This window comes from Stegodyphus dumicola, chromosome 4 (genome assembly GCF_044657685.1).
Source record: "Stegodyphus dumicola isolate Sdum_Otavi_A_Nest chromosome 4, ASM4465768v1".
Taxonomy (NCBI): domain Eukaryota; kingdom Metazoa; phylum Arthropoda; class Arachnida; order Araneae; family Eresidae; genus Stegodyphus; species Stegodyphus dumicola.
The window spans coordinates 215,160,050-215,224,505 of NC_140771.1; the positions used below are offsets into that span (position 1 = coordinate 215,160,050).

Sequence of the window (64,456 nt, forward strand, 5' to 3'; positions counted from 1 at the left end):
ACCGGCGATTGTGGGGAGGATTTGAAATTCCGAGGACCTGTGATCTGGAGAGGAGGGGTCTTGGAGGAAGCAGCCATGTAGAGGATACAGGAGAAAAGCTGAGTTTTGCGTCTCAGGCCGCCAGATAGTACAGGAGCCCGGGGCAGCCTAACCAGCATGTCCTGGCTGCTTTATCAGCTGGTGTATAATCTCGCCTGCCTTGTAGTTCCAGGTGGTGCCTGGGTGGGGTCCTGCATGGCAGAGCGGGGAGCTCTTCCGAGGTCACTACTGTCTGCTGAATCTGGGGCTAGCCCCTCCAAACTGGCTCTTAAAAAATCGGAAGGAATTTTTCTCCCCCTTCTTTCAATCTTATACCAAAATGGATGCTTGAAATACAAAATTAGATAAAAACGCATCTTCTGAAATCCCCACTATAACCACTGTAATTCCTTCTGAGGGAGTGAATGTGCCCTCGGGTGCGGACGCTCTTCTCTTCAGGACTACAGAAACCAGAACCGCTGGTGAAAGGATGAATGTGCCTTCGGACACGGACGCCTTGAACCCAGTGGGGATGGATACTGACTCCTCTGTCAGAAGTACTGTTCCAGATGCGCAAGCGGATGACCAGTCACCAATGACGGAGGTTGTAAATAAAAGAAGAGGGAAAAGGCAACGCCAGAAAGAGCGGAAACGGCTGGAGAGGGCCATGGAAGGGATCTCGATCTCTGGGGAGAAGGGAGCGAAAGAGAAAACAGATAAAGCTGGGACCTCTGTAGCGACCTCCAAACCGGTGAGGAAGAACCATCCAAGCAATGAAGAGTCTCGTAAGAGAGAACGCATTGCTGGTGACACCCCGGAAATGGCCCTCAAGAAAAGACGGCTATATAGTCAAGCTGCAAGAAAGGCAATCACTCTGCGAATCGTCTGCAAGGATAACTCCAGAGACATAACATCGGTGGATTCAGATTTCATCACCTCTATAATTGATGACCGAATTATCGATGGCTCTATCACCACCTGCAGGGTCCACAAGACAGTCCTGCAGCCGAATGGCCTCAACATTGCATGTGAGGACCAGGAGACTGTGGACGTCCTAAAGACTTTAATTAATGATCTACCCGGCCCTGAAGAAAACCATCCAGGTTATCATGCCATGGCTCCCGGAGACAGACCCCCCATGAAGAGGTTTTTCGCTTGGTTTCCTGGTAACAGGTCACCAAAAGATAACATCAAGCTCCTTGATGCCTGTAACAAGGGCCTGGATGTTAAGAAGATCGCCATTAAGGCAGTTATCCCTGGAAACGGAGGTAATACCTTGGTGCTGGGAGTGGAACATGAGCTTATGGATTATCTGGAGGCCCAGAATTTCAAACTTTTTGTGGTGCCCGTGGTTGTGTACAGCTGAAGGAACCAACGCAACAGGAGAAATCAATTCCTCCGCCCAAGGATCCTCCGAAGAAACAGTTGACGGAAGAAAGGGAGACCGAAAAGGAGTCGGAACCAGAGCTTTCTTTGGAGGCTCTGGAGAAGACATCTGAATAGTTTTCCCCTGTCACTACTTCCTTTGAAGTAGTATGCTAAGGATGCGGCTTTTAACTCTCTCCTAAAATCCTTCAGGGTAAGTTCTTTTCTCTCATTTAACCTGTTTTAATGGTTAAGGTTAGTCAGTTAAACCTGCAACATAGCAGAGCAGCTTCATACAATTTAGCTGCTCAATTAGGTAAGCAAGGCACTTTTGTTGCCTAAATTCAAGAACCTTGGGTGTACAAGGGTAAAATCCTTTGTAGGCCCATGAACGCGCACTTCTTTTCGACAGAGGGACCTGATAAAAGACCTAGAACTAGCATTTACATTTCTAAAAATATAAAGGCTATAAAATTATCCCAATTTACATCAGAGGACTTAACTGCTACTTTAATTAAGGACATAAACAGTTCACTGAGAGGAAACATTTGTTTTTGCTCGGTTTACATGGCTTATGACCTTAACATTCCGCAAGAATTTATAGATCTTGTGAGTTTCTGTGAAATAAACAATATTCCTATGGTTATTGGTGGTGATGTTAACGCTCACCACCTGTCATGGGGCAGTTCTGATACTAATCCTAGAGGAGAAAAATTCATGGAACTTATAATGAATACCAACCTAACTTGGGTAAACAGGGGAAATCGCCCCACCTTTGTTAACAGAAGAAGAGAAGTCATTGACCTCACATTAACTTCTTCTGATATTTATAACCTTATTGAGAATTGGCATGTAAGTGACAATCCCTCACTTTCTGACCATCGCCTTATACAATTTTGTATTAGAGATGAAATTCCAGCTGAATATTTCAGAAACATTAAAAACACAAATTGGGACCTTTATAAGGATTTCCTGGTTTCTAATGTCATTAACCTTCAGGTTTTAGACAATAATTGTACAGTCGAGGAGCTTGATACTCAAGCAAACAATTTGACAAATATCATTATTGAATCTTATCATGCATCATGCCCTCTCAAACGAAGGAAGTACTCTCCTAGCAAGAGAGTTTGGTGGACCAAGGAGCTTCAAAGCCTCCGCCTAGAGGTTTGGAGAGCTCACAGGAAAGCAGTCAGAAATAAATCTGAAGTTAACTGGTCTAACTTCAAAATTCTACAAAGGAAATTTAAAAGTGAAATCAGGAAAACTAAATACAACTCATGGAGATCGTTCTGCACAGATATTCTGTCCTACCATGAGACTCCCAGAGTATATAAGATTCTTAAAAGATCTCAGGAGTCTCAACTCTCATCGGTTATGCGACCTGATGGCAGTTATACTATAAACCCTTTGGATACACTTTCGACCATGTTGAATTTTCATCTGGGGGACAAAAGTGTCACCTCCGACCCCCAGGAAAATCCATTGGAACTACTTCATAATCCATTAGATTTGGATTTTGCTAAGACAATTGTGAATTTTGAAAAGGCTAAAGCGGCTCTTGATGTATTTCTTCCCTTTAAATCTCCAGGGAACGATGGCATTTACCCAATTCTGCTTCAGAAAGGCTGGGATATTTTTGGTCACATTCTCGTGGACATATTCGAGTCCAGTTTGATTTTAGGATATGTTCCTAAGGTTTGGAGAACTTCACGAGGTGTGTTTCTTCCTAAACGAGGAAAAGATACATATGAGAAACCAAACTCTTTTAGAATGATCACGCTAACATCCTTCCAGCTTAAGCTGTTGGAGCGATTGATTTTCTGGTACCTCCAGTCAGATAATAATCTGAAACATACCTTTGGCTTAGACCAGCACGGTTTTAGGCCTGGCTTCTCCACTGAGTCGGCCTTACACCAACTCGTTTGGAGAATAGAAAAAACAATTATAGACGGACACTTTGCCATTGGGATTCTACTGGATATTGTAGGAGCCTTTGATAACATCGGTTTCGAGAAAATACATAAGGCCCTTACTGGAAGTCATATTCACCCTATGATAACTAGATGGGTCATCTTCATGATTAAAAACAGGAATATCTGTGTTAGTCTCGCTGACTATGAAGTAAAGAGAGATATTACTAAAGGGTGTCCGCAGGGTGGTATTCTTTCTCCGTTCCTGTGGAACCCGGTATTCGACTCACTCTTAGTACTTCTACGAGAGGAACCTGGCATGTCACAGGCTTATGCAGATGACCTTATTGTGTTATTACAGGGTTTCGATATCGGAACCCTACATAATCAAGCTCGGCAGATCTTAAATAAAGTTTCACACTGGGGTGATACAAATGGCCTTTCTTTCTCTGCTGAAAAATCTGAGATCATAGTTTTCACGTGGAGAAGGAAATGGAAACTGGCAGATTTATATCTGGGTTACCAGATTATTAGGCGTAAGGAATGCGTTAAATACCTAGGATATTACCTGGATAGTAAACTTACATGGATCACCCATATAAAAGAAAAGGCACAAACGGCCACAAATGTTCTAGTACTTTGTAGGCGAATCGTTGGTAAACAATGGGGCCTTAACCCAAAATCTATTCTATGGATTTATACTGCCATAGTCCGGCCAATGCTTTCTTACGGATGCGTGGTCTGAATTAATGTTATTAACAAAAGCACGTATTTAAACATTTTACAAAAGGTGCAAAGACTTGCTTGCCTAAGTATTAGTGGGGCTTTAAATAGTACCCCTACTGCTGCATTAGAATTTTTACTGCAAATTCCACCCTTGAAATTATTCTTGAGCGGAGAAGCGGTTAAAGCCATGTATAGATTTAATAAAAATGGCACATGGTGCCAAAGGACAGGTTTTGGTCATAAAAGCCACCTGAAAAGCCACATTGACATATGTCTGGACTCGGGCAATGAGATCCCTATAATCTATATGCCCAAAGATGCAATTACTAAAACAATAGTTCCATATAAACTATTCTCAACTCATATACCAAAAAGAAATGAGATAGAATCTCTAATTGACCTAATTCCAACAGGATCAATTAAATCCTGTTGGAAATCCTGTTGTAAAATTAAATGTTACACAGATGGATCAAAATCCAACTTCACTGGAGCTGGAGCTATTATAACAACCAAGGGATCTGAAGAAGATTTCATTAGATTTCATCTATACCTTGGTAAATTAACAACTGTTTTCCAAGCCGAGGTTCTGACGATCAATATGGTCGCCAGGGAGCTCTTAGCTAAAAATACAGTTGATAAGTATATATATATTCTCTCTGACAGCCAATCAGCCATCCTTGCCCTGGCTAATCGTGTCAAGTTACAAAACTGTGTTTTGAACTGTACTCAAGATCTCGATTCTCTGGCTCAGGCCCATAATACCATTAGTTTAGTCTGGGTCCCAGGTCATTGTGATTTTGCTGGAAATGAATTAGCTGATAAAGTAGCTAAAGATGCTTCGCAACTACCCATGTCTGGCCCAGAACCATTTTACCCAGTTTCATATCAAACGGTTAAAAAAGAAGTAAGAAGCTGGATAAAGAACAAACATGATGATATATGGTCTAAACTACCAGACTGTGCTCATTCTAAATTGGTGCTCAGTACACTTAACTTTTCAGGTAAACTCATACACCTCAGTAGAACTAACTTACGCCAGGTAATTCAAATTGTTACTGGACATGCTTATCTAGCTAAGCATCTCCACAAATGTGGTCTTGTTGAATCTCCTCTCTGCCCAGCTTGTGGAGAAGAAGAGGAAACACCTTTTCACTTTCTGGGACGATGTCCGGTGTTCTCTGTCCCTAGAAAAAAATTCCTTGGGTTTCCCTACATTACCTTTGATCAAGCCCTTTTATGCAAAGGGCTCTCTGGCATAATAGGGTTTCTGATGTATACTAAACACCTACAGGTAAGGTGAATATGAAACCACAAGAAACAAGCATTGAGACGCCCTATGAGTTCTTTTTTTTTTTTTTTTTTTTTTGAAAAGAAACTATGCAGGGATTTCCCTCTCATAGCTGTGTTTTGGAATATAATTTGAAAACAGATATCAAATCTTTATACACTACCTGGCCATTTGGCTTGAGAATGCACCTCTGCCCTCTTTATTTATTTGACTCTCCATTGCACTCTTGTTTGGTCAAGAATTTGCGTTTGGTGGTTTGGGAGGGATTGAATCGGTTTTCCATCCAATAGGGAAGTTTTCACGATCCAGCCGACACCTTGAACTTAGAGATGGGATCTTTTGCTGATACTATAGATTTGGTGTCAGTTTGAGATCTTATCTATTTATTACTTACCTTTTACGGGAGTTACCATTTAAATCCCTTGATTTAAATGATAAAATGGCGGAAGAGTAATGGACAATTTTGCCTAAACTCCTTTCCTTCTTTTCATAAGAAGGAAGCGCCCCTATTGTTATGTTATGTTCAACTGAGAATTACACAATGGATAATGCTACATACTGTATTATCTTTATTAATCCTACATACTGTATATATCTGCAGTTCGCTTTTCCCCATGTTCCATATAATGTTTATACCAGGTTTCAAAGAAATACGCCAACTAGAATGGACTCTAACATAGGTTTGAAGAGAATTATTTTAATTACAATCATCCATTTTCCTTATCTTGTCATAATACTCGGTTAGAATTTAGACCAGGGACTTGAGGTTTTTCTCTCAGACCAGAGATTTACGTAAAATTTTAAGGTAAGTGTCACAACTTAAATGTAAGACGTAATCTTAACTGCGAGTTCGTTGGAACTAATGTTAGAGTCTCTTAAGTTCAAAGCCCAAGTGTCGGCTTTATTGTACACTCCAAGACAGAGTTTGTTAAACTGTAGTGGAAATAATAAAGGGCTAGTTTACCCTTCTATCTTGTTTCCTGTCACACGAACTCAAGCGATTATTCGCTTATCAGTTTTTAAGATTCTTCACGTTCAACAGTAACTCAGCATTACAAAGTGAGGAACTCTACATATTGAAAGAATTATTGGATAGTAAAGGAATAAATCTGTTGCTCAAATACTGGCTAGTGTTAGGAGGAAATGCTTAAATTAAAAATGCTAGAAACAATAGGAAAAGTAGAATGCCAATTTTGTGAATTTTGCTAAAATTTGTTGTTACTTGCTTCTTCAGATGTGAGTGATGTTCAGATTCGATAACTGTTTACAGAAAATAAATTTATACTTCGATAACACTGTTTGCCTGGAAGCATTGTATTGCTTCTAATCGCATTAAATAAAATTCCTTCGTTTTAATAATTGTTTTTAAAGAACGGCTTTTCATAGCCGTTCTGAACAAATTTCTCATGATCATAAAGAAAGATGATACAAAATTGATGAAAACTTTTTTCTTCAAATTTTGGGAATAATTTCATAATTACTAGCAATTACAAAGTATTATTTGCCAAATATTTATGTAGAATGTGGATAGATCTGTATCAAATATTGTAAGACATTAAAACATTAATGTATGTAATGATACACATGCATTATATTTTCAGTATAACATATCCTTTTGCGTCGAATTTACTCATCAGATTTCGCAGTGAAATCTGTCGATGAGATTTTGTAATTGAACTGAAAGGGAAAAATCGCTCACGAAAACTCAAGTGGCTCAAACATGTTAACTTCCTTTTGTAGTTAAATTAATCACTCGCAAAAAGGTTGTAAAAGACAAACATTTATTTAAAGATAAATCTTAATAACTTACACGTAACGTATTCGTAAACGTATATAACATAACAAACGTACTTACTGCATCGTACCATTAACAATTCAAGCGTACATCATCTCAATGCATATTTTTTAAAATTATAAAATAGAACGACATCCAGAAATTAGCTGTTGCCAATTTCTCAATAGATATTTTGTCTAATAACAATAAATAATTTACAATCGTCCTTACATTCGACCATCCTGACTTTTCAATTGTCCTCAATTGAACCAAATCTTGTCATACATTAAAGTAACAAATAAACAACAACAAAATATAATAAGTAGGTAGGAAAAAAAATCAAATCAAATATAATTTAAAAAAAATTCTATAAGTCCTATACAAAGTCTCTATAGCGCAATGGTTTGCGCACTGTTCGCTTGGGCCTTTTAAGTTCGTCGTCAACCTCGTCATTATCATCATCTTCTGTATTTCTGGAAATGACGACCTCCGAAGATCTGTTTTTAGCACGTGAATCAGCTTGGTGGGGCTTTCGACAACCCATTTTTGATCTGTAAAGTGCACAAGATCTAGCTCCTTGACCGCGTGGCTGCTGTTTTTCGTCATTTGCTTCAGTATATTTACTAGTTGCTTCTCCTTCCATTCTACTTTGACTGCATTCAGTGTCATTCCTATGATAGTGGGTTTTGCTATTAAAGCACCTTTGATAAAATAGTCTAGGATTCCAGTGATCGTCTCTTCCACCTCCTGAAACTCTTTCTCCGTTTTTCTTTCCTTTTGTTCATCTTCTCTTCCATCACGTCCAACGTTTCGTGGAAGTGCTATAGATAGATAACCACAATATTGCCTGAAGTAAGGATAACATAATTGCCTTCGTACGGGCCTTTGAGGTTGTATTTGCTGCTTATCATCTACATTCTCTTGGCTCTGACTAAAGACAGAATCACTTTCGACATTCTGTCTTTGCTTTGGCATGAAGTGATGTTTAGAGAACAGTTGGCCACAGTGTCGATTTCTATTTGCAGCATAAGGACTATTTTTCTCTAATTCATTTTCCTCAAGAGCTTTAAGGCAGACTCGATTTATTTTTTCATCAATTTGGAGGTTACTAAATAGTTCATCTTCCCTATACGCGAAGTGAAATCTTTTTCCTATTCTGACATAAGCGATGTGAGGTAGATCAAGCCATGTCCGTCCGATGATTAGATCAACTGGCTGTGCATTATCAGGTACAAGGTATATATTTATGCCTTGGCCTTTTACATTATCAACTTCTATATCGGCTTTAATCATTCCTATAGAGGTCACTGCAGGCACCCTTTGATTTCCAAAACTGTACAGTTCATTCAAAGCAGGTTCTGGTTTCACTTTGAGTTTCTGAGCAACTGAAGTCCTTAAGAGACAAAAGGAACTTCCCGTATCAATTATAGCCTGTACTTCTTCAGAATTATTCAGTTTTGCTTTCTTCAAATATGAATTGCTCTCCTAAATTTTCGCCAACTTGCTCAACAGAATAATTTTTATCATTTGAATGATTATTTTCAGCTTTAGTAACACAATTTTTAGCTTTATGACCTGTTTTATTACATTTTCGGCATGTTACTACTGGTCTGGGCAGCGGACAGTCCCTTGAGATGTGTCCAAAATTATTACAGCTGAAGCATTTTGGTTCACCTTTTTCATTGTGTGTGATACCGTAGAGTTTTTTCTTTTCGTTGATTGTAGCAACAGGGCCATCTTTAAAGCAGTTTCGTTCGTCGTAAGACCCTTCTTTACGCGGTTGTTTATTGTTGAAAGTTGACTTCAAGGTATTATAATCATCTAGTTTTTCAACTAAATCAATTGGTGAAATCAACTCAGACCATATGTCAATAAAATGATCTTTTACTTCTGGAGACACTTTACGTTTTATCTGATCTGCTACAATAAGGTCGCTAAATTTCTCAAAAGTATCTACTTTAATTCCGCTTATCCATTCATTAAAAAAATTTCTTAACTCATACGCAAAATTCTTCCATGCGTTTCCTACACTCTTATTGTGCGTAAAAAATTTTTGGCGAAATTTTTCAGGTGTCATCTTGTACCGTTTTAATAAGATCCTTTTAACTTCTTTATAATCGTTTGCAATCTCATCGGTTTCTCTGGCGATTAACTGAGCAATATCATACGGCAATAAGCCAAACAATTGAGTAACCCATGTATTTTCTGGTATTTCAACTTGTTTAGCCAAACGTTCAAACATGATTAAATATAAACTGATATCATTCTTGTCAGGTTTAAATTTTTGCATCAAACGATGAAGCTCTAACTTTGGATTCATGTGCGTCCACTAGCATTTTCATTGGTGTCAGAATTTGTAGATCTACTTTCTGCTTCAATACGTAGTTTTTGCAGTTCAAATTCCATTTCACACTTTCGTTTTCGTTCCTCATATTCTTCTTTTCGCCTACGTTCTTCATCTTGACGTTTTCGTTCTTCAATTTCTTCTTTTCTTTTCTTTCATTTATTATAATGTTTAACCATTCTTTGGCGCATTCTTCATCGTATTCTTTGCTAGCCAAAATTATCTTTTTCAAATCGCTCATTTTATGACTCTCATTTACACCTTCTCCCAATTCTTCAGCTAATATTCTTAAATCGCATTTCTTTGCCTTACCGAAAATAAACATTTTCGTACTCATTAAAATGCAAATTATATATATATGCTATTATTATTAACTTCTAATTAGACAACTTAGTAGAACACAGTTATTGGTATTTTATAAGTTTGTTTGACGTTCTAAATATATTTCAAAATTTAAAGAAATGGAAAAAAAAATAAACTCTCTTTCCAAAATGATAAAAAATAACAAAATTAAATTCTATAATAAATATGTTACATCAATCAATGCACATACCTTGAAATTCAAATTCGTTTCAATTTATTTACGTATAGCAAATTCTTGTAGCTTTAGGCTTAGGTTTCAGAATAATCCCGCTTCTGATTTATGTTAACTTCCTTTTGTAGTTAAATTAATTACTCGCAAAATGGTTGCAAAAGGCAAACATTTATTTAAAGATAAATCTTAATAACTTACAAGTAATGTATTCGTAAATGACATCCAGAAATTAGCTGTTGCCATTTTCTCAATAGATATTTTGTCTAATAACAATAAATAATTTACAATCGTGCTTACAAACAGTACTGAATTATTTGAAGAGTGACAGATGATACCTCTTCAATTGCCAACTGACGCGCACCTCCGTTCAACGACCCGCCTTCTTTTAAATGGGAGGTAGAACGAATAAAAGGAATTGAAAACCTGTAATTTCTGTTTTTTTGCTGCTGTAATGAAATCCATTCAGTTCCTACTGCTACCACCACCGCTATTTAGTTCTGATTTGAAAGTTCGTAAAAAAGGAAGTTCAGTCATATTTCTTTCAACAGTGAGTCTATATTTTTAGTTTTAATTTTTTACAAATGACTAAATCTTTTCTTTATTAGACAGGCAAATTTACTATGACACTGCAGATATCTGACGAACTTGCACTGTCTTTTACAACACCCAAACTGCTTTAGAACTAAGGAAACAAAGAAACTGAATGCAGTCAAAATGCGATTTCTCGGTAGTCTTGATAATTTTTGGATTAGAATAAAAATAAAAAAATGCTGTATTTTCAAAATACTCTTATTAATTAAATTTTGCATTATCTGAATTAATTAAACGAATGAGTTTATTTAACTATTATCAATTAAACAGCAATACCTTAGTTTAACTAGGTAGTAGTGTAATTTAGCAAATTCTAGAGATGCTTCGAGCTTCAAAATTTAAAAAATTTTATTTTCAGCTTCAAAAATTTTAAATTCTAGCTTCAAAAATTAAAAAAAATTCAGCTTTAGTATGTGTTATTTCTCAATATAAATTTGAACACATTCCTTGAAACTCATTGGTGCGTTTTCTTATCAGGATAGCCACAACTAAAACCTCTGCTATAGATCATTTAAAAAAAAATTTAGTGTTTTCAGTACGTTTACCAATAAATTTATTACATTCTTTCTCTTGAATAATAATTATAATTATAATAATGATAAAAGTTGGACACGATATCATGTCTTATGCTGAAGCAAAGTACAATGCCTTGAACTAAACAAATAGGTTTTCTAAGCATACCGTCATAAGTCTTGCTGTCTTATAATTTTTTTACCAATAATACAAAATCTAAACTTATGAAACCAATTGTCTTCATCTTGTCTTCTGATTTCGCCAGATGATGTCTTCTGATTTCGCTTTTATCTCCTACGATAAAAGGAGAGTTATCCTGAAATATTTTATGAAATATCAGCGAGTTATAAATATTACCAAAATCTGAAAACTGAATGAAACACTTTAAAAAATAAAGCTAGCTTTTAAATGATCAAATGTTAGTCTCTCTGTAATGACTTTAGACTGGGGAGAAATGGAACCTAAGATACTTTACAATGAAATGCTTGTCCTTTTCCACTGACATTCTGTCAGTACCCAAATTTTCAAGAGAATAAATTTCAAAGATTTTGTATTTAAAACAATTAGCGATGCTGAAGCCTTATGAGTGCGGATACCTTGTAGTATAATATCACTTAAGTTTTCCAAATGCTACACTGAAAGAAACAATTATGAAGATTTTGACAGAGGATGGCAGCTGTTGAATGTTTAAAAAATGTTAAAAAATTAGTATTTGAAATAAAAAATAATGCAAGAGAAAATAGTTTTTTCTAATTTCACAAAGCTAATTAAAGATCGTTGTGCTTTCCTCTTTCATCTGCAGTAAATGAAAGATTATATCTGGCCATAACAATAAACAAAAATCTAGACATGATTGAAATACATAGTATCGCGATACATTTACTAATAATTAATTATTTTAACAAAAGAAATCATAAATATGCTACTTTTGAAGCTTCAAAAAAAAATGCTAATAATTCTGTTCTTAGATTATATACACAGAACTTTTAGCTATGTAGCTCCTGCAACTATTTCGCCTCAACTTTCGTTCGACGTTTTTTGTTCTAAATGAAGCCCTATATAAGATAATTTGTTTTGTATCGAATAATCTAACATGTATCGAAGCAACAGAAAATATCTAAAAATAGTCTCCTTGAATTCTTAAACAAAGATTTCTTATTATTCCAATATTTTTACTTTCATGACTTACCCAAGAGAGCATATGAGACTGAAAATTCGTTAATTCATTTTTAATTTCAACTAAAAACAGCGAAATGTATTAGAAGGTCGTTAAAACAGTTAATTTTGAAGCATTTTATTGTTTTTGACATAATTAATCAAAGCAGGATAGAATTCAAAAAAGGAGACATAGAAGACAATTAATGACGTCCTGCAGATAACAAAGAAAATATGATACAAAATAACTGAAATAATTTAGATGAAGACTTTCAAGACCCTAAGCAGAATTATTTATAGCATATAGAATATTCGCCAGTTTACAGCTTTTAAAATACTCATCCAATACACTGAGAACATAAGTCAGAAAGAATGGAAAACCTCAATTTCCTTTCTCAAATCTATGAGAAATAAGAATTCTGAATAATCAAACAAATCAAGTAATTAGAGATGTTAATATAATGCCTTTTATTAGAAAAGTCAGTTTTTAGGGCAAAACAATTTCAATTTTAAAGAAGAATTTCTAAAACTGAAGTTAGTTTCAACAGCAAAGAAAATGATTGAATAGAAATTACTATAAACGGATGAATGTTACTTCATGTTTCTTTATTGATACTGAAAGGTATTAAGACTTCTCTTATATTTTAAAATAAAATTTTAAACCATTAGCATGAAAACTTAACCTTCAAAGTAATTCCGATCCTGCATATTGTTTCGTATCCTTGAAATACTTGAAACAACACCTCAGTGTCCAGATTCAAACCCTATCAAACATATCTGGTATAATATGAAACATAAATTTCTGAAACAAAACATTTGTTTTAAATAAAAATTAGTAATAAGGATGCTTGGGAAAATTATGATGTAAATTGCAGAAAACTGAATGGATGCTAAAAAACACATCTTTGAAAGCCAACAATTTAACATAACGTTAACATTTTTAACACCTTTTTTACCTCCTTGTACAAAGTAAAGAAAGTATTGTAATCACGAAAAATTCCGGGTACCACATTTCAACGGAAATACCTATTTTGACCGCTGTCGAATGCAATTTAACGATGTTTTTGCTTGACATCTGTGCGTAAGGACAGAATAAACGACTTTTTTCTCCAAATGAATTATAAAACTTATTTAAAATCGATTCAAAAGAGATTTTGTTCGTGACGTCTGTACATGTACGTTTGTGTGTATCTTGCATAACTCAAAAACGAGTAGCCTCAGAACGTTAAAATTTTGTATATAGGACTATTATAATATGTAGTAAGGTTTTATATCTTTAGTTAACCTACATGCAATAATTGTACAATTATCAACAATTTAAAAGTTAAGTGCGGGTAAGTCTAATTTTTGTTTACCAAAGCAGCTATATTTGTTTACATTTTAAACTTAGCAGAATAGTGGATTTGTTGCCAATCTAGAGAAACTAAGCTTCGCAACAACAAAGATAACGTTTTCTTTTATTATTGCGCATTAAACATGCTTAATCCATTCTGAAATTAACATTTAAGTTATTAAATTATCTCATATATTGACTTAGCATATCGATCTACGCTTTCAGTATCTTTTTACCGAGTGTGACCAAACGTAAACAATCAGTTTTGTGCACCGACAAATCTGCCTTCTTTCCCGCTGGCTGAATTGCTTGTTTTTGAGTAGAAACTCCAATTTTGATTGTCAAAGTTGTTCTTTAAATTGTTTCGACTGTTTTTATGTTTTATATTTTTCTATATTTTTCAATTTTTAATAAAAGTAATTTTAGGTTTCTAAGTATTTTTGCCTTGTCGCGAAGTGAGACCTGAATTAATTGAATGAGAAATCTATCTCTAATGAAATTCTAGGAAATAGTTTAAATGAAATGCAGGAAAAAATGCGTGTAATTTAATATTACGTACAGGGAAGTCATGTGCATACATCAGATTTTTTTTATTTTTCTTTGGTGGATAGTTTCCGGTCCCTTTTGTGGCATACTTTTTCGTCTTAAAAAGAGAAGAAATTAATATATTTGGGGGGGGGGAGGATATTCAGTATATATAAATTACATTTTACTGAAATAAGTAAACTTGCATTTTTATTAAAGTTCCATTTTACATTATCAGTTTCAGTCATTTAAAATTTGTGTCATAATGTTGGGAGATAAAACGTCTTTCGTGAGACACTGCATATATTCTTTGCTGCAGATATTTTATATCCTTACATTGTTTTTATACACATTTTTTATTTATTACGCAAAGTATATTTATTACTCAAAGGGTATGTAAATTTAATAATAGTAATAATAATAATATATTATCAAAAGTATTTGAAAATAACTGCTATAAATATCTCAAATGTGTCACAATTTCATCGTTATGAAAATATCTTATTCATATAAAATTATTGTTCTATTAAACGCAAAAAAAAACGACAACTTAATCAAGTTTATTCTTACGGTTACATGACAGAGAAACATTGAATCTGCGGATGATTGACGAGTTATTCATCCGTTTATTCATTATAAATGCTTTAATTGGAGATACGAATCGCAAATTAAAGTTAGCTTATTTTTACATACGTTTACCTTACAGCTGTAGCAAGTTTTGAAGGGCGTAAAACGGGCAAGTAAAAAAGTTTCGATTCCAAATTCTCACGAACACTGGCAAGTATTTACTTCCGGGATTTTTCTTTCAGCGTAAAAATACAAATTACGCCGAAGAAACAGCAACCAGATGGCTGTGATGCGGCGCTCGTGCTTCCGTTGGTCTCCTTCCGCCGTCGAAAGCAAAAGAGCCGCTGTCTGTATTCTATCGATTTTTCACAATTCTGAAGATCGTTGTCCTTCCTTGACCTTTACAAACCTAACTGCAGTTCACTAATTTACTATTATGGATGAAGATGAATATAGGTAAATTTACCTTTCTTACTCAGAGTACTTTTATAATAATTTAAAAGGGCCATTTTGTAGACTCTGAACTGAAACCTGACAGTGTTTAAACGTATTATCGCAGACGATATATATTTGCGAATATCAACTAATAATTTTGCAAAATTTGTACGTAAAATTTCAGCTTAATTATTAATTACATAAAACTCAAATTATATGACATTTTAAAAGGTGTGCGCTTTTTTATTTAAAAAAAAATTACTTTTCTTTCCGAGATTCTTAGATTTCAAAAAATATGCTTGACGTTTTCTTGTAATAAGATGATTAGCCTAAATGTAAATTACAGAGTGCTGCAATAATATTGCTTAAAAAAACTATGGTATTTCAATTCGTTGTAAGTATATGAATGGAAAATTAATCCGTAATTATTTCTGATTGGAGTTTAAAACTCTGTAAAGATTTCATAATTATTTTAATAATTATTCAAGTTATATAATACGAATTTTAATATTTCGTTATTTAAAAGTTACTTTGTTTCAAAAGGGGAGCGATGATGTTAATTAATGAACTACGGTGGAATTGTGTTAATTTTAAATCATAATTATATGATGGATTTGATTTCAAATTAGATAGTTTTGTTATTAAGGCACATTTTACAAAATACCAACCATTTAAAAAAAAATTTTTTTTTAAATCAGATAATTCGAATTCGAAAATGCAAAATTTTGATTATGCTGCTTCTTAAAGACTACACAGATTTACTGTTTCCTGTCTTCGTAATTAACATTTGTAAATTCTTATTCAGATATTTTTCTAGAAGAGATTAAATTTGTACTATTTTGTTATTTTATTTATTTAACTTTTCTTTTATTTAACATTTATTTGTAAATTTTGCCTCGCTAATTATGAAATAAGTATTTTTGTTTTCTTCTATTCGCTATCATTACCAAACATTAAGAAATGTTTTTATTTTTAATGAAATTTGTACTTTTAAGATTGTAATATATATCGTAATATATAGCTTTAAATTGTTTATAAAAGACTGTTGAAAATTAAATTATCTAGCTAATTTATGTTTTTAATTTTTTTTAATCAGTTGTCTTTTTAACTATTTTACAGTTTGAAAATATTGCGTCAACAGGCAAAATCCTTAAATATCTTTGCCTATAAAAATAAACTCATTTTACTGATAAAAAGTTCTAGACAGTATGAATTTCATCTAAAGCTGCATAATTTGAACATGATTTTGTAGCTTTAATAGTATTGTTTTCATTCGTATCAGTGTTACTTATAATTTCAGCACTAAATTTCTTACAGTAACGAAATTTCCATACTTCTGCACTTTGTATAAATCGTTTTTGCATGTCATTGAAGTAGATAAAACAGGAGTAATTTTTAAATATTTTAAAATTGAGATCGTGCAAAATGTACGCGAACGTTTTAAGAATTCTTATTACGAATTCTTAAACTTTGTTAATTTTATTACTAGTAGCTACGCGGCCAGCTTTCACCTGCCTTTTAAATGTACCGGGAAAATACCTGAAGGGAACACCAAACGTTAAATTTAAAAACTGGGCAGAATTTTACTCTGCAAAACAACTTCATAAAAAAATAAATAAAAAATAAAAAAATTTAAAAGTATTACATATAACAAAATTGCAATGAAATAAGCAATATCCCTTAATACAAATATTTATCCTTATAAATAAATTAACTAACTTGCCTTCTCTCTCAACAAACGTCCAGTATCCAAGAGAAACATTAAATTTTAAAATTGCACAGAATTATTGCCTTCATTTTTCCAAGTGGCAACAGTACTGATTTTCAACAGTCAGCTGTCCAGTATACAATTGATAGTAAAACTGTTGCCAAAACCGCATTTATAAAATAATGAAACTATTCAAAATGATGCGATAAAATCGAAAAGATAAAATAAAAACAAATCTGTTTCGTATTTTGAAAAAATCGCTTCGAGGTGCACCGGCTCTTGTCTAGACGCACCTATATACCAAATTTCGTATCCCTGGATCCCATATTAGCTTACGCGGCACGAACGAAAGATACACAGACTATTTCTTCTATTATATGTAGAGATTATAGATTTTTAAAAGTAATTGAAGTCGATACTTTCTAAGAAGCATTTAATGCATTTTTTCCTCCGCTAGATCAGTCACCAACAGTTTGTTGTATCACTGAAGATTTTACAACTTTTAGCAAAATTTTATATAATTAGTAATCAGGGTGACAAACTTTGAAACAACATCTGGCTGCAAACATTCAAACTCTGCCGGTCCTCTTTGTGAGTAAATATTCTCCTAGTGTTTAAATAAGCATATAACGAAATAATCACAAATTTTAGTGGTTTCAAGTGTTTCTTGCGTTTACATTCGAATAGCTCGACCGATGGCTTCCTGTCAGCACATTTATTTATCTGCTGTTTTTTCTGATGCAATGAACTTTGTCTAAGATGATTCACCTATAATTTCTTGATGATTTTGGACTACTGTAGAAGTGGTCATCTTTAGGTGGTTCAGTATTAGCGTTTTTTTTTATGTAACCAGAAATACTAATCACTTTCAGAGGTGATTTTCACTACTAAAGGATTTGTTGTCCAAACACTCTATTGTTTAGATTTTGTATGAATTTCCAAGCAACATATCGGATGTAATTTACAATTTTAATTGTTAAAGTACATTTCTAATCTGAAACAGGAATTTAACAAGAACGGATCCCTCTCCTTAATAAATTGGATACCTCTGTTGTTTTTCGCATTTTATATTATTTTGCTTTGAATCCAGAAAGTGATTTGGAATGTGGGGAGCCTTATGATAGCGGAGAAATACAACTGTGGGTTCATATTTTAAAATTTTTCCTTTCAGTAGTGCTCTAGTTCCTAGTTGAATAAACGGGGAATGTCCGTGATTAATATATCTTCAAACAAATCATTATTTTTTTCTGATTTAATAAGACTAACAATAAAATACTTCCTTTCCTACGCCACGAAACAAATTCCATTTCTGAAATTTATTTCTTTTGACCTCAAAGTTATTGTTATGGAGAAATTTTCCCGAACAAAAGTTTGTCTCTTGACATCTTTATTTATGACCTATTTTAGGAAGTGAACATTGTCTAGCGAATTTTTGCTTCGCATTCTATCTGTGTCTATATAGCCGCACGAATAGATTTTTCTTAACTCTGGAAGAAACTTAAAAATAAATTTCATGCCTTAGGGAGCTTCGCATAAAATCGTGTATAAATAATGAAATGAAAGTTAATATTGATAATGATAAAATATTCCGGTTCAGTAACTTAAAATTACAAAAATGCAACAGCTCGCAACTGAACTTTGAATTTCAAAATGATATCTCTGTTTTTATAGACCGATTTATTTATCTATGGGGTATCTGGGAAAATTAATCTTCTTATCTTGTTTCTATTTCTCGCAAAAATTTCTATTTTAAAGGCAGAGAATATCCGATTTTCTATTTAAATTTGTTTAAATATATCTCGCAAAAATTCCCACCTGATAGTATATTGTTAAGCCGTTTAACAATGACCATACAGAATTCCAGACGAGTTTGGTTTTCCGAAACATTTGTCTTAGAGAACAGGACTATATCGGCAATATTCAATATCGATGCTTATGCTTGTTTATGTTTTTAGTAATTCTGATCACCTTCAGAGATTGTCATCTATAACAGGCTGTTACCATAAGATATTTCACTATAACTATGTGTGAGTTGTTTTCCTTCTGTTTAAAACTGAAGTTGACTATTCAGTTAACAATTCTTGAAATATCTAAATTGAGTTTAACTTTTTTAAATTATTCTTTTTTTAATTCTCTTAAAAAATTTTAAAAATTCATAAAGCAAATACAATAATTTTCGTTTGAACAAGCATTAAGTTAAAATTGTAAAGTGGAATCAAACATATTTACAAGAATCTTATGCTGCATAAATGTATGAAAGCTAGATTAGACAGTGGCAATATTTCTTCTTCGGCTATAAGAAAACTAATTGAAGCAAAGTTGTGCAATCTAAATAAGAAAGGCAACATTAACAATAAGAAAATTTCTGATTTTTGTATCAGATTCCTCAGAAAGAAAGAATCTATCATCTAATCATGAAAAATGTAAATTTTAACGCTAAAGCTTTACTTTCAAATGTACTTCTACATGGTTGTATGAAAAATTCTTTCTGGCCTTGAAAACCAGTATCTCCAGAGTAGAAAAGTGTGGGTGTATCATTATCGCTCCAGAACTGACAGAGGTGGGGGTACCATTATCTGTGCAATGTTGTCAAAGGTGTAATAAAATAACTATTACCAAACACTTCAGCTGAAAGGGTTGCTTTCACTTAAATGGAAATTTCACATTGCTATTCCTTTTCATCTTTTTCTCTAAACTAAAACAGCAGCAAATGCCACATGATTTTACTAGCTGAAGTATAAAGATACAGTATACATTTAGCAGTATAGTATATAATAAAATACAGTATTCTTCACTTAGGCTGTTCTTCATTTTGGTCATCTTTCCCCAATACTATCGAATGCTCCTTCATTTGGTATTAAATCCATTTTAGTTAGTGAATTTATAACAATGCTTTTCAACCTCTTTTACATCATGGCATATCTCACTAGCATAAATAATTTCACGACCCACTACCAAGGAACATTTTCTATTAGCATCATTAATAACTTTTGTTTCATATTAGCGATTAAATTAATGATATTTTTATTTCAAATATTTTTGCATTATAATATATAAATATCCCAGTTATGTATTCGTTCCAGTCTTTTTATGTAATCCTTAGTACGAAATAAACGAAATGGAATAGCTAATTCATACATCCTCAGTTACTCATATTTGGCCTAGACATTATACCACATCTATAAACTAAGTGGTCAGATTTGAATGAATAAAACTGTGATTACATTTTAGAACGATTATTTTATATTATGATATGAAAATGCAAAAGTAAAATTAATTACACACAAAATTATTGACTATGTATGCATATGCTGATGATAATCATTTATCGACAAAAAATTTAAATATTAATATAAATATTTATTGTCACAGTTAATACATATTACCCTCTTATTTCAATGTGATACTTGGCCTTGTTTCTGTGAACACATTTTTGTATATGGCTCTATGGTAAAAGAGCTCAATTCAGTTTGAGACTTCTCAGCGATGATTTCGTTAAGCTGTTGATAGTGAGCATAGAACAGAAACATTTTTCATGTTGTAGGAAATGGTAAAAGAATGTTTGTGGCTTTTTCTCCAAAGGAAAGATTTTTTTTTTCTAAAATTTCAAGGATACTATCACGTTTTACATCTAATAATCTCTCTTTTTCTTTCACTGATAAATCGAATGCTATATAATATAATGCAGACGCAAATGGATTTCGACTTCGGTTGAATATCATTGTGTCCATAAATTCAAAGTGTGAGGAAGCTTTCTGTAAAGTATGCATATGTGTTGATCTACAAAGTAAATAGAAAAAAGAAAAGCGTCTTAGGATCTATTTCAAAAGGTTTGAAGCAATGCGTGGTGTGAAAAAAGGTATATGAAACTAATGATGATCAAATAGAGAAATTGTCTTCATTCTTCAGAGCGTTTGGGTCCAGCATCTCACCCAAACGCCCTGATTTTCTGTACACCCATTTGGAGTTTTACCTTCAAAGGTAGCAAATGAAATCAAAATATGATGAATGACTATTGTTCGATTCCTATAGAAGTGACATATCTTCAAAAATAATAAAATTAAGATACTGTTTTAAAATTCGATTTATATGAAAGTCTTATAGTTAAGTAATGTATTAACTTCTTATAGAGCCTTGATTAGCTTAAAACTGATGTTCGATAATGAAAAACAAATCCCGCATTTAATTCAACAATATGCAGTCCATATGAAATTTCCCCAAAAGGTTTGCAGACGCTGAAAAATTTTCTAAATGCAGAATAATATTTAAGAGGGCTCGCCAGCAACCGAGTGATAAAAGTCATTGAATACTAGTAGTTCGACTTGGGTTTGATTCCAGGCGAACAGTCTGGCTGCATGGGCGTTTTTGTGGTTTCCCCATGTGTAACCTGAATACGAACCAGTTTCCACCAGAACGTTCTCTACGAATGCATCCCTCCTGTTTTTCAGATAGCCTTCTGTTGCTTTGTCATAATCAAATAACACAAACCATGTAGCATTTAAGAATTTGTTATATGTGAAGACTTCTCACCTTAAACCACTGAACAAGCCGTTAAAAAATGTTCCACTTCTCGTAAGGAATATCTTTGTCCATTTCCCATTATTGTTGCTATGGTAGATTCCTTTCTTTTCTTATAATCCTCTTAAATATTTTAAGCATTTTTCATGAGCTTGTGAAACATTTGCAGCTCGTCCTTTGAAGACAGTATTTCAGATAAGATATAAATTATAAAACACCTCATACATGGTACAGAGTGTCTCTGAAAAAGTGAGATAACGTTTCATTGCGTATGTAGAAGGTTAGAAGAAAGGCAAAAGTCGCTGAAATAGCTTACATATACCCTTCGTTCCATGACATCACTTCCGACTAAACGCCAAAGAGTATAAAGTATTTCTCCCGCCTTCTTAGCATGCCTTCGTAGTGCAGTAGTCAGCATGTTTGGCGCGTATTCGAGAGGGCCGTGATTCGAGTCCCGGTTAGGGCATTGCTCATTTTTCACATGTTCTGTTTCCAAACTAGCCTGATGTCTCGACAGTGACGGCCGAACTAAGAGGTGGTGAGTGATAATTCTTCACCACCAGGATTTGGCGATTGGGTGCCCTAGTCCCCAGTCGTCCTTTAAAAAGGGGGTATATAAGGTATTTCTCCCACCTTCAGTATCTTCTTTCAGTATACCTTCATAGTGTAGTGGTCAGCACTCTCGGCGCATATTCGAGAGGCCTGTGTTTCGTGTCCCGGCCAGGGCATTGCTCATTTTTCACATCTTCTGCTTCCAAACTAGCCTAATGTCTCTACAAGAGGAGCTTAATGTTTTATTCTCAGTAATGCTCCATCTATATAGATCACTAATCCCTGTCTGTTCTTTCTGTGGCTATGTGAAATCAGTTTTTTATCAAGAACTTTTTGAACATTGCGGAAGAGCTTATTCATTGCATTTAATTAGATTTCAACAGCACTGGGACGACGCCAGGTTCTTTTAATGTGTCAGAGAAGACATCATAAGACTGCATGAAATAGTATACTGAAATCATTCCAGCTTCTTCTAATTTCTCAGATATGCCGTGTCATGTTGTCACATTTTTTAGAGATTAAAAAAAGTTTTTCAAATTAAAATTTATATTCGACAGAAAATTTCGCATTCTTTTTTAGCATTCTAGATCTTCTGACTATATTTCCAGATCTTCTTTTGGAACAAAAGAATTTCTTTAGTCAGTGAACTGGAATTCTTAATAGCGTTTTGTAACAAACGATTAAGTTTTCAAGAAAAGTGTTCAAACTTATTTATCAATATTCAATTTTTTATTGATACGGGCTTATTAAGACATGACTTTATCAATTAGTTGCTTGTTTTATATAGGCTTAAATACTTTTTCTTTACTTATTTGCTTTCAGTTTTACTTCCCTTTCAGTACAATCTCAATCACCCCTTTCTTTGATTATATTAAAATATTATTTCCATGCAATTCATTTGATCTTTGAGTCCATGTTTTTCCCCTTTGTTTGAGTGCTTTTGATTTTACTTCTTGAGTTTGATATTTCTGTTAGATATTAACTTCTGTTCGAAGAATTTTTTCAATGTTATTAAAACCAACATTATATATTCAGGTTTCAAAGTATCACCCAAACACCATAAACGAAAGTTTTTTTGCCCAACTTTACCCTATGCGAACCATCTAAGAAATATGACTCGCCTTAATTCCACTTATGTTTTCATGGAAATTCAAAGTTGTCATCACATTCTCATTTACTTACTAGGAAGGCATATTCTTGGAACAAGTGTTTCGCTGAATTCCTCAGCTCACTTCAAGCTCACTTCAAATTGATTTCAAGGTTCATGCTTCTTCAAGCTAATCCCATAATTTGTGCTCAAGTTCCGATTACTAATGCTCACATATCATCTTTTACAAATCATTCGACAGTATCATTAAGCAACTTCTTATAGTCCTCTCTTTCATAACAGGGATCTGTTATTAAGGATATCTCCATGATGAGCAGTTACTGTTCTGAGGTGGTTTACGATCCTAAATTCCACTATTTTACAATTATGTGATGGAGAATGTTGAAAATGTTTTCTGTTCAAACTTCTTAACAAAGAATGCTCTTTTACTATAAACTTTCAAGTGCAAGTTTATGAAATCCATTCTTTGCTTAATATAACAATTTGCAGTAATTTAAGTAAGAAGTCGTATTTTAGAAACATCAGTTTAAATATAAGAAAGAGTTATTTAGAAAATATATTTGCATGCATGGATTATACAGCATCTTATGTACGAAAATTAAATTGTGCATATTAATTTTTTAGGGATTTAGTAGATAATGAAGATGAGAATATTTTTCAAAAATTTCGAAAAGGTTTTTCATCGTTTAACTCAAGCATAATTTTTATTTAAAACTATCTTTTTATGTGTATTATTGATTTACTTTAAAAGCATTTTATTTTGAATATTCTTTAAGTAAGGGTTTTTATATCCTAGTCAAGAAGGATGCGTTCGCCTTCGGAATCCCCATATCTCTGAAATGGAACAAGATGTACTGTATCACATATCTCTCAGCAGTGGAGCCCAAGATCTGCAAGAAATGTTCTCCGACGTGAAGGTAATAAAGCGGGTTTAATATTTTATATGCCTAAAAGGAATTAGCGACTTTTATTTCTTTTAAATAAATAATGATTTAATATTTGTTGGCAAAATGATGTATTAGTATAAGCATGTTCGTATGTTATTTATTGTAAGAATTTTGATAATGACGCAAGTACATGATTTCGGTTAAAAAACTTAAATTTTAAGCTAATCAAAAATGAGAATGTGATTAAAGTGCATGAAGAAATTTTTATGCAGTTATCTTTGTTTTATAGTAATGATTTCATAAAGTACAAAATTGACAATTTGAATAGTAATGATTTCATAGAATACCAAACTGATAATTTCGATAATAATGATTTCATAAAATACTTCATGGCGGTGTCAGAATTTAGCTAATTAGTGTATTGGGGGCAATACCTGTTGGATTCTATAGTGAAGTTCCTGGTGATCGATGAACTTTTACCTGTTTACCTGTTCATGCATTCGCGAAAAAGTTCAGGTATCATATTTAAATGAAAATATCCATTTTAACCGCTCTCGAATCCATTTGAACGATATTTTTGAATAACATTTGTACGTACGCACTCTTCTTTCCAAAACGGATTGTAATATGGATTTAAAAGAGATTCAGAAGAGATTTTTTTCGGGACGTCTGTACGTAGGTACATACGTACGTACGTATGTTACTCGTATGTATCTCGCATAACTCAAAAACCAAGTAGCCTTAGAACACTGAAATTTTGCTATGTTTTTCGTCTCTCGTTAATCTGCTTGGTTTAAGGCTTCAAAACACTTTTCCCTTTACAAGTTCTGTTGAAGCGTTAAACAAAGGAGATAAATATTTTTTTAAATTTTATTGTTTGTTTTTTAATCTGTACTAATATCCCTTTTTTATTATTGTTCCTCTTTTGAAATGAAATTTTTGTTTTCAATTTGGTATTTTTCTTTAATTTGCGTTTTACCAGTTTAATTTGTTACTCGGAGAGAATGGGTTCAGCCTTCAAATATATAATGCTGCATTTTCGTTTTCGTTCCTATTTTTGAGATTTTTATTTATAAATATATATATATAATACATATATATGTGTGTGTTTGTGTGTATAAACAAATAATTTATTATTAGAAAAAAATTTTATATACCATCTCCAAGGAACAGATATTCAATTAAAACCATGGAACTGTCACTGAAAAGCATTCTGTAATTAAAATGTTCACAATTAAGCAAAAAACAACCAATGAATTAAAAAAATATTAACTAATTAACTGCCAACTCAAAAATTCATTACAAAAGCGTTTTAAACGTGAGAAAATTGTTAAAAAATGGATATGCATAAATTAGTTTAAAAATTGAAACCTAAATTAAATGAGAATTAATTTAAAAAGAAACGGATATTTAACAATTGAAAATGAGCCATATATTTTTTAATTTTTGGTTAAAGCTGAGATATCTAATTAAAAAGACTAATAATCGAATACTGTCTGTAACTTACGGAATTAATATACTGTAAATGAGGTGATGTCAGAGTTCATGTAAGCATGCGGAACAAAAATCACGTGATCTCTGTCTTTATTTGAGACTGTTTTGGGTCTTCCTTTTGCTACTTTAGCTGAAACATTTCTGGCAACACTTGATACCACGAAGACATGAAGAAAAGAAGATAAATACTTCTAAGTGTTTCTTTCAGAAAATTTCTGTTCTTTTTTTGTGTTGCTGCAATTCCATACTACTTGAAAAACACGTATTACGATTTCCCTATATATTTTGTGATTTGTGCCATTTTTTCCCTGATTCGTTTATATCCCGTTCTAGCTACTCTCATCGCGCGAAATTTATCTTTATTCTTGTTAGTTTATTCTGATTAAGGTAAACTGAACTCGTGTTTAAATTTTATTTCGCGAAAGGAGAAGTTCAATGACAGAAGATCTATTGCCTATTCCTAAGAAATGTACATTCTACGTACTACTTATGTTATTTATGTTCTATGTACAATTTAAGAAAAGTACTCTGTATACTATTAGCAGATACTTCTTCATAGGAGAACAATAAGGAAATGGTTAATACCACGAACGTATGAATTAAATGGAAAGCTATAAGGTATATTTCTCCCGCCTTTTTAGCGAGCCTTCGTAGTGTAGTGGTCTGCACGCTCAGCGCGTAACTGAGAGGTCCGCGGTTCGATTCCCGGCGAAGGCGTTGGTAGTTTTTTATATTGCCTGCTCCCTCCTCCAAAAAAAAACCTAATGTCTCTACAGTGGCGTCCGAACTAAAAGGGTGTTGGATGATGATTCTCCTCACCCAGGATTTGGCGATTGGGTCCCCTAAAAACCCCAGTCGCCCTTTAAAAAAGGGGGAGTATATAAGGTATTTCTTCCGCCTTCTTAGTGAGCCTTCGTGGTGTAGTGGTCTGCACGCTCAGCGAGTAATAGAGAGGTCTGCGGTTTGATTCCCGGTGAAGGCGTTGCTAATTTTGCATCTTGCCTGCTCCCAAAAAAATCCTAATGTCTCTACAAAGTTTTTTCGTCGCGCTCGTTTTTTTTCGGCCCGGTCAAATACTATTCGCTAATTATCATTATTATTATTATTATCCATGCGTTTTTCAATATTTTAAATATAAAATTGCTGCCTTGGTAATAAATTGCTGCCTAATATAAATTGCTGCCTTGGTAAAATTGCTGCCTTAGTAAACAATTTTCGCCACATTATTAAAACGCTTTTTAAATTAATCACAGTTAAATTTTTGAAAATTAATCAGTTCTCAATAAGCATAGAATAAGCTACTTATAAATGCCTTCAAATAACAATGAAAGGTATGAGGATGTAATGTCAAAGCAGTTAAGTTCTACCATACTTTAAATATGGACGGGTAATTTAGATGATCGCAGAAAAGTCGAAAGTATATGCAAATATCATATTAACAAATAGCACTTTAATAATAAAAAATCGATATTGATACCATGTTACTTTTTTGTAAACGTAACTATTCCATTGTAGTTATTAAATTATGCACATTTTCTGCTACACTTCATTTGAACTTATTTTCTCGAATTATTCTAATTTAATTAACCCATCCCACAAGGCAAGTTGAAAATGACATCAAAAATTGCAAATTTTTTAAATTAAAATACCCCGGTCAATTTTTGTCGTACGGAAGCCAAACTTCTTACAATTTTACTTTCTCAAAGCGAGTAAACATTTCCTCATATATAAGCATAGGAACTCGAAGACTGCACTGAAAGTTAGTTTTTGTTACTTACCTAAAATTAATTTTTTTTTTAAATTTCGACATTACTCAAACATGAATATTTTTGTCATTTAAAACATTTCTGTAGTTGTAAGTACATGACTACGACCAATTATTGCGAAAATAAAGTCTCGGCAAGGACGTTTAAAGCAGGGAAAATGAGGTGGATATAACATACTTTTAAGTACTGCCGATCGCTATGAAAAAAAATCTGATGTGTACACCACATGACTTCCTTGTATTGGAATATTAAATTATACGCATTTTTTCTTGCATTTAATTTAAACTTATTGGATTGAATTAAATCTTCTTCGCCGACAGCGCATAAACTACAATAGAATAAATGCATTCTTTAAAATTCACTCTAGTATTTGTTTACCATAGCGACACTCCGGCGCTAGATTCACTTAACAGTATTAATAAATATATAACAGTTAACTTATATAATAATTATATAACGGAAACTTTCGTTCATATTATAACTCATAATGCACAAAATTTATATCATTTAAAGAATAGAATTATCTAATCGTTGCCATATGTTCTATTCAAATACTATAATAAAGCTAGAATGATTGATTTATTTGGCAATAATAAATGAATGCGTTATCTTTGTTGTTGCGAAGCTAAGTTTCTCTAGATTGGCAACAAATCCACTAGTCTCCTGTTTCAAATGTAAACATCAATGGCCGCCATTAAAAACAGGCTTAGCGGCAATTAAACAACTTTAAAATTGCTGATATTTCTAAAAATATTGCACACAGATTTACTAAAGGCATAAAATCCTTAACCGGAAGATAAAAACAACATTATTCAATCATTTTTAAAGCAAAAAAATGTTACAAACATATAAGAGTAGAAACTGAGATCACTGAGCCGTGTAACAGAGTGTATATATATATATAAATATATTTATATACGTTTTTTGCGGCCGATCGCAACCAAAATACGAGGTGCACATCTACATGTTATAGCAGTCCTATATACAAAATTTCAACGTTCTGAGGCTACTCGTTTTTGAGTTATGCGAGATAGGTGCGTACGCACGTACGTACATACGTTCGTACAGACGCCACGAAAAATTCTCTTCAGAATTAATTTTAAAGCAGTTTTATAATTTTTTTGAAGGAAAATAGTATTTTATTCTATCCTTACGTACAGATATCACGCAGAAACGTCGTTAAATTGCATTCGATAGCGGTCAAAATGGATATTTTCGTTGAAATATGCTGCCTGAAAATTTTCGCGATTACAATACTTCCTTTTTACTTCGTACAAGGAAGTAAAAAGGTAGGATGCACAACTAGATGTTACAGCTGTTTCATATAAAAAATTTTAACGTTCTACGGCTAATCGTTTTTGAGTTATACGAGATACATACATACGTACGTACCTAAGTACAAACATGAAAAAAAATCCGTTTATAATTCATTTTAAATCCATTTTACAATCTGCTTTGGTAAAGAGAGATCTTTATTCTGTCCGTACGTACAGATGTCATTCAAAAAATAGCCAAAGGGGACCTGGCAACGGTCAAAAAGGATATTTCCGTTCAAATACCTGAAACGTTTCACAAATAAAATATTTCCTCTACTTCATATCAGGAAGTAAAAATGATGGTAAAGGTGATACCGTTTTTTCGGAAATTCCGCATTTTTTATTTCTGGATAAAATATAACATCTAAAATTATTTTTAATGCTTATAAATAAAAAAATGTAATAAATTATGCCATGAAGCATGACGAACCTTACTGATTCATAACAAAAGTATGGAAGTTCATCAAAAATAAAAAATAAATAAAAACGCAAATAAATTGCAGCAGGCATAATTCGCAATGATTTAATGGAGACGATATTGTTGGAATTTGTAAGCCAATGCACGCTGCGGGGGGGGGGAAGACAGTTCCACATCTCCTGTTCTACTCCTGTACTCCTACTACAACGTTTGACGAAATTTGACTTGCGTTTTTCATATCTCGAAAGTGCGACTTAAAATATTTCTTAGATTTATATATAGTATTGTTCTAATTTAGGACTTTTTCTGAAATGACATGCCATTTTTTTTTCCATTTTTCGATTCAACGACTCAAATTCTACCAAACTTTCAAGTTTTGTGAAAATCGCACGAGTAGGTTTTAAAAAATTAGCTTTCAAAATTTTAGCTCCACAGTGTTAATTGAATTTGGTATATATTTATTAATCTCTTTTTTTCATTAAACTTTTGATTCTTCCTTTCACATTTCGAAATTTATTTTCATTCCAAATAAACTTCGCCCATTTTTTATGATTTATATTTAAAGTTTGTATTTTTAAATAATTTCTAGAAATTTTTCGAAAACCAGTTTGAATTATAATCTGTAAAATTTTTACCATCGAAATATATGGAAAAAAACTGGCATATCATTTCAGAAAAAGTCCAGTTTTGTGTCAAAATACCTATGTTAGGGCAATCCTATATATAAATCTAATATATATCCTTTATATATATCCTATATATATCCTTTAGTCTCGCTTTTGAGACATGAAAATCGCAAGCTGAATTTCGTCAGTCAGCTGAGTAAGAACAGGAGATATAGAACTGTCTTTTTTTTTTTTTTTTTCCCCGCAGTGTGCATATATTCAAATGGAAGCTGGAAAACCGAACTTGAAGAACAGTTCTGTATTACACATTAAAAATTTACTCACAGCTAGCAGAAGTTGCCGTGAAGGTACATTTAACATTCGTCATAAGTACCTGTATTAAATGGAATTTTCATTCAAGTCAAAAATCACACAAATGCAAGTAATGGCTTAGGCGTGATTCTTTTTTAAAAAAAGAGGCTAGCTTTAAAAGCATTACTTTGAATAAACAACTAAAATGTAGTCATTAAAAGTGATATATTGTTTCTATGTATGCATTTATTTATTTTCAACAAATTAATTATCTTGTAATAAAAGTAATTTTTATACAGAAAATAGAAACACATTTTGAAGAGGAAGAACAACACATTTTCAGATTCAAAGAGGTGCTAATCACAAAAAATGTTAAGAATCGCTGGCTTAGAAAGCCCTCGAGTGTTTTACCATAATCAGTCAAACTCTCATCATAAGGGAAGAGAAGCACGCGAACTAAAGACTGTCGAGTAATACAACTGTAGATTGATATTGGTTCCAAACGAAAATATGCATTACAAGCACTAAAATGCCTCTTCTTCAAGTACTAAAATTTCCACCATTGTGGATACGTAATGTCATTTAACCAGATTAAATAAAATATATAAATAAAATAAGTACAAATAAGCTTCATTTATCCCTTAAAGAAATCAAAGTATAAACTTTTAAACAGTTTGAGAAAAATGGTTAAGTGCGCTACATCCATTAATGTCTATCATTTTAGATGATAATTTTATTTTAATGTACAGTTTTCCTATATTAGTTGAAACCTTCATCTCGCAATTCTAAAATCTTTCGATTTAGATTTTTTCCAGTGTTACGATTTGGTAGAATGTCTATAAATACATAGTTTTAGTCCTCAGTGCGGAATATTTTTATCCATGTAAGAGGAACCTCATTTCTGCCTCCTCAAAACACAGACACTTTTTTCTGTGAAACTAAATTAAATATAAGACTGAATTTTGCCTAGCTTTAAGCAATTTTCATCAGTTACAAATTTTTGATAATATACGCAACTTCATTATAAAATTTGCAGCACCATGCGTATCATAAACTGCACTTTTAACACAGTTTTAAAAAATGTTAATGAAAATATGTAAAGTTCAAATAAGTAAGTATAAAAGGGGACAGTTAAGGAAAGAAAACGGATATAAATATACAAAAAAATAAACGCAATCTTACTCAAATACGTTTAAATCACTTTCAGTCTTTCTAATGAATTTCATAAATGTTAATTCCCAAAATTACGTTCTCCCCCCTCTAGATACTGGAAAAATTTCTATTAATTCCTTAATTTGGAAACATGATATAATTTGCATACATTTCTAGAGGAAGTTTAACTGCCAAATAGCTAATATGAATTGACTTTTTTAAGCCAAAATGCGGATTCTCACTAATTCGAACTTGATAAAACAAGCAAAACGTTTCGAATCATCGGAAGCAGTGGTCCCAAACGTTTTAGGATCGCGAGCCCGTTTTAGGTTCTCGGGCTTTACTTGCGACCCCAAATTCAGGCGTTTGTATTTTATTATATGGTCCCCTGTTATGCAGCTTTTCAGCAATCTGGCGATCCCCGAAAGGCGAGTTTGGAGACCATTCATCGAAAGCATCCCGACGATAATTTATTCTGAAATGCGATTTCCCAGGAGTTTAGCAATTTTTTTAATTAACATAAATTCTGAATCATTCCCTTTCTAATTTAAGAGAATTTACTTCCTCAATAGAATTTAAACTTTAAATGCATGACTTCGTTTTTGAAGTTAAAAATGTCTTTAGAGAAATCTTTCAAAACCTTCGGATCGTTATATTACATTGCAGCATGTTGCGTTACACAACCATGTATTTATCATCCACTATCCCTCTCAAATGTTTTCATACTCAAAATATTATTTATCTTGCTCGCAGCATCTCGCATACTCAGTTTTCAGAGCATTGCTGCCCAGAAAAACAAGATTTTAAATTTATTATTCAGTTTAATCACTTTGTAAATGCTTAAGTAACGGAAAGATTTTAAATCAATAAACGCTATACCTAATAATTAATAATCTAATTATATGATACACTTTTAAATGCATTTAACAATACGTTAAATTGATACAACGGTATACCTAATAATTAATAATCTAATTATATGGTACACTTTTAAATGTATTTAACAATGCGTTAAATTGATACATTTTATAAACATCTGAAAACTCATTTTTTATTAATAAAAAGGTAAGGTTTTTTAAAACAGCATGTGTTACGTACTTGATACAATTGTTTTGTTGTATTATGTTATGAAAAATATAATATTTTCAGGAAACTGAAATAGCATTGCAAGTGAACAAACATCTTGCACTCTCTGACATAACTTGAAAAGGAACACATGTTAACATCCAACAGAAAACGCCTTCTAGGAACCTGGCTTCAAGCCAGATTTTTTCCCGTTACTGACATATGTCATGGCGCCATAAATTGCAGCCATTCGTTACTTGCATTGTATGAAATACACGAAAAAGTATGTTAAAATTCAAGCGTTTTCAGATAAAAGTTAAAACTAAACAATTCTGTGCTAAGTAAATAATGTATAGCGTTAGGAACATCTGTTAATTGTAACAATGCTATTAACGTTACTAAAAACCATTGGTTGGAAGCTAAATATATAACACTTCCATAAAATTTTAAAAATATAGATTTAAATTATTGAGAAGTGCGATTATTTTCTTTTAAACAGTTCGATTTGTTAAGCAATGCGGAATGGCAACGTTATGAAAAAGTATTTGCCAAAGCGCATGAATGATAAGTACATGGCATGTTATGTAGCTAAATAGCCAGAGGTTCTGCTTACGCTAAAAATGTTTCTAATGATAAAACTTCATAATCATTACTGACTATAATCATTATAAACTGACCATAATCATTTCCACAAAAAATAGAAACACATATTTAAAAAAACCATACGATTCTGTCACGTAACATTTTGAACTTTCATTATTTATTCAAATTATAAAATTCAGTGTCATACGACATTTTAAACTTTCATTATTTATTCAAATTTATCCCTGACTATTTACCTGATACTTATATTGAGTTTACTTACTACTTTTATAAAAAGGATTCGAGAATGATTCACCTAAATACCCATGTGCAAGAAACCGCTTATAGCCTTATCGGATTTCATAACTGAAAAAACTGGGAAGTTTAGCAGCCATAAATTCCGTCCGACAGAAAAGAAAAAGAAAAGTAAGGGGAAAAACAAAGAGCGTGATTTTCTATTTCCGTCAGTTTCACACAGTTCAAATTTAGAATGCCACATTTTGTGTCTCCTTTTCTGAATATTTTGTGTAAGGCACCAGTTGAGGGGGGGATACTCGGAACTATCTTTTGTGACTTTATTACAAATTTTGTTCCAACGTCGACGTAAAATTCTTTAATGTTTTTACAGGCGGTAGTTTCTACTATACAAAATATAGAAACTTCTCTTACAGTCTCTTTAAATGCTTTCCTTCACTTCCAGAAACACAAGCACTGATATAAGAGAAGTGGTGCGTTTTTGAAACGAAGTCAAATGTCAAATTCATTTCAAAATAAACAGAAGTTTCTTAACTGTTTCTACCATTCACTGAGTTTGTAAGTAACTGACCGTAATTTTAAACATTTATGAGGTATTTTCTCCCTCCTTTTCGTCTGTCTTCGTGGTGTAACTGGAAGCACGTTTGACGCGTATTCGAGAGGTCCGGAGTTCAAATCCCGAGGAGGCCATTGCACGTTTTCCACGTTCCTCCCTCGATATAACCTAATGCTTCCACACATTAATCCTTTGTGTCGCACAATAAATGGGGGACATGTACGTTTCTACGAAGGTACACAACGTTTCTTACATCAAAAATACTGAGTGAGTAACAGTTATGCATATTAACGCCATATACAGTCTATATTTCTCAACATGCAATAGCGCTGACTTATTTTTGCGTTAAGCTAGGTATTCCTGTGATCTCTCCTATTTCTTTTAACTATTGAGTATTATTGATGAATGGCTGTTTTAAACAAAGCTGAAGAAACTTCCAAGGAAAAAATTCTAAAAATCCTTCTAAAAGGCTAAAAATTCACCCTAAGGATTTTGCTATACACATAATAAATTAAATTCTTATTAACTTTGTACATTTCTGAAAAATGATGGTAACTGTACATACCTTACTTAGTTAGGCATGGAGTCAAACTGGGCTTGGATGACAGAAATGGGCAACTCATTCCACGCTGCTTCAAGTCTATGACGCACTTCATCAACGGTATGTAATTGGAGAGGTGGAAAAGAAGAGATAGATTTTATAAGTTCACTAATCTGAGCCAAACAAATAGTATACTTACATTAAGTTAACTCTTCTTCGTCGGATGCTGAAAGCATGTGATTTATAATAGCAAGAGACTAAAAGCTAGCTATCTTAAAAAGGGTGCTTTTGTAAAGGACTTTTAAAGAAAATTGGTGTACCTGTACATTGTAGACATACGAAAGTTACATAGTTTATCTAATTATATTTCATTTCTGTAAACTTCAATAATCTTTGTTAAGGATATGATGAAAACTACTGCATGGTTATTACAACATGGAACTTACTCTTGTGGGATATTTCAAGTTGGTAATTTATAAATTTGTAGCACTCGAGTGCTATCTGTTTTGAGATGCAACTCTTGAGGGAAGGGTTTAATGCAAAGATGTCTTGCTTTTAATGTGTATTTTATACTTGCGAAAATAAGATAGCAAGCTAGCCTCTTCTATGACAATAGAACCTCCAGATCGCAATTTCTAGTGCTAAAAAGGACTGTACTTTGTAGGAAAGTCCAGTTATAAACACTGCTACTACTCACATTGCATTAATATTATTTGTTTTACTTCTGATCGCTTTTCTCTGATCACTTTTCTACACTAAAATAGAAGACGAATTTCCGAACATCCCAGAATTCTAGAGTGCATCATTTTATAATTCTTAAACTAAAAGTCGTATCAATAATTAAGTAACGTTTACCTTACTTTTTTATCCTCGATAAGATGATCACAGCATAAGAACACTGTTGAAGAACACTTCTGAAATTCTTGAAAACACTTTCCACTTGAAGAACGAAACTCAACTTTCGTTTTTAAACTGCATATTCCATTACCTAGAAAAACTTCATAATTCGTGATAAATGGTCGAGCAGAATGAAGACACCAGCTTCACGATAACGTGATTTTATTTTACACATAAAAATAAAAAATATAATAAGTAAATTTACATAGAACATCGGCAGAATATACCGGTTCACGCACACACTTCCACACCTCTTTTTTTCAACTGCCGATTTCGGCGAAGCTTTTTTACTGCGCTTCTGCACCAAAATCTACATCTGTCGAAATTCGCATACTTGGCTTTTCTGTCAGTTTTTTTAATCTTACAAATTAATTATGAATGTTAAATGCACCTCTATACATATTTCTTAAATGGCCGCAGGCTGCGGTGAAAGGGGGACTGAGAACGCCGTACACTTAAGTAGCAAAATATGAGTAAAATTCTGTTAGTGAGGCGTAGCGTTAGACGTGAGAAATGCTTCGGAAGGAAAACCGAAACTCTAGAGAGAGGAATTAGAAAAATATAAAGCATTAATTTAATGCCCTAAAGAATGCACATGGGATAGATTCAGGAGAGTTTAGAACTGGAATTTAAGTAATGTTAACATTCTAAATATATCTATAAAACTTCTAAAAAATGTTTCGCGTGAAAATAATTAAGGTTTTAATTCTTAATTCTTCGCGAATGGTAATGTTCGTATGAAAGTATCGTGATTTAGATTAGCTACAGCTTGGTCCATGCATATTGATGTTTAACAGGATATTTCGATGTCTGGAAAGCATAAAATTGCTCATTACAATTACATAGATGTAATACAGATTTACATACACATTCAATTATATATATGGATATATTTATATACACATTCAGTTATATACATGTGTTATTATTAGTTATATATATGTATTACTTATTCAGTTATATAATGAAAAATGTAAATTTAATTATATAGCAAGATTTTTCTGCGTATTCATTGTTTTCTATAGTTCGTATGTATGGGTGGAACACCTAGACGGATGGAAAAATTTGCCCACTTTATGCAACGTGAATTGGACATCAAGCTGCCTACTGGAACCTCCTTGTGTGATATTAGTGCTCGTTCGTACCGATATTCAATGTTCAAAATAGGACCAGTAATATCTGTTAGCGTAAGTTAAATCAGTGTTATTGACTTCTATTTTTAATTTTAGTTGTAATTATTCAAAAAATGTATATTTCACTTTTTTCATTTTCAGTTCTTTTTTCCTATATAGAAGCATTTAATCGTTTCATAATATTTAAGATTATTGAATTATCGCGGTTAAACAGAGTAATAATCTCCTATTTTCATTTTGAATTTGTAAGATTTATTAGCTAATAACGTGTTATTTTTATGTTGATTCTTTCCTGTAACTTCTGTTCCTTCCATCATCAAAATGTAAATTATGCTGCATTTAAATAACGAGCAGAAGTATAAGCGGAAAAAGAGTTTTAAGCTCCTTTAAGCACCGCATCGGGAATTCATTTAAAGATGTTCAAAAGCATATAATTCCAAACAAAGGCCAGATGCTTAAAACAGAAATTAATGACACAAATGCTGCCACAGAGCGGAATACAATTTATAAAAAAAAAAAATAAATAAATAAAAAAAAAAAAAAAAAAAAAAAAAAACCTGATAGAGCATAAGTTAGAAATAATCCTCGCCCATGTCACTTCTGCCATCTGGCTGGAATACACTTCTGCCAGAAAATACTTCTGCCATCTGGCTAAGATGGCAGAAGTATACATCACAGAATACACTTCTGCCATCTGGCTGGGAGGTCCCGAAGGGCTTTGGTAAACCATTCTGTGGGGTTGTTGGTGCACCATCTACGGGCAATTGCATGCAATTCGGCAGAAGATTCAACATGTTGGCCCGTGGCTGCGTCATTCATGTTGTCAAGCAAAACGTAGTCCAAGGTCTTGGTTCGAGGTCCGATGTCCACCCACTTTGCACACACATTTGTCATCTCCAAATCACCATACACAATCGCCTGCAATGTTCCTTGCGCAAGCCCTTTATCTTCCTACATCTTGAACGTTATGCGCCTGTTCGCCATGATCAAATCTGACACGGCTGCCACAATGACGACGATGAAAGAGACGGGCGCTGACTTTACCGTTCGGCTTGCGGCCAACTCCATCTATGCATTCTGAGTAGCTCACGCCCCCTTGTGTCTATTTATTTCACTTGTTTTCCCTTCGCATAGTGTAATAGTTTCGTTGTGAGAGCCGTTGTGTGAATCATTTCTGTACGTAGTAATAAAAAGGAATGGTACTAGCTGTTGTAGACAGATGATATAACACGTTTTGAGGCATGGATATTGCAGGATGAATGTATAATTGCAGGAACCTATAATATCATTGCAGGATGAGCATCAAATGAAACAGTTCTAGAGATAAACACTAAAACTAAAATATCAATACAAACAAACAATGTTACGTGTGGGACAAACACTAATTGTGCAACTACTATATGCATGCGATATACTGTGAGTAACGTGTTGAATACATAAAAAATACTGAAGATTCATGTTATATTAAAGATACGAATTCTAAGGGCATTAATTATAATACATAAAAGCCTTATCACAGCTATAAATATATTTTAAATGTATTCTGGAATTCATTTAACATCCCAAGAGGAAATCTTATATTCGACAGTGAATACAAACTGGGGCCGTTTAAAAAATTGAAATTACGCAATTAAATTTAAGACTGAAGACTTATTTTTTTAAAGCAAGATTCTTACTTATTTTTTAAAGCAAGATTCTTTTAGCAGACCCTTCAAGGTGATGTTAAAAATCGGATTTATATTTCAAAACGGTGACAATATTTTTGTTTAGGTAAAAAATAGGTTAAAATTAGAGTAAAATGCCCTTTAGTTAATATGTAAAATTTGTAAAAAGGTAAGAAAACTTTATATTAAAAATGACACACAAAATTTTATGAAAACGAAAGATGAAATTATATAATAACAATGCTTCTTTTTTCTTCATGAATGTTATTTCTTGTTTTTACAGCACGGTATGGGTATTCCATCTCTGTCTATTTTACTTCATGAGATGATTAAGCTGATGTATCATGCACAATGCAAAGATGTCACTTTCATCAGAATTGGAACTTGTGGAGGAATTGGTGAGTATGTCGCGAAAAATTATTTATGTCTGCAAGTTTATTTAGTACTAACCTCCACACATGGGTAAAGCGCAGTTTGGATTCAATGTATCAAAATATGAATTTGGCATAAATCTTTTTCTGGTCATATTTTAATATATAAAACTAATTTTCAAAATCATAAACTGCAAATTTCTTTCTCTGAAGCACGTAAAAGTAGTCCAAAGTTTCAGTTAAATGAAATTTTGCTGGATTTAATTTTTAAAGGAGAACAAAATTACAAGAAGTAAATTCTAAAATTTAGGCTAAATCATTCAAAGAACATACAATATTGTGTTGTAGTTTCATAACTGGCGGCTCGAAATAAGCACTGCAGCACCCTCTATTTCCACTTAACTGCAGCACCCCCTATTTCCACTTATTATTATTTTTAATATTTAAGATATTGTGTCCTTTAGTCTTTAATTCTTTCTTTATACTTTTACAATACATAATCCTTAAGCTTAATGTCAGTAGCCAACCCCCACTTTGTGAAAAAGGTACGAAAGTCTTTGTTTGGAACTGCGCGCTTCACAGTTCCAGTGACGTGGTGTTTGGCTGTTCTGCGCATGCGCACACAGAAAGCAGCACGCGAGCCGGGTAGAGAGAGCAGCACTGTCGCTCTTGCAGTGCCGAAATTCTGGCATGTTACTGACAACGTGATTTCTTTTTACTCCGCGCGTGTGGTATTTCATCATACGGACCATAAACAGATTTCATGAAAATTTGCAACCTTTAAAAAATTGCCTCAGTCAACATCAAATGCAGATCAAACTATTGCAAAAGCAACAGGAATTTTAAAATATCTAAATGATGATAATTTCAAGTTTTGGTTAGAGATTTTTTTTATCAGATACCTCATGTTGAAATAATATACAACTAAATGCAGTCCAGATAAATTAGTGTGTTTAAAGTTTTCAAAACTTCTATTTTAGAATTGAGAAACTCAAAGTACTGTAAGCATCTTTCAAAAACACTGATGGCAGAAGCTAAGGAAATATGTGACTTTATACTATGTATTGATATAATGCACAGATATTCTTCAACTAAACACTTAGCAGCTGCTAAATTGTTTAACAAGAAATTAGTTTTAGGAATGAACATTCTACAGAAATAATTGTACTGACCACTGAAGCATATCCAGTGATTGGCAAAGAAAAGCTTGAAACTGAACTAAAAGTATTCTATTGTAGGTCTGAATATCCATGAATACTGCAAATTAATTTAGCTACTGAAATTTATCTTCGAAAATAATCTAGATGATGTTCTTAGTGAAATTACGAAACTGATAAAAATTCTCTTGACAGTTCCTATGACTACATCAGAGGCAGAACGCTCCTTTTCAACATTGAAAAGAATGAAAACTTTTCTAAGAAGCACTAGGAATTCGGAAAGACTAAATGCGCTTGCATTGCTTTCAATAGAGAAAAATTTCCTCAGTTGTCATCCAGAGATCAAGGAGAAAATTATTGATCTTTTCGCGCAAATTAAAACAAGAGGAATGGATTTCATTTTTAAATGATTAGACAAAGATTGAACTGTAATAATTTTGGTTAAAGTCATTAAGAAATGTTTCATTTTGTTCTTGTAAGATTTCATGAAGTTTCAAAATAAATTTTCTTTTTATACATGTTTGTTTCCTTTTACATAATTTTAAAACAAAGGTTAATTTTTTTTTTTTTTTTTTTTTTTTGGAACAGCACCCCCACTAATTTTAGCCACAAGCCGCCACTGAGTTTCATATAAATTGGAAAATATTATCGTTTCTCTTTACAGAATAAAAAGCAAACGAAGTGAAAAATTCCTTCATTTATTTGCTTTATATATGAGTAAATAAATAAAAAAGATGAATTTTCTGTCCCATAGATTTCCTTGTAAAGCAAAACTTAAAACAAGAAAAGTATAAGTCTTTTGCTTTAACTAAAGGAAGAGAAACATTTTGCAGAAGTTAATACTTAAAAGGGCTTTCCACTCAAGAGTACTGCAGATAAATAATTTGTAAATTATAACAATATGCATAAACGCTGGATAAAATACCGCTATAACATAAGTAAAAATTGTATTTTATAAGAAGACTTAAAACTAATAATGATTTTATTAGTTAATAGTATATGCGGTAAACAAAGAGTATATTTCTACGCTTATTCTGTTATTTAAATTTATGTCTAGCGTTCTTCTGTCAAATGGTTAAGTAATTGTAATATTTTTTTCTCAAGGTATACCTGGAGGTTCTTTAGTGATATCAGACGAAGCAGTTGATGGCTTACTGAAACCGTACTTGGAGTTGGTACGTTTTAAATTTTTAATAAGTCTTTGTCTTAATAATGATATAAAAGGTTTGCAAAAGGATTCCATTTTACGAGTTTTTATGTCTGGCTGACTTTTCTAAAAGGTTTACCTATGTTTTTGGTAAGTTTTATTTGTTATTTTGCAGACAAATGATGGACGTTTTCTGTCAGGAGCCAGATAAATCAAAGTGTACTATAATCGTAAGTTTGGTTAAATTTAAAATGTAAGATAAAAATTGCCCTTTTAAAACTCACAAAAAATTGGCAGAAAACATAACAAAGTCGTTAGCTTTTGGAAATTATTAACAATATAACACCATATTTAACCTAAACCTGGACGAAACAACCGCAAGTAAATATAATAAACGCAAGTAAATATAATAAACGCAAGTAAATATAATAAACGCAAGTAAATATAGTAAAGTGTCTCAAACTTTGAAGGTTTTTAAAGGCTGTAAGATAAATTTAAGTTGAAGGAGCTACAAAAAAATGTTGGCAGTAAACTTCCTTTCGTATGTGCTTTTAAGGTTTAATGTACTCACTCAGTCCTATTTGAGCATTTGTTTTATATCCTCTTATATTTAATCTGCCATTTGTATATTTCTGGAGCGAAAGAATTAAAAAAAAAAAAGTTAGAAAATTAAGAAAATAAACTTTTTACTTCCCACATATACGCACATGCAAGCAGAATTAACTGCGATACAGAAGATATTAGAATATGTTAGAAGAAGTAACATTAACAAAATGCACATCCAATCAGACTGTCATTTACCATTACACACTATTAGAAACACGCAACACAGTTGCCCTATAGTGAACAAAATTCCTCAGTTATTATGAACATGCAAATAACAGCACATTATTCTTTCATGAATCGAAGGACACGAAGCAAACGATGGAAACGAACAAGTAAAAAATCTTTCGAACGAAGCTTGCAGAAGTTCCAGCAACAATAAACATGGACATACCATACTTATCTTGGTCTAGAAGTCATCTCACTTCCAGTCTGCAACAAATAGCAGCGACAGCACGGCAACAAGAACGGGATATCAAACAAAAGAGAAGAATGACTTTCAGTATATTTCCAAATAAGGATACCAATAGACTTATGGCTGCACCATAAATAAACTGAATTCTATCAGGCTACGGTCCATTTCCTACCTGTGTTTACTCCAGAGACATATTATCAACAGATACCTGTATCTGCGGCAAATTACGAAACGGCGCAAATTATAAGTTCAAATGCCCAGTAACTAAAGATTTACACATTCGTCATCCATCACAAGTAAATCCAAAATATAAAAGGAAAGAACCTTCCTTGTGAGTAATCTTCCTTGTAAAGGCCTTGTAAGAATCTGTTTTGTAAAAGCCTTTCCTGTGAAAAGGAAAGAACACTGAAGAAACATCATCAAAAGAATGAATATGGTAGGAAACGTAGGCACAGATTTATGTCACCCCTGATGACAAATTTTTCCATCTAAAGACAGCTTCCATTACGTCAACAGTTTTTTACCCCCTTTAGGCCTTTTGCGTTCCTTAAAGTCATTAACTTCTATTTACAAGATCCCCTATAAGCTACATTGTATGGAAGCTCTCCCAGCAAACATTGGATAGTCATAGTGCAAGAGCCTCACGTATACTGCGAATTAGTTCTCACAAATCTGTTTAAACGTTATGACGGAGAAGTTCTGAATCTTGACAAAATATCTAACATACAAGAAATTTTCAGTCGAAGAGCAGCACCCCCTGTCAAAGTTGCCCCCACAGTAAAGCACTGATGTCCTCGCCTACTCAGCTTTTATCGTCTGCTACTTGCCAGTTTTTTTTTTTTTTTTTTTGTTTTCATGCAAAATGTCGCTTTCAAAGAAACAATGGATGGAAGGTTATGTTTGTGTTCTTTTCGAAAAAAATTATTCGTATCTAGTAATAAAAAAACGTCGTGAAAGCCATGGTTTCTCGATATCTAAAGATGCTATATGTAATGTTTTCAACAACAAAGGGAAAAAAACTTCAAAATGTAGCATCAAGGATCAAATTGTTACAGATATGCATCCAAGGAAAAAGATGGACGTAAAAAAAAAGAAATGTTGAAAAAGTAAAATCTTTAATGTTAAAAGAAAATCAGCCAAGTCTAAGGACAGTTGCAAAATAAAGTACTCAGTGTCAACTGTAAACAAAGTGATTAATGTAAATTTGAATCTTAGCACATAGTTCAAGGAATATAAAGAAAGTTTTTCTAAGGAATTTATGATTGCTGCTGCTTTTTCATATAACGGCAAATTAAAAATAAGGAAAGCGAAGAAAAATGTTAAAATCAACTCCATATATTATCAAAAACATATTTCATAGCCAATTTTCAAATATGATATACCTTCTCTTTACAATAGTCAGCGCAGGATCTACGTATAAGCTGCACAAACTATAGCTTAAGGCCCCCCACTTGCTAGAGCACCCCCCAAAAAATGAAAGAATTGTATAAATATAGTATTAAACTATAGTTTAATAGACTTATACTGGGTCCCATATCTCAAATAGCTTAGGGCCTTATAAAGTCTAAATACGGCTTTTCACAGTAGAACTGCATCAAGACAAAGCAAGTAGCGACATGTCAGAATCTACTGTTAATTTGCTGGAAAAGTGGAACAAGAAACGAGTATCAAGGCCACACTCTTCATTCATATCCCTACTAATTCTCTTGATCTATCACCAATGTATTTTTGCGGTTTTGGACTTTTAATAAGCGGATTGTCCAGACATCGACCTGCAACCTTCTTAGATTTCAGAAAGCTGTTCGAGAGCAATGGGATAAAATACCTTTTCCGATACTACAAAAGGCTTCATTATCTCGGAAATTACAGTATATAAAGATAATGAAGGATAAGGGTTATCAAGTAGAACGTTTAGCATGTAATTACAATGAAAATGGTCTAAAAGATGTGCGAACAGCCTCTGTATTTCGGTTATTTGATACAAATTTACTTAATTCAAATTCAAAATGTACGTCTCTTTGACTATAAAATAATTATAGAAGATGTATTAGTTTCTGGAGACTCTAGTTACTTAAAGAAACTGACTTCAGTGTAACCGTATATACGAAAATTATTCCCTACTTACCGAGGAAGTTGGATGCCGTGGACGTACCAAAGAGGGGTCGGTGACACTTGGCCCAAAGGACATTTAGCCAGTACTTACAGTTAATTGCCATGGAGAATTAGTCGATACGACATTTAGCCAACAGGGTTATATAGCCAAAAAGACATTTAGCCGACAACACATTTAGCCTACAGCTCGTTTAATTGACAACATGTAGCCAAAAAAGCATACGATAATGTTTTAGTAAAATATATCCATATTTATCACACAAAAGGATTAAAAAGGATTATGGGTAAGTATCATATTTTTGTCATTTTTAAATGCTTAAGAGACTACGGATTTTAAAATTAGATAGAAAAAAAAACATCTTATTTGGGCGTAAGTTTTGAAATCAATTTCGAGAGCAATCGGACATAGGTCTCTCTATTTCAGAAGGAGAAAAGAAAAGTTCAACGGCCGGAGTAGCGAAACGATCGTAAGAGTTAATTTCGCAAAAATCTTTTCGATTTTATATGAAAAGAAATCAGCGCAGCAAAGCGAAAACAAATGTAACGTGACATGTCGGAGGAAAATAGTAATGAAACGTAAAAAAACTAAGATATTAAAATTTTGAAAGCGTTGAAAAATGAATATCATTTACTAGAGCAGAAATGATTTTGTTAATATTGAATGGTTCACAGAAATCCAATTTAACTAACTGAAGAAGGTCTATGAATGATTTTTGTAAATCTAAAGTCAAATCATATTAAATGTTCAATTGAGATTAGCTGTCAAAATTTGCCTATTTATCCTTTATGATTCATGTTTCCTGGCGATAAATTTCCATGTTGTTTCAGTATTGCCGATAAATATCAAACCATATTGATATAATAGGCTCTACAATAAATTTACACAAGAATTAAAATCGAAGATGACATCGTTAAGTGCTGAACAACGTATTGTACTGATAAATGAGAAAATAACTTAAAAGTTGAATTTATAAAGAGTTCGAGCAATTCCGAAATTAACTCGAATTAAGATTTAAACAGTGTTATAACAAAGCTTTTATGATTATTTTCAACTACCAAATGTGTTTTATGATGAAAAGTTGACAACAGGTACACTGCGAGGAAAAAGAAAAGGGACAGTTCTATATCTCCCGTTCTAGTGGGCCGATTGATAAAATTCAAGTTGGGTTTTTCATGTCTCAAAAGCGCGACTTAGGATATGTATTAGATTTATATATAGAATTGTTCTAACATAGGTATTTTGACACAAAATCGGACTTTTTCTGAAATAATATACCAATTTTTTTTTCATATTTTGCTTCTACGACTCAAATTATGCTTAGATATTAAATTTTGTAAATTTTGGTGCGAAATTTACGGAGAAGTTCAAAAATTTATCTTGGAGTAATTTTTTTAGTTTACGCCATGAATAACGAACCTTGGCGAATTTCTTAATATATGGCAACCAATTTTCCTTTTACTTCCATTATGCTGGAGCGGAAAAAAGGCATCTTTTTACATTGTACAGGAGCGGAAAAAAAGTTCACATCGTTCCTACTTTCAAATAATTTGAGTAAGTGTCTAAACCACATTTGATGTTTTGTCGCTTTCAACAAATATGCCAAATTTCAAAATGCACCAGTGTATAAATTCACGCATATCTTCGGAAATTTTGAATAAAAAACTGTAATTTTTTGCAGGTAAGCTTAGAACTACGTTTACTTTAATATGATGTTAAAATTTTATGGATTATAATTCAATTTTTTTAATTTATAAAAATTATTTAAAAATACAAATTTTGAAACTAATTCATAAAAACTGGGTGAACTCTTAACATTGAGGAGCTAAAATTTTGAGAGCTAATATTTTAAAAACTACTCCTGCGATTTTTACAAAACTTGGTAATTTGGCGTAATTTTGAGTCGTAGAATCGAAATATGGAAAAATCTTAGCATGTTATTTCAGAAAAAGTACGATTTTCTGTCAAAATACCTGTATTAGAACAATGCTATATATAAATCTAATACATACCCTACGTAGCGCTTTCGAGACATGAGAAACGCAAATTGAATTTTGTCAATCGTCCCAGTTTTTATTTGTAATGTATTTTTTATGTAAACATCCGTTAAAACAAACTTTACATCCTTATTGCATTCTAAAGTTTAATAATTATATATGCAAATTAGGAGTTAAAACAAGTATAATATTTATCAGAATTAATAATCATTTGGAACAGATAAATTCAAAGCTTAAATACTTGATTTTAAGATAAGTACTTTAATCCAGTTTGTTAAATTTATACAACCTGTATTTTTACGATTAATAATATTTTTTTCGTTGGCTAGAATATTATTAGCAACGACTTGGACCTATTTATTTTTTCACAGATTACTTTGTTTTAGCAGCAAACGTAACGGATGTAGCAGTAAAGTAAAAAGAGAACTCTTTTTCTGTAAAATACCCATAAGTATTATTTGAAATTCTTCAGTACTTTATTTCATGGTATTTCCTAATAATTTTATATGGTGCATTACGTTTTTCATTGCGAGCTCATACCTAGTATACGGGTAGCGCTAGTCTCATATTTCATTAAAAATATTTATAACTTAGCATTTGAAAATCTATTTATACAGCGGCATAGGATTTTCATTGGCTTGTAGGTATGTTTCTATCTTACAAACCTAAGAGCCATTTACTAGATGGATCAAAATTCTTGATCTGGAACTGAAATTTTTTACCGTACATCTTTTTCTGTCTGTTTACCTCTCCATCACTCTGTCAAAAAAAAGGCCCCCTTTTTGCTATTACATAATCATGCTTCCAAAATTTTCTTTTCATAGTACTTGCTTTTTGAGAAACTAATTATTTGAAAGCAGTTTCCATTGAGAAAAAGATTTTACGCCATAGACACGAATGAAACCTTTCGAAAATGTTCCTTTTACCATCCTAGAAGGCTTCAGCTATTAAAAATAATCCTAACAATCTTTTCGGCATTTCATCTCTGTATCAGTTATAAAATTGCAAGAATTCTTTACAAATACGATTTTAAGAACCATCACTAAAATTCGTGGTTCTGTTCTGAATAATCTCATCTCTGATTTCAGTTTTTGTGGAATTTTAGCTATCATGCCAACGTGGTTTGACATACATAGGCCAAACTGAAAGAGTGTTAAAATTTTTGGGGAGGGAATATTAATCACATGTTTGAAAAGGAGAAATTAATAATAATAATAATAATAATAATAATAATAATACCTATTCTCAATCGTAGTTTTGAGTTAAGATCTCCAAAAGTTATCCGTAAAGCTTCTTCAGTTAGTAAATTGAATTTCTTTAAACCCTTTCATATTAACAAAACTTTTTCTTCTTCAATTAAAAGCATTAACTTTTCATCGCTTTCAAAATTCTCTAGGCCTTCACGTTTCATTAATATTTTCGTCGACAGATCACTCTGCATTCGCTTTTGCTTTTCTACACCCATTGCTTCCCATATAAAATCATTCGCTCTTCAGACTACTGAAATTTTCTTTTCTTTTCCTGAAATAGAGGGCCCTATGTCTGATTGTTCTCGAAACTGATTTGAAAATCTGGGCCGAAATAAGATTGCTTTCCTATCTAATTTAAAAATCTAGTCTCTTTGCCATTAATTAATGCAAAATATGTGGTACTTTTCCATAACCCTTCTCGTTGTGTACCCTGAAAACAGCCTTTTGCCAGGTGAATATAGATACATTTTACTAAAACATTGTCTTATACTTTTTGTCTATATGTACGCGTTGGCAGCGAAACGTGCTGTTGGTTAAACATTCTATTGGCTAAATGTCTTGTCGGCTAAGTGTCCTATCGGCTAAATATCTTGTCCTATAAATGTCCTGTAGGCTAAATATCTTGTCCACTAAGCATTCGTGTCGGTTATATGTCCTTGCCGATTAAATGCCCTGTCGGTTAAATGTCTGAGACCAATAAAAAAGAGCATGTCTTTTTCAAATTAATAGACACATCAAAAGAAAGCATTCAGTTTTTAATTTTCGATTCTAAAAAGTAAATAGGTTTTTTACATATTTCTGTATTATAATGGATTTAGTTAAATTAAATAAAGGAAATTTATTCTAAATTTAAAAATTCCAAGTTTGTTTTATTTAATTATTATTAAACTATAGTCTTAATTTTTCCATTAAATCCCATTTTGAAACATTTCTGTGTCATAACCAATTAAGTCGATACAATATCACTGAAGTAATGAAAACAATTAATATAGGAATAATAATATTGTATTTTTTAATTGTTCTAGAGATTTAAAGTACGCATTGACACAGATTCTCGGAAGTTAATGAGAGTAAACGGAATTGCAACGCTAAAACAGTATGTTTACCTTAAAATCTTATCTTTTAACAACTGTTATAACTACTAAGAATTTTCAGCCCTTATGTACCATAGTAGTAACATTACAAAAGCACAGTAATTTTCGAAAGGGTTTCAAGTGGAAGCTCAGAAAGGTTTTACCCGCCAAATACTGAGACTTTTTTATATCATAGATACAAATTACGAATTAACACAATTGTAAAGGAATTTATTGTAAATTTTAAAACAAAATTAAAAAATTCTAAATTTCTTTTATGAAATCATCATTAAGTTGTATTCTAAATTTTCTCAATGATTTTCATAAGTCTGTTAACCAAAGATGAGGAGGGAAATTATGAGAGTTTAGTGTTCCTTTATTTTCCAATTTTTGGTTTTTGCTATGCTTTTCTCTCTCTTTTATCAGAAGGATAACATTTAGTTTATAAATATTCAATTACTTTTAAAATCTTAAAAATTTGTTTGTAGTAAAAGGCTTTGCGTTTTTTCAAAATAAATGTTACTTTGATTTAGGTGCCTACTTTTATTTTAGTCATTAGAAATTTATAAATTTTTGCAAAATGCAAATCGCCTTAATCTATTAGTATTTTAAATTCGATGTTAAATTTCAGGACATTTTAGGTAAACAAGTGAAACGTCCTGCTGTTTTGGATAAAGAATTAGCTGCGGAATTAAAAGCCATTGCGGATTCTGAATTTCCAGATTATCATGCGGTTGTCGGTAAAACAATGTGTACTTACGATTTCTATGAAGGTATGAAGCCTTTCTCCTTTCATTTCCAATAACTGATGCTGAACAATCATTATACAGTCAAAAGTCGTTAATCCGGACTCGTCGGGACTTCGGCGATTCCGGATTATCGATTTTTCCGGATTATAGATCATCAGTTTAAATCTCGTAAGATGGCATGCAGAAATTCTAAAATTAAAAATATTAAACCGTAATTTATGAAATAAAGAACAATTATGATCTAAAGGGTATCAAAATTTAAAAAAAAAAAAAAAAAAAAAGCTTATATTTATTTGTTTACTTTATTAAACATTTCTTTCAATGTAAGTTGTTTAAGTTGCTTCGTTTTATGTGATAATACTTTCTCTTTAATTCTATAAACAGACATAATTTCTTGTTCAGTTACAAAGTTCCGCTGTTGAAGTCCCGTTAATTGCTGTGCCGAGAATACCGACTAACTTGTCAATCGAAATTTTTTCATTTTCACTAACCTCTCTGTCACATTCTTCATGTCTTTATCCATTTTTTGCAGCAATTTCACTTTTTGTTTGTTGGACATCGAAGCATACTTTCGTTTTGTAGATCCTTTGGAAGTTCCAGCATCGGAAATTCTATTTGACATAATTGAAAGTTCAAGTTTACTTTTATAAAATTGCTCTTACAGTCTGCAAAAAATAATAAGCGGGATTCAATTCGAAGATTAAGGAACAACGCAATCATTAACTGAAATAGATAATTAGATAATTTTAGCTTACACCGTCCGTTATACTACATTAAACGCGCAGGCGAAAACGTATTCTGCACTTGCGCACACGCATATGCGCAGTAGTCAAGGTCTTACTCGCACGCGTAAAACGCCTGTGCGCATGTGCCAACGCGGCGCATGCGCAGAAAGTTTTTAGCTTTGAGTTCCGGATTATGGGTGTCCGAATTAACGACTTTTGACTGTATTAAGTTTTTAATCAATACTGATGCTGAACAGTGATTAAATAGAATTATTAATATAGCCATTCTTACTCTCTCTGAATATAAACTCTTATACTGAGATTATTTTGTTATTTGACTATAGATTACGCTGGTCTTCAAATTTAAACTTTTTTTAGAAATGAGTTAATAAAAACATTTTAAAAGTTGTTAGAAATTATTAAATGTCTGTAAACAACATGCCTGATGCATCACTTTTATACCCGCGCTTCATGGTTTGCAGTAAAAGATTTGAATTCTAAGCTTATGGATAAATTTCAAAATTCACTTTACAAACGCCTCGTGTAGTACAGGTTACTGTTTTTATTTAAGGCTTTGAGAGTGGGGAGAACGAGTTATCAGATCTTACGCTTGAAAATTTAAATTATATAAAGATATACAGCAACAAATGTATTTACAATACGTATTTCATTTCTGTACTTACTGCTGAGTTTTAAGGTATCTTCCCTGCTCCTTGAAAATGCTGGATTTACTTGGCATGGTTTTAGGGATAGATATTTGTTATGACATTTGGTTAAAAAACGGATGACATTTCGTTCTCCAGTGAAGAAACATTTTTCAGGTTTTCAAAATGCAATGCACTATCGAACTTTTATACTTGAAAAAAATATGAAATTTTCCTGATGTTCAGCTCGCTTATTCGATACGAAACTGATCTATCTAACGAAAACACAGCACTAAACGGGGATTAGTACATTTCTTATTTGCCATGTAATTTATCCAGTTTTAAATAATCAGATGCAACGTAGTGAGAATAGCTAATAAACCTCTAAACATTTAAAATAATCAGCTTATTTCGTTATAATTAATCAGAATTTCTTTGTTCCAGTGTCCTTAATGTGTTTCTTGTCTTACATCGAATCAAATTTCGGAAACAAAAGTGTACAGTCACATTTTAAAAATGCAAATCTTGTTTCTTTCAGTCAAAATTGTTTAACTGTAAAAACTATTTAATACTCGAATTGTCAAGTTGTTTGTGGAATTTAGTTGAAATTTTTGTATGCAGTGTTGTAAAACACACCTGGGATTTTTTTTTTTTTTTTTTTAATTTCGTACTTGGTTCATTAAATTTTCGATTCAATATTAAAAAGTTTTTGAGTGAATGGTTTTATTATTTTACGGTAAACTGGCGTAAAAAGATTGTTACACCTGTTATCTCTTGCATTATATGAATGAGCAACTGAAGAAAATTATAGAATTCTATGTTGTAAGGTTAAACTTTGTCATAAAAACTTAGAGACATTTGTTGTTTAAAATGAAATTTTAATATCTAGCTGAGTTCCCGTAGCTTTCTGTTCATTAGAGATGAGAAACTCAATACGGCAGTTTTATTTGTTTTCAGAAATACTAGTCACTTACATAATAAATCATCTTGGAGAGGTAGTTGTCATGAGAGACGTTATAACAAAAGTACGGCCGTAAAAGATTCTATAATGACTATAACCCAGCATCAATTGGTAAAATTACTTTCCTGCGTTAGGGGTGCAACATTGTCTTGGATAACACAGGATTCAATACTGATGGCCTCAGCAAACATTAGCATTAAGAACTATGGAGCGTTCCATTAATTAAGTGGGCTTTAGCGGACATCAAAACAAAGTACCCTTGATACTCAAAGTACAACTATGCAGCTTGTCTGCTCTCGGAAATTGAGATGCTGAACACTAATAATTACTGATAAGTAATCTGGTGTGACTGACTGGCATTTCTAACTGCTTCAGAAAAATGGAAAAATATGTGTGTAGAGATAATCGTATGCATCCCCAGATACCTGCATATCTACAGGAAACTGTAAAGTCCTACGATGGCTCTGTAGTATAGCGTTTGTTTCGCTGGCATTCAATCTCATCCTTTACGGGAACCCATTCCTGAGTTTGTCTTCACGATGCTACCTAAAGTCAACAGATTTAAATTCTGTCAAAAAAAACTCTTGGATGCCAAGCAACACGATGTGAAACACAGAAAGTTTTCACATCTGAATACAATAAAAAGTTATGGATGGCTGTGTAAGATGTATGTTATTTTAATTTTTATTTCTCAAAGAATATCCTCACATATTCTTAAAATATGTTTTACTGCAATTTTACACCCTATTCAATGACCTATGAAATCTTAGGCTGATATACGAACTTGTTTAACTAAAGTGAAATATATAATACTAATAATTTGTACTGTTTAATACTATATAATACAATAGTTTTTATATTCAAAGTATATAATACTAATAATTTGTATTGTTTAATATTGTATAGTACAATATTCTTTTTATGTTACAGTAGTTAGTAAAGAAATCTTAGGCTGATATACGAACTTGTTTAACTAAAGTGAAATATATAATACTAATAATTTGTACTGTTTAATACTATATAATACAATAGTTTTTATATTCAAAGTATATAATACTAATAATTTGTATTGTTTAATATTGTATAGTACAATATTCTTTTTATATTACAGTAGTTAGTAAAGTCAGAGAGATAAAAGCCTTCAAAGATGTTTCTGTAGTTTTGTTTTTGAATATCCAAACCTTCTTCCTGCTGAACTATGCTAATATAATACACTAATGCTCGTAATTTCTACAGGTCAGGGCCGCTTGGACGGAGCCTTCTGCGACTACACAGAAGAAAATAAGATAACTTTCCTTCAAGATATTTATTCTAAGGGTGTAGTGAACATCGAAATGGAATCTTTAGCTTTCGCAGCTATGTGCCATCACGCAGGTATCAAAGGTAAATTTAATTTAATTATTAAGATCATAGTCAATTTCATGGCATGCATTAATCGTTTAATAATTAAAGCATATATATGAAACACGTCTTTTTAATAGTAGTTATAAGTCGTTTTCATATACATATTCCGCCAACTTCAGTGTTGTGGCATTCTCGTCGCCTCCTTATTGGGCAAGTTGCGGGAATGCGTCAAAGACAACCTCTGAGAGACATGCTAGACCCAACCACGAGCAGCGGACTTTTAAATTATTTCACTACTGCCACCTCGCTGAACTGGCACCCATGGTCATCAGTTCCTGAGTCCACGAGATGGTGGGCCAATCATATGAATATGGAAATCGGACTGGTCATCTTGATGCTACCCACCAATATTACGCGGCTCTATCCCGCGCTGGGGATCTACGTCGAGTCACTCCGTGGGCCATTCGTTGCCGAAATAACCAAGCCTTACCTCCTGTCCCACGGATCACCTAGAACTGCCAGATTCCAGTTTTTATCTCCCAGTGCCAATTTTTACCAGTAAACGAGTACAGTAAACGACTGCCAGGAGAATAGCAGTTATAAGTTAATCAAGAAATGTCCCTGAACATTACTAAATAACTGAATTTTAATAATCAATGAACAATTGTGTTGTAGAAGTTCATGTTTCACAGCAGTGTCTGGGAAATTTTTATGCCTTTGTGTATAGTTGGTAGTCAAATTGAGCCAAATTCCATTTTTCTGCAAATTAAACTTAATGAAATATTAATATTATAGTTATGTTACTGTAGAATATATACTTCAAGGTAATTTTACCCACCCGGCTTGCGTCGTAAGCATGGAAACAATAACTAAAGAAGATGGTCAGCTTCCCTAATTGCTTTCCATTTCATTTCCATGCAGCGTATTCCGCTTCGTGAAAAACGCACGAATGTACCTGACTTGCAGATGAAGAAAATGAGTGCTATGCAGTAATAACGATACGCGTTACGACTGTAAATGAGGGAGTTCGTAAAGATCTTGAAATACCTATTTTAAAATAATAAACTATAGTTATTTCTTTAGTGAGTGTGGTTAACGTTTTGTGAAAAAGAGGATATCTGTATCAGGTACGTCGTATATGGCGTTAAAAATACTCTTTTTATTTACAACTATATAGTTTAATTATAATAGTGGCGAATATACGATACGAAATATACGGTATTTCATGAGATAAATTAAACAACCTTATTTCGTTAAACGTAAGACTCAGAACTGCAGAAACGAATGGATCATATGTCCATGCCAATAAACTAGCATGAAGTTATGTTCTGCCGACTCTGTAAACACTCCTTTAAGGATGTTTCTATTACCAAATTTATAGAACGAACTCCACTAAGACCATGCTGTTTGTCATGTGTTCAGGATACGGGGTAACCTATAGGCTGAGAGTCACTTGATGCAGTAATATACACATAAACTAAAATTAAATGGAAATTTATCGATACAATTTAATGCTCTCGGTCACCACTGACTACGAGTGAGAACAACTGCCCTCTCAGCTGTTCGACATCCATCCCTTACAACTGTAATCCATTTGGATCTACAGAGGGGTCACTGCAGTGATTAGAGCAATAATTTTAGATAAATGTTTAATTAAAATTAAATTTGAATACAACGATCCCTTTCAAGGCAATTGATTACCTGTCGTCTTTAGTTTGAAGTTTGAGTGTCATTTGAAAGAGTCAACTTCTAGGACACCTTTGAGGTGCTGGCAGATAATTAAATAGGTATTTAAAATTAAGATTAAATTTACAAACACTCTTAGACAAAAAAAAACGTCGCACCAAGAAGGAGTTATCCAAATGGGACGAAAATCGGTACAAGTGATGTACATGTACAGAAATTACAGTTTGAGAAAAATTGGATGATTTATTGAAGTGACAAAGCTTCACAAAGTGAAAAATTCAGTAACGCGTTTGTTCACATCTGGCCCTTATGCAAGCAGTTATTAGGTTTGGCATCGATTGATAGAAGTTGCGGATGTGCTCCTGAGGGATATCGTGCCAAATTCTGTCCAACTGGCGCGTTATATCGTCAACATCCCGAGCTGGTTGGAGGGCCCTGCCCATAATTCTCCAAACGTGAGCACGTTTGGAGAATAGGAGAGAGATCCGGCGACCTTGCTGGCCAAGATAATGTTCGGCAAGCACTAAGGCAAGCAGTAGAAACATGTGCAGTGTGGGGGTGGGCATTATTTTGCTGAAATGTAAGCCCAGGGTGGCATGACATGAAGAGCAACACAACGGACTTTAGAACTTCTTCGACGTACCACTGTGCTAGAAGGTTGCGACGGATGAACACCAGAGGGGTCCTACTATGAAATGAAATGGCACCCCAGACCATCACTCCTGGTCGTCGGCCTGTCTGCCGCAAGACAGTCAGGTTCGTATCACGCCGCTGTCCGGGGCGTCTCCAGACTCGCCTTCGCTGCTCATCGGGGCTCAGTTCAAAGCGGGACTCATCACTGAAGACTATTCTACTCCAGTCAGTGACATTCCAGTGCGAATGAGCCCGACACCACTGCAAACGGGCTTGACATTGTACAGAGGTCAAAGGTAGACGGCGCAAGGGGCGCCGTGACCTCAGCCCCCTTTCTGTGAGCCGTCTATGAATGGTCCTTGCAGTCACTGAAGCACTAGCTGCATGTGCAATGGATGATAATGATGCATCTGGGACTGTGAGTGCCGCTCTAACGATTGCTCGGTCTTCACGTTTTGTCGTTTCTCTAGGCCTACCGCTTCCTTCTTGACGCTGTGCGCGGACATTCCTGCCAACATCGTCTAATAGTGGCATCGCTCCTGCTCAAATGTCGAGCTATTCGCCGATAAGACCAACCGGCTTCTTTGAGCCCAACTACACGACTTCTCTCAAATTCTGACATCTGCGCATATCGTTCGCGCACGTGTATGCGAGGCATAATTACTGTCTACCGGAGGTACACGGAATAAAATTCGTGAAGAATTTATGACCTGTATTTATAATTTCTCTAGATTGGGATCTTAAATCACCCATAATTACAACTATTTGAACTTCAGCATTTAAACTACGCTTTTTTTAAGAGTTCATTAATTTCGTTAAAATGGCATTAGTCTTTTAATATTCTGTTGCTACTGTGTTTGCGCTTAGATACTCATGGTAACACCATCCAAGTCTTGTAATAGCTTATTTTATTATTAGCAAACATACGGAGAGTATTTCCTAAAGCTGTATAAATTTTATATTGAAAATTAAATTCATTTTTATTTCCAGGTGCCGTTGTTTGCGTTTCTTTATTGGATCGTCTTAAAGGGGACCAAATAAGCGAAACTAAAGAAACTATGGAAATGTGGCAAGAAAGACCACAGCAGCTAATTGCCAAGTTCATCAAGAAAAGACTTAACATGACATAATGTGTGCAGAAATATGATACCCATATATATTTATTTGATGCATGATTATCATTTAAAGCATCTCGTAAAGGGAGTTCCTGTGAAATTCTCTTGCATATGAAAGTGAGCTCTTTGTCATATGGTGTAACAATGTATTTTATAAAGGTAACGCGAATTATAACATTCCCAACTTTCTTACTTAAAGCCTTTAAAATATTTTTTGTATAAGTGCTTTTTAATATATGCAGAGACCAAATATATTGGCAATAATATTGACGTATATTTAAAGATTATTAATGAAATTTGGTAATCTTAATGAGGAAACAGTATATATTAGTTCAAATTTGTAACCAAAGGTTATACAATTCCAATTTTATCGAACTAAAGGCTACAATGTAATCAGTCTTGTTACAATTGTAACATTTCGTTTAAAATTGTAACCAAAGATTACAATTAGTTCAATTTGTATCTAAAGGCTGGAATTGTTTACAGATAATTGCATTGTTTTGATCAAAACTGCATTGTTTCGATCAGTGTTTTAAGTTTATCACTCACTATCACTTTAAGTTCACTATTAGCTAAAAAGATTGAATTTATTATGAATGTTTAATAACGTTAATATCATTGTAAGAGGAGCAATATTTTTAAGCGCAGATATTTTTATATTGCACCTATATGAATTATGTTAGATCTCGTGATCATCCATCCAAATTCATCAAACTGTTCAGGATAATGGTTAGAATGTATTCTAGCACAGAAGTGTTCATTCAAGTAATCCAAGATGACATTCAACTTAAAGTAATGCATTATTAGTGTCACACTTCTGAATTTTTGAGAGCTAAGAGACTGAATATAATTTCTTGGTGTGTACAATGCCTCAGCTACATATAATGTTTACAAAACCACCATTTATATGAAAATTCGTGTCATCAGAGTATTAAATATTATCTACTGCTGCTAAACTAACTAAACTATTCCCAAAAGATAATATGTATAATAAATGATAACATTTGTATTTGTTTTTACCACTGATTGTTTGAATTAGTTTATTTTTATATGATGGAAATATTTTTTAAGCTTAAATTTTGAAAGCGATTTTTTTAATGCTACCAAAAATGTACTTTTGTTAACCCAACCAAAACCTTTATTATGAATATTTTAGCCCATTTATCAGTTGTCTAATGCAGTGCTCCGCAACCGGTGTGCCGCGGCACACTGGTGTGCCATGAGTAGGATATAGGTGTGCCGCTATCAAATACATGTATTTGACATTTTGCAATTTTTTATCATGTATTTAATACACAGTGACAATTTTTTCCTTAATAATGTCTATTTTAAATGTTTTTATATATTTCACTGTTGTGTGGTTGTGTGTGTGATTGTAAGTGTATCAGCATTTGAATTTTTTCGGCACTTCCTTGATAACTCGGAACTCAAAAATATATAACTTTTTTTAAGCGCAGGTATCACATTGATAATTATTATGATTGCATATAAATAAATATGTTATGGTTTTATAATTGTATATTTTTCAAACTAAAAACAAAAATTTCTTGTAAATTTTGTGTATAAATCAATACATATATACATTAGCTTTTGGTGTGCCACGAAATTCCAGAAAGATTTTTTGTACGTCGCAGGTGAGAAAAGGTTACGGAGCACTGGTCTAATGTTTTCTAAACTGAAACATATAGCATAGCCTAATTAGCATAAAATGTTCAGGCATAATAAAGGTTCGACTTGAGAATTACTTATTGCGAATAAAAGAAAGCATAATCAAAATTTAGCAAGGAAAGTTTATGATTTTGTTTGACATCAGCATTATTAATCCGTACAGAAATGTGTAGGTAAATATTTATGTTTAAAAACACCGTTTAAGAAAAACTTTTCTTTGGTAAGATGTTGAATTGTGATGTGTTATTATTCGTAGGACAAATTTTAAAGACAAATAGTGCATTATTATATACTTAAAAACTGAATAATAAAAATTGAATAATATAAATAGTCATTATTATTACTTTTAAATAAATTTTTATAAGTATAAAAATGTCTTAGAATAATACATTCTTCAATTTTGCATGCAAGATGCGAAGTTAAAATATATGTTCATGACAATAATTTACTGAACTAGTGCCTTCGAATATTAGAAATAACTTCTTTAAATTAAACTTGAATAAAGAATAGGTTGATAAAAATATGTGTAAGGAGAGAGAGTGAGAATAAATAAAAGCATGAAAATGGAATTATGGTTAGTCATCGGAATTAATTCAATCAAATAAAGCAAAGTACAATTAATAACACAAGCCATAAATGTTCACATAATGAGAAAAGTTAGTCAAAGAATGTAAACTACGAAAGCAAAAGATTTATTTATTTTATTTTACAGATGCCAAACATCAACGCCTAAGCCATTAGAGTTCACGGGCTTTCCAGTACTTTTTAAAAATGTCCTCATACCGAGAAAGTGCAATACAACCAAAGCAAAAGATAAAGAATCTCTGCTAATAATTTTAATATCTACCTGTTGCTTTAAAATAGTAAATGAAATATAAAACCAAAAAACAATGCTACGCTCTTTTTTTATTTATCAGGAAAGCAAAGCTCTCATTATATAAAAAAAAAGTCTACATTTTAATGAACCAGCAGCGAATAATGCTTGCAGCAGATTAAAAATAATGTAAATAATTTAAGTGTTTATTTCAAAATGTAAGTAATTTCAGTGATCATACTAACCGGCTTATCACAATCAGGTGGGCAAAATTGAAGTTTCAAAGACAGTGAAGTACAAGCAAATAAGGCGATGAAGTACAAATTATTTTTGAATGCGGGTAGTAAGCTTTATTGGTCGCAGTTTTCATAAAAAGTGAGGTATTAATAACTGCGAGAGAAAAGAATAATTTAATTGATCATACTAATTCTTTCAACATTCGTTAGAACATCCATACGTTTTGCGTGTTTATGAATACGTGGACTTGGAGAAAGATAACGAAATGATATTTGTTCATCATTTCGCTGAATATTATTACCCAATGACTGTATAAATTCAAATTTCGGCAGCACAATTTTTTTTCTTCTTAATTTCTTGTTTCTTAGAAATTTTTCTTTTCATTTTTATTTATGAGCAAAATAGTTCTTAACGAGCCACATAATTAACAAAGAAACGTTTTACGCCAATTAACAAAGTCTCTTATGAGTTGGCGATTATTCCTGAAGATGCGAATAATCAGAAGGTACCGAACACTTTTTTATAATATCGTAAATTTTGACATTTATAAACAAACAATCCCATTCTTCATGGTTATTAGGTACAGATCAAAATTTTTTTCAAACCAAAATGGTAAAAAAATAGCCGAAACATAGAAGAACATGAATGAAATGCAGACAATCCATCGTAATATGAAGATCAAATTCCTTTATAGTAGCAGAGAAAAAATATTTCAAATATTCGAGGGATGTGTTATTACATGGAAATGTTTCTAAACTGCAATCCGTCTTTCTGCTCAACGTTGAAGACAAACGCTTACTGACTACTATGAAATAGCCAAAATTAACAGCCAAACCAGGCTTTTAAAAACTAGATGAATTATTTTTAGTATGAAGCGAAATATTTTAAGCGGATCTTATCTTTCAGATAACCCCCTTTGCCTGAAAAAAATAACCAAACATATATCTATAATCTCGTAAATCAGCATTCTTAAACTATTGATTGTGTTCACTACAATTTAATACCGATTTCATTTGTTCCCAAGATTATTAAAACGAATTACTTTCGATGAGCGTTCCCTATATGAAGAGCTTACTATGAAAGACAGCTCGAAAATTTGTGAGCTTAGCCGGATGTTTCTATGCCTTATATTAATGTTCCTTGTTGTTCTTATGACATTCCGTATGACTTAGTTATAATGAAGTAATATTTCCAATTGGTATTTTTGTGCAAATGTTATTAATATTTCGTATCTAAAATAGCTTATATTGTGAAATGAAAATATAAATATGCATGTTGCCTGAAACAGATTTTATCACTATTCCTTTAAGCTAATAGTATCAACATATTAATGTTAGTGTTATCTATATATGCATGGTTTAGTATCGCTGTTAAAAATGCAGGGTATGAGCTTGCTTCTACTGACTTAAATGTATAAAGTTATGGAATAAATTCTTTTCTTAGTATTGTTTGTTCGCTTTTACTTTATTTAGAGATATTTCTGGTTTCTGGGGAATAATACTGAATAATAATATCATCATTGTGTGCTGTGTTCAAATTTAATTATGTAATAAGTTAATACTGTTAAAATTAATATTATTGTTTAATAATGTTTTACAAAAATCTGATACGGACACCACATGACTTCCTTGTACGGAATATTACATTATGCGCGTTTTTACTGCATTTCATTTAAACTTATTTCATTAGAATTTCATTAGAGGTGGATTTCTCATTCAATTAATTCAGTTCTCACTTCGCGGCAAGCCAAAAATACATAAATCCTCAAAATATCTTCATTAAATTTGAAAGATATAGAGAAGCATAAAACAGCAAATACGGTTAAAACAATTTTAAAAACATTTTTTACAATTAAAATTAGAGTTTCTACGCAAAAACAGGCAAGAAGGCAGATTTTTCGGTGCGCAAAACTGAAACTTTCCTTTTGGTCCCATTCGACAAAAAGACACTGAAAGTGCAGAAAGAATTAAATCATTAAGCTGCTAAGTTTCAAATGTAACAAATATGGCTGGTATAGTAAAAAACATTAGTCTTAGCCGCAGTTAAACAACTTTTTAAATTGTTGAAAATTCTGCAAATATTGCATGCAGATTAACTAAATAAAAACCTTAACCGGAAGATAAGAACAACATAATTCAATCATTTTAAAGCAAAAAATGCACAATTTACCAACACAGAATAAAAAAACTGAGCTCACGGAGCAGAGTAACAGAGTGGATGCATAGATGAGGAATTAGCTTGCAATCTTTGTAACTGAGGGTTTATCGATGAGGATAACAAAACGTGAACTTGACGAATTTCCAGTCTTTATTTCCACGCACATAAAATCATCTCCATAGATGTTTATCTAATCATAATGAAATCCGAGACATTTCTATGATTCAATTATAACGAAATACAATAGATTGCTACAGTGTCTCACAAAAGTAATGGGACATTTGTGCTTTATAAAAGGAAGCTGTAATAAAATAAATTTTAAAAACATGTAAATTTTTTGTGTGTGTTTCATACTTAAATTTAGTAACAATTATTACATAACATACATTTTCTCAAAATATTAATTTAATAAAAATACAATTGTTTAGAACGGAGCAAAAAATGGCTCACATAAGTGATGGGACACCATTAGATACTACTGCGTACTATGCAACATAAATCATCTGAAGTAAGTAATAAAAATATTTTTTCGGGTTTTTATTTTTACTCAAAAGCAATTGGCAGTAATTTATAAAATCGTTTGCAGTATTTCTCTCCAGTTTGTTTTGGAATTTTTGTGTTTTTTTAGCTCTGTGCAGTCATGAATGCTAAACGAAAAGAAGCTTTGCCTGAAATTCGAAAATTAGTTATTAATTTGCATATTGAGCGTGGAAAATCTATTAGAAAAACTGCTCAAACAATTAACCTGAGTCATTCAACAGTTTTCAATATCATTAAACGATATAAAAAGAATCATACTATGATTCAGGATAAAAGAAGACCTGGCCTACCATCAGAGCTATATCCAATGGAATAAAGTGAATTATCGTTCGAAATATTAAAAACAAAATCTAAGAATGAGTGCTCCTAAAGTTGCTGCTGATTTACAAGCATTATATGGAGTAATTGTTAATCCTGAGACTATTAGAAGAGTAATTCGATCAGCCAGATATCACGGTAGAGCAGCCAGGAAAAAATTCTTCGTGAGTGAAAAGAATAGAAAACTCAGACTGGCTTTCGCCAAATCCAACATAAATAAGAATTCTGATTACTGGAATGAAGTTATATTTGCTGATGAGAGTAAATTTAATATATTTGGTTTTGACTGTAGGATCTTGGTGTGGAGAAAACCCAGGGAAGAATCGCAAACAGAACTTGGTGCCAACAGTAAAACATGGTGGAGGAAGAGTTATGGTATGGGGGTGTATGTCGTCCGCTGGAGTTGGTAATCTTGTTTTTATTGACAGTATAATGGATCAGTACAAGTATATTGACATTTTAAATCAAAATTTGAAATCTTCAGCACGAAAACTAAACTTTCATAACGATTTTAAATTCTACCAGGACAATAACCTCAAGCACAGTGCTTTGAACGTTAGACTTTGGCTGCTGTATAACTGTCCTGAAATAGAAGAAACACCACCACAATCTCCAAACTTAAATCCTATAGAGAATATTTGGCAAGAATTGGAATCAAGAATTCGCAAACACACCATTTTTTCAAAACAACAATTAAAATCGGTGCTTCAAGAAGAATGGGGTAAAATCACTCCAAAAATAGCAAAAAAAAAAAAAAAAAAAAAAAAAAATTAGTCGAAGCCATTCCAAGAAGATTAAATCATGTTTTAAAAGTAAAAGGAAATCCAATAAAATATTAAAAACCTTTTAAAAAGTAAAATTTTTGGATAAATATTTGATGGAAAAGTAAGTGTCCCATCGCTTATGCGAGCCATTTTTTGCTCCGTTCTAAACAACTATATTTTTATTTAATTAATATTTTGAGAAAATGTATGTTGTGTAATAATTGTTACTAAATTTAAGTATGAAACACACCCACAAAAAATTTTTACATGTTTTTTTTTAAATTTATTTTACTACAGTTTCCTTTTGTAAAGCACAAGTGTCCCATCACTTTTGTGAGACACTGTATGTGCATTGACTCTTAAAATCAAGACGCAGGCAGTTTACTCGGGGAAGCAAAGCGAGAAGCTATTACCAAGGTAGAAGCTAGCAGAAATGAGGTAATTAGCTGCTAGGGATATTTATACCAAGTTTGATGTACAAGTACAGCTAATCTAAGATTGGTAAGTTAATAGTGTAACAGAACGTAGGAAAATCTCGAATTTGATAGAACAGATGAATTTAGGCGGAGCACCAAATTTACACTGTTAATTTTGAGGTGGCCAATTATTTTTTAAAGAAGCCATCATATTTTTGTTGTATCTTGCATATATATTTAGATACTTTGGTGCTGCCGATTGCAACCAAAAACACAGCTATATGTTACAACAGTCCTATATACAAAATTTCAATGTTCTGAGGCTATTCGTTTTTGAGTCATGCGAGATGCGTACGTACGTATGTACCACAAAAACTGTCTCTTCTGAACCCCTTTTAAATCAGTTTTATGGTTCGTTTGGGGAAAAGGGTCCTTTATTCTGTCCTTACGTACAGTTCTCATGAAAACACATCATTAAATTGCATTCGATTTCGGTCAAAATGGATATTTTCGTTGAAATATGATACCCGGAATTTTTCGAGATTACAATACTTCATTTACTTATTACAAGGAAGTAAAAATATTCATTTATAATCGGAACTGCTATAGATTTGCTTGCGAAACAGACTTTGCGGAAAATTATTTCTTGTATTAAAATGCTATTACAAGTACAACTTTATTTCTTTTTGAAATCGACATGTAATAAGCTAACATAATTTGGTTTCATTGCACTTTAGCAAGAAAACTTGCTATTCTTTTACACATTAACATGAACAGATAAAAGAATTGGGGTATAAATATCACAGCCTTAAGCGGAGAAGATAGAAGAAAAAAAGAAAAACAAAGTGTATTTTTTAAACCGAAAATTATAACCACTGTATTAAAATGTTGACCGAAAGATTCGGGAGAAGAGACATAATTGTAAGTAGTTCCATGATTAATTTATTGAATTTAGAATTAAATAATTCTAACAATATATAATCGTTAATGAATCGGTACAACGATTTTGAAACAAATATTAGGTCACTTGAAAGTTTAAAAGTAGAATCAAACTTATGGAGAGTTATTGTGCACCTTTCTTTTAAATTTCATTCCCAAAGATATGAATTTAGATTTCAATCGAAAGCGGTCACCAAAAAATAATTTAACGTTCAAGAAATGTTAACGAGCATTAAGGATGAATTTTAATCACGTAAAATTTTATCAATGTACACTGCGCCAAAAAAAAAAAAAAAAAAAAAAAAAAAAAAAAAAAAAAAAGGCAGTTCTATATCTCTCGTTCTACAGGACCGATTGACAAAATTTAAATTGCGTCTCGAAAGCGCGACTTAGTATATATATTAAATTTATATATAGCATTGTTCTAAGATAGGTATTTTGACACAAAATCGAACTTTTTCTGAAATAACATACCAATTGTTTTCGATATTTCGATTCCACAACTCAAATTCTGTCTAGATATTAAATTTTAAAATATGGTGCGAAATTTACGGAGAAATTCAAAAATTTATCTTGGCGCAATTTTTTTCAGCTTTCGCCAAGAATAATTCACTTAACGAACTTCTTAATATATGGCAACCAATTTTCCTTTCGCCGGAGAGAGAAAAACGCACCTCATTCCTACCTTTTTTCATTGTGCATGAGCGGAAAAAAAGTCACCTCGTTCCTACTTTCAAATAATTTTAGCAAAGTGTCTAAACTACATTTCATGTTTTATCGCTTTCAACAAATATGCCAGAATTCAGAACGCGGCAATATATAAATTCACGTATATTTTCTGAAATTTGGAATGAAAAACTGTAATTTTTTGCAGGTATGCTTAGAAATACGTCTACTTTAAGACGATGGTAAAAACTGTTATAGATTATAATTCAAAATTGTTTTTGAAAAATTTATAAAAATTATTTAAAAATACAAATTTAAAAAATAAATCATAAAAAATGGATGAATTTTA

The 64,456-nt window shown here is 32.5% G+C and overlaps 1 protein-coding gene across 1 annotated transcript; it reads left to right on the plus strand.

Moving 5' to 3' along the window:
* The first annotated feature begins 14,927 nt into the window (after window positions 1-14,927).
* Window positions 14,928-59,752, plus strand: LOC118196488 (uridine phosphorylase 2). The gene is made up of 8 exons (XM_085815964.1): window positions 14,928-15,100; window positions 23,762-23,882; window positions 35,837-35,998; window positions 37,892-38,006; window positions 40,241-40,311; window positions 48,363-48,504; window positions 52,047-52,193; window positions 55,464-59,752. Exons 1-8 carry the CDS (start codon window positions 15,081-15,083, stop codon window positions 55,601-55,603), a joined length of 918 nt encoding a protein of 305 aa, XP_085672090.1. The 5' UTR covers window positions 14,928-15,080; the 3' UTR covers window positions 55,604-59,752.
* The last annotated feature ends 4,704 nt before the right edge of the window (window positions 59,753-64,456 follow it).

Coding starts and splice junctions, on each gene's coding strand:
- LOC118196488 (XM_085815964.1), top strand. CDS start 15,081: ATGGATGAAGATGAATATAG. Junction 38,007..40,240: donor TGGAACTTGTGGAGGAATTG/GTGAGTATGTCG, acceptor TTTTTTCTCAAG/GTATACCTGGAGGTTCTTTA. Junction 40,312..48,362: donor TGAAACCGTACTTGGAGTTG/GTACGTTTTAAA, acceptor GTTAAATTTCAG/GACATTTTAGGTAAACAAGT.